This window comes from Cucumis melo, chromosome 2 (genome assembly GCF_025177605.1).
Source record: "Cucumis melo cultivar AY chromosome 2, USDA_Cmelo_AY_1.0, whole genome shotgun sequence".
NCBI lineage: Eukaryota > Viridiplantae > Streptophyta > Magnoliopsida > Cucurbitales > Cucurbitaceae > Cucumis > Cucumis melo.
The window spans coordinates 13,825,085-13,886,032 of NC_066858.1; the positions used below are offsets into that span (position 1 = coordinate 13,825,085).

The 60,948-nt window shown below is 31.1% G+C and overlaps 5 protein-coding genes across 9 annotated transcripts; 3 read left to right on the plus strand and 2 right to left on the minus strand.

The window, feature by feature from the left end:
- Window positions 1-5,519: 5,519 nt before the first annotated feature.
- LOC103487358 (omega-6 fatty acid desaturase, chloroplastic) lies at window positions 5,520-10,045 on the minus strand. Its single transcript, XM_008445639.3, has 10 exons — window positions 9,677-10,045; window positions 9,540-9,594; window positions 8,881-9,125; window positions 8,547-8,690; window positions 8,287-8,438; window positions 7,422-7,544; window positions 7,123-7,300; window positions 6,518-6,636; window positions 6,186-6,300; window positions 5,520-6,019 (listed from the first exon to the last, which is right to left on the minus strand). The coding sequence occupies exons 1-10, from the start codon at window positions 9,713-9,715 to the stop codon at window positions 5,858-5,860; spliced, it is 1,332 nt and encodes a 443-aa protein (XP_008443861.2). The 5' UTR covers window positions 9,716-10,045; the 3' UTR covers window positions 5,520-5,857.
- A 2,172-nt stretch (window positions 10,046-12,217) lies between these two features.
- On the minus strand, window positions 12,218-18,040 carry LOC103487359 (T-complex protein 1 subunit gamma). Of its 2 annotated transcripts, XM_008445640.3 has the most exons (14): window positions 17,876-18,040; window positions 17,347-17,421; window positions 17,094-17,155; window positions 16,943-17,015; window positions 16,657-16,724; window positions 16,422-16,491; window positions 16,093-16,161; window positions 15,936-16,007; window positions 15,637-15,710; window positions 13,908-14,570; window positions 13,698-13,823; window positions 13,292-13,396; window positions 13,116-13,190; window positions 12,218-12,698 (listed from the first exon to the last, which is right to left on the minus strand). In XM_008445640.3, the coding sequence occupies exons 2-14, from the start codon at window positions 17,369-17,371 to the stop codon at window positions 12,513-12,515; spliced, it is 1,668 nt and encodes a 555-aa protein (XP_008443862.2). In that variant the 5' UTR covers window positions 17,372-17,421; window positions 17,876-18,040; the 3' UTR covers window positions 12,218-12,512. The 2 variants fall into 2 exon arrangements, with proteins under 2 accessions (XP_008443862.2, XP_050937509.1); XM_051081552.1 differs by lacking the exon at window positions 17,876-18,040 and having other exon boundaries at window positions 17,347-17,725.
- Window positions 18,041-23,288: 5,248 nt separating this feature from the next.
- LOC103487360 (formin-like protein 13) lies at window positions 23,289-33,969 on the plus strand. 4 transcript variants are annotated; one of them, XM_051081555.1, is made up of 18 exons: window positions 23,837-24,003; window positions 24,263-24,963; window positions 25,698-25,919; window positions 25,997-27,320; window positions 27,384-27,759; window positions 27,842-27,965; window positions 28,616-28,687; window positions 29,171-29,269; window positions 29,450-29,491; window positions 30,273-30,353; window positions 30,711-30,761; window positions 30,833-30,914; window positions 31,115-31,209; window positions 32,160-32,231; window positions 32,321-32,437; window positions 33,044-33,112; window positions 33,187-33,253; window positions 33,395-33,969. In XM_051081555.1, exons 1-18 carry the CDS (start codon window positions 23,853-23,855, stop codon window positions 33,577-33,579), a joined length of 3,930 nt encoding a protein of 1,309 aa, XP_050937512.1. In that variant the 5' UTR covers window positions 23,837-23,852; the 3' UTR covers window positions 33,580-33,969. The 4 variants fall into 4 exon arrangements, with proteins under 4 accessions (XP_008443863.2, XP_050937512.1, XP_050937510.1 ...); XM_008445641.3 differs by lacking the exon at window positions 23,837-24,003 and adding an exon at window positions 23,289-23,653 and having other exon boundaries at window positions 25,997-27,759; XM_051081553.1 differs by having other exon boundaries at window positions 25,997-27,759.
- A 5,063-nt stretch (window positions 33,970-39,032) lies between these two features.
- On the plus strand, window positions 39,033-40,217 carry LOC103487488 (F-box protein At5g07610-like). Its single transcript, XM_008445815.2, has one exon. The coding sequence runs from the start codon at window positions 39,033-39,035 to the stop codon at window positions 40,215-40,217; it is 1,185 nt and encodes a 394-aa protein (XP_008444037.2).
- Window positions 40,218-46,897: 6,680 nt separating this feature from the next.
- LOC103487361 (reticulon-like protein B21) lies at window positions 46,898-51,215 on the plus strand. The gene is made up of 9 exons (XM_008445645.3): window positions 46,898-48,493; window positions 48,578-48,631; window positions 48,736-48,838; window positions 48,980-49,054; window positions 49,129-49,273; window positions 49,365-49,434; window positions 49,627-49,692; window positions 50,561-50,683; window positions 50,796-51,215. Exons 1-9 carry the CDS (start codon window positions 47,659-47,661, stop codon window positions 50,987-50,989), a joined length of 1,665 nt encoding a protein of 554 aa, XP_008443867.2. The 5' UTR covers window positions 46,898-47,658; the 3' UTR covers window positions 50,990-51,215.
- Window positions 51,216-60,948: the final 9,733 nt, after the last annotated feature.

Sequence of the window (60,948 nt, forward strand, 5' to 3'; positions counted from 1 at the left end):
TTTCATACATGAAATGCTATCTATGCACAAAACACAAAGGAATGGTAATAGTCCCACAAGTACACACTAGTACCGATACTCTTACTCACCCACTTTGAAACATTTACCTGGATAAAATATTTAAAACTCAGAACATATAAATGTTCAAAGTAAATTGATGAGTATGCCTAACTTAAAGTTCAACAACTTCAGACGTATATATACAGACACAATATACAACTCGACCCACTACTGGAAGTAAATGTGAAACTAGTAGCAGACTATAGCAGTTACAAGCATCGGGAGCTCGACCTCTACCTGAAAAGTGAGAAAACATTTTAAAGGTGAGCTAATAAGCCCCGTGAGTGACTAGTTATAAAACTGTTATTTGACAAATCTGAGCATGTGATAAATCAGCATTAAATAAATAAATAAGTAAGCAAAGCATTAATCATAAATATTTTAATAGAACAACTTCTTCAAATGTTCAAAATGTATATTTATAAATGCTAACAAGGTATTTACAATTAACATGACATAATTACGTTGTATAGGGCACACCTAGTACAACCAATGTTTATTAACTCTACTATGTAGTGGGGCTCGTCCACTCCCATCGTCTTTGTCGTTATGGGGCTCGTCCAGTACTCACGACAGCTTTGTTGTCACGGAGTATACTCAATGTCAACAACGGAAAATAACCTGTGTGCACACAGTATCCTCTAGCCTTAGGCTCAAGATCTCAGTCATGTAGTTAATGAAAATTTCATAAATCATCTAAAAATATTAAAACAATGTCTGCTTAACTTTCTCTTGCACAAAACTCAAAATTTACTCAGCTCGTTCGTGAAAAACTGTAGTTCTTAAAACAAAACTTGCTAATTCATGCTTTACTTGAAACATTGTGGTTCAAATACTTTTCTGAAATTCAATATTCACGTGCCAGCATAAATTTTCATTAAGAAATCTAATCTCGAAACTTATACTTGAAAATACTTATGGAATTCAAATAATTTTCATAACTTCGTAAATAAATGTGTAAAGCATAATCATAAATAACAGTTATGGAAAATATTTTCAAAATTGGTTTTGTCACTCACACTCTTGAGCTAGGTCCTTGGTTTGTAAGCTCGATTTAATTCTTCTTAGCGTAACAACAACCAAATTGAGTATTAGAACACTAAATATTCTGGTTTTGTAAAGATAGATTTAACATGTTGCACTAAACATGACGCTCACGAATTCAAAGTTTAAGAAATAAAACCCTATTCCACACAACTCTTTGCATTTTTTAGATTTTCAGTATAAACTTCACATGACCATAACTCTCTCAATACTTAACCCAAATGAGTGTTATTTATGTCAAAATCTTCATTTGATATTCTCTATGATTTATCTGAAGACATGTAAACTAAATTCCTAGTCGATAATCTCAAAAACACTCGAAATAAAACCACTCTAAAATCGTACACTCTGAAGCCCTTCAACTCGTCCCTATAATTTAACATATTTTTAGTCATAATTGGCTCTTAATATCTTCCTAATAGTTATAGAACATTGAATAAGCTTTCCAACCATATTAAATAGAGATTCTAACCCAATGTGTACACACTGAAACACTCAAAAAACCAGAGAGTGTCTGATTTCGCGTGGAAAGCACCTGCTCTATCTTCTCTGTCAAATATTACTAAATTAACAACAAAATTGGCTCAAGCTTCCTTCACGAAAAATTGTTCAAAATGAATTAGCTTTTAGAAAATTCAAACCTCACCTCTTAGTTCTTCTTGAGAAGATCAAATCGAATTAAAAACCTGAAGTGTGCAGTGTGTGTCAAAATCTGCCATGGCTAACTATTTCTTTATGTTCTTCTTCATCTCTTTCCCTTACTCCACAGTCTTTCCTCTTCGTCGTCTTCCTCAGATTCTCTCCACTTCCTCTCTCGAAAAACTCTAAAATTTTGGATGATAGTAGGGAAGAATTAGCTTTGGCGATGGATTACAAAAGCTTCAAATAAATGCGCGAATGATTGTATTGTTTTTTTTTTCTATTTCATTTTCTCATCGCTTCTTAATTCACTTCTATAATATTTCCTTTTCCTTTTATCCTTTTTTTTAAACAAAACACTTAAATATATAAAAATAATATATAATTAATTTTTTATTTTCTTTTTGCTTTCTTTCTTTTTTCTTCTTTTATAAAAAAAATAATCTAAGAGAATTTCGGGTTTACAGCTCCCATCTCCTAGGAATGCGAGCAGTAGGTTGAGAGTCGTCAACGAAAATAGAATAATTTTAGAAACAGAACTTCAAACTTATGCAATTAATTGTTTATGTAACGGTGACTAACCTGATGTGTCACCCACCGATGACGTGCCTCCTACGTTATTAAACTCCTCGACGTTAAAATCAAAAATTGAATCACTGTCATCAAAATCGGTAGAGAAATTTAACATAGTACCTGAGGACATGTAAACTAAAATTAATTAAACATATGAGAGTACTTGGAACTAACTATATAAAAAAATTAAATATATGTGTATAACAAAATTCATGTTTTTCTTTTTAAAAAAATCCATTTATGAGAATATCTTTTAAGGGGAGCTTGGGGGTAATACTATCTTACATACCATGAGCTGAATCGAAAACTTTCTTCACATAAGAGACACTCTTCACCAACTTAAAAGAAGATTTATATTTGTATTAATATGAAAATAACAAATATAACAACTTAAAGAGGCAAGTAAGTGGTAGACTATATAGACACTAATGGTGTGTAAGCTTTAGACACATGGACAAGAAATAAGGTGATTATGCGTTGACATATGATAATGAAGATTATGGATGTATGTTTGTAGGACACATGGGATAATTGGGTGAAGGCCACTTGTTTAAGTACACTATGCATTTGCATCTAATATTTATCATTAATATTTATAACAGACTTCTTAGTTTACAAGAAAAGTTTTCATAGCCAAAGTCGAATTAATAGTTGATATAGTCTTACTCTATAGTGGTTGAAGTTTGGATCATTTATTTTTAATAGGCTAAAAAAATGAAAATTTTCCTATCTTACCATTTCTTTTAGAGAAAATTTGCCTGAATAAAAAGAAAATTGAAACTACAAAAAAAATGAACTATAGAGAATTTGATACATTTTGTTAGTTTCAATTAGTTTTTTTATATTTTAAAATACTCCGTTTTTTATAAGTTTTATACATTTAGTCTTTAAAATCTTAATTACATGTATATTTAGTTTTTAAAATTTGAAAATTATTGAAATAAAAATTTGAACTTTGACTATGATGTGCATTCTAAAATTTTAAAATATTTAATATATCTAAGTAATGTCAAACTTTCAATTTTGTGTTCGGATTCTTAAACTCATATATATTTTTTTATTAAAAAATTTTAATTAATGTAATGAATTTGAAATTGAATTTTATGCTTAATAAGATTAGAATAAACTTTCGTTTTTATCTAGTATTGATACATTTTTTAAAATGAACAATCATAAAAAGAATCAAATTATGGATACTACGATTGAAACCAAATTGAAAGCTTAAGGATCCATCAGTTTTTTATTTTTTAATTTAGATATCTATTAAATAACTTTAAAAGTTAAAACTAGATAGACACAAAACGGGTTTAGACCTCGCTTGATAACATTTTATTCTTTACTTTTTGGTTTTTGAATATACTTATAAACAATATTTTCACTCTATCTAGTAATTTCTTTCTGTTTGTTATTTACTTGTGTGGATTATTTTACGAAAAGCCAAATCAAAATTTGAAAACAAAAATATAGCTTTTGTTTTTCAAACCCGGCTAAAATACTAACCTAACCTATGAGAATGAAAGCTATATATGTTATAGAATTTATAAGAAAAGATACCATTCTTAAAAACTAAAAAATAAATAAATATTTTGATCGGTAATAATTTAGTTTTTAGTATTTGGTTTTTGAAAATTAAGTTTATAAGCATGCTTTTATTTATAATTAAGCTTCTTTGTTTTATTATGACTTTTTAGTAAAGTACCGATGTTTGCAAGAAAATCAAGCAAAATGTTAAAAACTAGAGAAAATGTATAGTTCTCGAAAACTTGTTTTTTTTTTATCAAAAAAAATCTAGAATTCTAATATTTTAAAATAAATTTGAAAAACCATATTATAAAACCTATTATAAATATTATGAAAAATAGATGTCCTACTATGCTTAATCTCAATTGTCATGTGTCACTTCCTCTACACTTCAACTATATTGTCATGTTTCTTGATATGAACCTTAGTGATCATGTAATTCATTTTATGCTTGTCAAATTGTAAATAGTGGAAATTTTTATATTTTCTTAATTTATTATTTATTATATTTTTTCGATACTCGTGTTTTCGTTGTGCCTCAATATTTTTCAAAAACCAAAATTTCAGAAATAGAAATTTAAATTACAAGGGTTTGATATGAAAGAGAGGATACAAAAGGGTATTATAATTTTGGTTAAAATACCATTTTAATGGCAAATATAAATTCAATATCATAATACTTATCAAAATTTTATTAAATAATACATCATACATATTTTTAATAACCATTTGAATTCAAATTTTACATCATATCCCTAAAATAATGGCAAAGATAAATTCAACATTTTCAAATTTTTTATATTTCAAACAATTAATCAAAAAAAGCGACAATTTATTTCTTAAGATACTATTTGAATAGGTCAAAAAATGAGGCAGGTCATGAATATAAAATAGATAATAAATTTGGTATAATATAATTAAGGTAATATTTATTATATATTTTCGAGAATCAATTATATTTAATATTAATGTGAAGGTTAAAATAGTCATAAAAGACATGAAATCTTAATTAAGATAATAATTGAAATCTTAAAACATTAGTGAGAAATCATCTCTAAAATAGGTAATTTTTCTAACTCTTTCATAAAAATATTGATGAAACTTTAGTTAGGACGAAATTAGACTATAATTGACATTTTTAATTATCATTTCTATAAAGTAAAATATTATTTAAATTTATATCGTAAAATATATGTATAAATGTCGAGCATAAATTAAAAAATAATGACAAGATAATATCAAATACTGAAAATTAATTATAAAATTAAAAAAAAAAAAAAGAAATATTTACATATAAAATAACCGTTAATTGCTTATTGTAAAAATGAAAACTCAGAGCATTACACTAACATAACATGATAAGAATAGAAAAATAATGACATTAAACATAACCCAATATAATGAAAAAGAAATAAGAAAAAGAAAACTCCACAAGTTGATAGAGTTTGAAAGATATTTGAGAACTCACATTAGTTCAAGTTTAAAGTTAAATGATGGGAACAATCTTTGAAAAATATATGAATTAATATATTTGGTTTCTTGAAAATAAAGATTTTGACCGAAATGTCGAACTATACTATTATATAGAAAAATACAGATTTTTATCTTCTAAAGTTGTCTCTCTATCATGATTCTATTTAATGTTTCTATATTTCAATAAAGGGTTGCTGGCTGCTGCAGAAGAAAAGGCAATGATAATGGTTGTGTTGTATTGATCTTTCGTCAGTAGGTCTCTTTGATAAAGAGAATGTTTCGTTTCCATTCCACCTTTTTATAAAGTGGTAACATAAAACACCAAAGGTCTGTTTTTCCACTTTAGATCACAACTACCTTAAAAGAACAAAAAAATGAGAGAGGCTGGAAAATGAAATAGAGATATATATTCTTTAACTCAATATACGGCAGCCAACCAAAGCAAGCTTTCCTTCCATTTCGTCTTCAAAATCTGTGGAGAAAACATTGCACAGCGAAAGAAAGAAAGAAGCGTCTGTGTTCCTGAAGGTTGAAGTAAGTCAGATAATCAAGCAAGATCAGGCATAACTTTCTTGAGGAATGTAATGGGATAAGAATCTTCTTTATTGAGTCGGTCAAATGCGACGTAGTTTTCCTCTTTACTGTAGACATGGCATACCGTCATGATTGTCTTCATTAATCGCCAATTCCATGAAGCCTCATTCAGATGCTACAGAATGTGTAACAAAGTGGAAGAAAAGAACTAGATTATAAGCATCAATGGGGGAAAATATATATGCAATAAAATAAACAAAGCAACCATTAGATTTTGTAAGAACCGAACTCCAAACTATGTGGAAAAAAAACACGCACATGCATCTGGTTTACCCCATTACCTTTCCCCAGTTTTCTTGAAGAGACTTATGAGCTGTCCGTAAGTTGTAACTAGGTATTCTTGGAGAAACATGGTGGGGAATGTGCACATTGATGTCATGGCACAGAATCTCAATCCTGTAGAAGGGAGAAGATAAACTTAGAAGCTAAGTCAATGTGACTTATGGTAATAAATCTTAATTCACATGAATTATCTAGCAATTTCAAGACTAGATAATCTCAAGAACAGTGCCTGAAACTTTTGCTGATACGCCTTTCTATCGGCTTAGAGTCAAATTAAGCAAGAAAAGAGAAGAAAAGGAGAAAAAGGACACTGATGTGAATGATTCAGTACCATTGAGGATAAGCACAGTGAACTGTTCCATTGAGCTGTGCTTGAGCTGCGTTCCACTCTTCTGATGACTTAAACGGTATATGAGGAGCTGTGTGATGAACCATGGTGAAAGTGCTCATCTAAGAAAGAAACAAAAGGTGATTTAAACAGAAGCTAAGTTTACAAAAGCAAAACCAACAAATTTTATCTGGGACAATTTCAAAGTTATGCAGAACAAGAACAATAAATATCGACCCTCTATGAATGGAAAACGGTGGCATAAACATCGTATCATTGTCTCATGATCTTGAAAGTAAGGTATTAAGCATTCTTTAATTTGCTTCAAGAAAATTTGTGCAAAATATAAGCTTCATTAAGATTAATGTTTCAAAAATATCAAAAGATACTTGGATACCGCAGTCTAAGCTACATGGTTCATTTTAATAGAGTCTACCCTGCCATATATATATATATCCTCTAATTCTGATTGTTAACTAGTTTCTTAATCCATTGTTACATCATGAAGAACCATGAAAAGTCACTATCCAACCCAGATCATCAATTGAATTGATCATAGGACTATAGAAGAAACTGTAATAAAAAAAGAGGCAAGCAAATGACGTTACCCAGAAGTGGTAGCCCAGCCATGGCATTAACCAGAACTTGACCCACCCAAGAATCCCAGTCTTGTAGATGATCAATGGCCATCCAATAAACATAAATGCAAAAACACAAGCTAAGCTTATCTTCACTCTTTTCACTTCGTTTGGTCTGAACTTTTTCAAATCGAAGTGCCACAACAACCTATGCATAAGAGCAGAATGGTGCATATTAATGAAAGAGAGAACTTGGTCAAATCACATACAAGAAATCTTCATATAAAGTCAAACTATTCTTGCAAAGGAACCATCCAAGGTAAACTTACCAATGAGCTATAGACATCCACGGTCGAAATGGACCGTAACCATATATGATTGCTTTACGCAAAATAGGAGCTGAATCAAATTCCTCTTTCCACACAGGATGCCAAGCAGTATCTTCTTCCAGCCTATAATATGTGGATAAGAATGAAAATGGAACGTTAGCTAAAACTAGACGATAAAAGGCATAAATCTTTAAAGTGCAAGTAACAAATCAAACTTATAAAATATGGATTCCTATTTGGTTATACGTGTAGTATTTCAAACTAACACAGCAATATTTAACTCTACAAAAAATGCAAAACATATGGAGAAAATTTATTAACTTGATCCAAGATACAAGGGAGAACTAACAGTGATAAGTAAATAAGACGTCATGTGAACAAACCTAGTACTTCAAGGTACGGATTATAAATTTATAACTATAAGGGACCTAATTAGAGAGAAGTAACAAGGTAACCCCTATTTAGAAAGGGCTAGACTCTCCCAAATTTCTTCACAAGGAAATCCCACAAAATTCTTCACACCTTTCTCTCAACTCAATTCCCTCTATTTATAACTAAAAACTCTAACCAACTTACTAGCTATTTACTAATTGGCCCCTTCTAATAACCATACTAATATTCTACTAATAACCCCCATATATCTCTAATCAGGTCCCTTACAATAACACACTAATATCCATCCGTATTGTTCTGCTCAATATTACTTATCAAGGCTTTTGCATTGCTTAACTAGATGCTATCCAACCTCAATAAGATATTTCTTTATACTAAGGACACAACAATATTGAACAACGCTTCTGCAGGAAGATAGAGCTAACATAAGTATTTCAAAGAGAGATAGAGACAGAGGAGAGATTATTAATACATGTTTGTCTTTGCATGATGTTGATCATGCTTAAACCGCCAAGGCTCATATGGGTATATTAGAGGCATGAAAGCCAAAGTACCCACAATGTCTTCTACTAACTTGTTCCTTGAAAATGATTTATGAGCACAATCATGACCTATAACAAAGAACTTGGGGAGGAAAGAAACTTCAGTGGCCAGAGCTGCAAGTCTGACAAGGATGAGAAGAAGAGAAAGAGAAAGGGAAGCAACCAGAAAGAATATTTGAATAAGACTAACCCCTGTTATTGCAGTTCCAGTCCATGCCCAAGCCAAAGGTAGTAGATACCATGGAGCTTTTGCAATCATGACAAGGCCTAATGAGTAAGAAGCTACAGATACTAAAACAGATTTCCATGCTTTCACATCATTGATCTCAAACACCTTTAAAAAAATGAAAAGAATAAGATACAATGAGTAAAAGAAACATGAACATATGCTAACTAGGCTAAGTAAAAAACTATATGCGTGAACTAGATAGCACCATCAGAATTTTATTTGACAGAAGAAAAGAAAATGCAACCACCTCACGGACAAACGTTAAACACCAGTATGTTGCAACAAAATGAAATACCTCTTTTGGAAGAGACTCAACTATATCTTTTAACCTAACATTATCAGGAAGAGGTTCTCCAATTTGCTCAAATCCATAGCTTTCTGATAATTGTTTTCTATATTCAGCACTATCTGCTGAAGAAGATGGTGGTGCAACTGGAACAGCAACAGCCCGTAAAATTGCAGCCTTCTTCACAGGAAGTAAATAGTTTTGACGCTTGATTTTCTTCTGAAATAGTATTTCCCCCTTCACTTGCAATGTACCTGTTTATCGGAATAAGCATGTTTGAACTGTCTAAATTGACAATGGAAAATCTAAGCTATGTTGGTTGGTTCCTAGTCAATTAATTCATTTTATGGTATATCAAAATTCATGCTTAAGTTGAATGAGGATATGAAGAATTATCAATGTACTTGAAAATCTAAATTGCCAGAACGAGTTAGACTCTAAATTCTATCTAATTTCCAATTTTACTCTACATTTTATTACAAAAATCATGTCTGCAACAGCAAGGTTTTTTCCGGAGTGACAAAGGAAATGAGATTGAATCTTCAATGGATATACTCTAACTGTGTCGCACTGTATCAGACAACCGCTAGACAGATTCATTTTATCAAGTAATTACAAATTCTTAAACAGCTTCAAATAATTCTCAAAAGGAAGATACTAAAACATACCTGGAGAACAATGGGATGCAATTTTCTGGGTTCGAGCTAAATTCTGATGGGGGCCCTGATAATCAAACCAAAATAATAAGAGAAAAGAAGAACACAGGTACAATAACAGGGAGAGATTAAAAAGTAAAAAAACATGCATTGAAAAGAGCCATGGAATCTACGAGTCTGCAAGCCATTATATGAAGAATTGCTGGAATCCCAATTAAGAAGGCCCCCTTAGCTTGCTTGGGCTCTTCAAATAAGAGCCAATAGAGGGGGAAAAGAGGGAAATTTCTTAATGGGTATCCCCTTAAGTATGAAAATTTGCGATTTGAAATGGGAAATTGGGTATAAATCCTTCACCAATCGTTCTTTAAGATGTGGATAGAATTCTCTGAAAGGGGTTACCCCTTTCGAGCTTGCGCCACTAGTGTTCAAGGCGGCGTTGTTATCACTCATTTTTTTCTGCCCCCACAAGGAAATTGTGAGCAAAAACAAAAGTTCGCCTCGTCCTGACTTGATGAAAACATTAAGGATCACTTCATAGCAATCTTTCAAGTGGAGTGTTGTATCAAATTTTGAGCAGTGAAGTGTGAACTAATAATTATATCATTAAAATTGTAGACTTCTATATCAATTTGAATTATTAATTTAAAAAAATGTATCAATTTAATCTCTGATGTTGTTGATGTATTCAAATAAAATATAATAGACGTTGAGAAGTAAATTTTTGGCCTAACCAAATAAGCTTAAAAAATTTATATAATAAGATACTTAGCTATATTTATAATATTTTTAAAATGTTGTTATATATTTAATTATTTTGAATCTAATTATTATATTTGTAACTATTTCTTGATATTATTTAATGATGGTGAAAAAAGGATTCGTTCTCTCCCTCTAAAATAGAATGCATATTAATTATGCTCACCTAAACTCATCCCATAAAAGAATTTACTACTATTCATATTTTAAAATTTTAGGCCTCGGATTTACATTCTACCTTTGGTTTGGTCGGTTTGACTTTTCAGTTTACTATACTCACCTCTATTTTAAGCTAAGTTTTTATATTAAGTAAAATCGAATGTTTCTTTAAATACAAAAAATCAATTTAATACACAAACGAAGTATTACGAGAATTTACTACAAAAAAAAAAAAAAAAAAAAAAGATTTGAAAGATAAAATTTTACTTGGTGAGATAGGAAAAGAAAAAGGCAAGCTTTTAGCATTTCAATGTTTATCTAAATATGAGTTACATTTCAATGAAATTAAAATTTAGGATTAAAATTTATACTTCACAAATTTTTATTTGAACCTAGTTAAATTTTAATTTAACTCCCGGATAAAAATACTTAATCAAATATAGTAAATTATCATTTGATGTCATGTATTTAACGAGACCACTTTTTGATGTAATGTATTTAATTTAAAATAATAAATTATCATTTTTAATTCAATGTATCTAATGTATACTTTTTGATGTACTGTATTTTAAATTTAACGTATGTAATGTATTTAATTACCGGGTCCTTTTTTTTTAAGACTCGCCCATTTCTTCGACCTATTTTGTTTTGTTTTTTTTTAAATATAGGTACAACGTCTTTTTTTTTTTTTTTTAATGCATTATTTTTCTAAATAGTTTACAAAATGCATTATTTCCCTAATGAGTTTTTAAAACATCATTATTTTAATAAAACATCTCCAATATTACATACACTATTGTCTATCTTAAGATTAATAGTCCTGTGTCTTTTAATATCCTCTCTAAAAGTTTGAATATTGAAGCACAAGAGTGAATTTAATTACAAATCAACAATTTAAGCTTTTAGTCAAAATTTTCTTGACCATCGTACCGTCGCTCCTTCTTTTCGTAAGATCAACATTTAAAGAAGTTTATTCATTCAAGATGTCAATATATAATAATAATAATAATAATAATAAACAATTGTAATCAAATGTTTTAATCAAAAGTTTCACACAAATATCTATTAAACAAAGCAAATTAACATTTCAGTTGATTCAATTATTCAATTCAGAAGTTTTAATGGGTACAAACCTAAAATTTTGGGGTGCAATTTGATACTTCTACCATATTTTATTTATAATTTATAATGATACCATATTCATTTTAAAACCAACTTTTGCAAAAATTTACGTTTCTCAAATTACCAAAATAAACTTAACATAACTTGACCAACATAGTTGGCATGACTATCCTCACTAGAGGTTAAACGTCCAATCCTCCGTACAAAGAATTCTAGTTGATAATAGATTTTAACAAGTTTGATTATTACCTAAATACAAGTAATTATAATTGCAAACTCAAAAGTTGAATATATGCAAACCATGTATAAAAGTGCAAGTCTAGATCTTTTAAAACTTGGTCATTAAAAGAGAATTCATTTATTTAATTCTTTTCCTTTTGCTTTTGCTATTGCTATCAGCCCCACCCAAATACACGAGAGAAACAACATAAAATAATAAATGAAGAATTTGAAGGCACATTCCAAATCACACACAACACAAGAGGGGGTGAGAAGATCATATCATGCAAGCAATTCCAGTCCATACGAAAAAATGTCTTGCTTCTAAACGTGACACTAAAACATGCCTGTAGCCATTAATAATTAATTGAATGTGATTTTACACTGCTATTTCCTATCGTATTAGATTGATTTTGGAGTGAAAGTAAGAAGAGTTTGGTCTCTTAGGAACCATCAGCCAATGTATTGAAAAATTAAATCACTATTCTCAAACATCAACCCGAAATCAAACCGCTGGTAACAAAATTGAATTCATCCGCTGACCATATTATATTTCGGAAGTCCCAACCCAAGAGAACACAAAGGGCCCTAGCTATAAAGCTGTAAAGAAACGAACCCACCTAAATAGCTAGCGCTAGCTCTAGCACGATAACACCATTGGAGAGACAAGAAAACTGATACCAAAATACAAGGAAGAAAGAACTCTTAAATTAAAAGTCCAAAATTAATTTACTCTGGAAGAATTTGCTCATTATCTGCATCCGCTTCCGTCTCAATTTGTGGCTTTGTTGGTCCTGCCCCTGGTGCCTGTTTCTTCTTAATACCGCTAACAATGTCGTCGATTCTTAGCAGCATGCAGGAAGCTTCTATAGCTGTCTTAAAAGTTTGGGCCTTTACATTATACACATCCCAAATCTGAAAAAGCCAACATAACACAATAGCAAAAGTTAGGCAAGTCTAAAAGAAAAACATTTAAATCCAATAATCAGAACAGCACGGTTTAGGAGGAAAAATAAAACTTGTTTGACATGGTTATCTATTAAATTCAAGCAGGTGCAGGATATCGGTTACACTACTCAAACTCAAAAACATAAGAGAACAATGGTTACACCACACATCACAAGTTGTGGAGTTCAGGTCAGCTCTCTTTAGAGAGAGCATAGATTCTCAACGAAGATAGATTAAATGACGGCACTCCCTATTTTTACAATTTTAAACCTCGTGAATTGTGTTTCCATTTTCAGCAAAAGGACGATAAAGAGGTCTAATTATAACATTATTAAAGCTACCTAGGTAGAGGTAAAATTGCAGGCCACTGAATAGAAATCATACCTTACGCTCTTTCATGTCAGTGATTTCACCAGTGTTTCCATCTATACCTGTCCAGGCGTTTTCACCATTGGCATGCTATAAAAGAGGGAAAATATGGGGAAAATCAACACATGATCATTCTAAAAAATGAAGTGTCAAGGCTTCAGCATATACTGTCTTACACAAAAGTTCAATACCTTTCCTTGCAATGCTGTCATGGTTCGTATTACATTCACCCCACAATTCTGAGCCAAAGTTCGAGGTATGGCTTCAAAAGCTAATGCAGCAGCTTCATAAGGCCACTGTTTTAATCACATATTCAAAAAATTGAAAGTTAACCACAAAAAATAATAATAATAATAATAATAATAAGGTCACAGCACATATCATAGTTAACCAAGCAAATCATGTGTGTGATTTTGTAAAGTTATGGGCCAGGGCCCACTTGGTACAAGGGTAGGTCCATCTTAATCCACAACAAAAAACCATAACATTTTTCTGTCAGAAGGGTAATAACCATATTATGGGTACTAAAAACTTAGATGATGAGTATTTCACATTTCAAAAAAATAAACAAGATAACCCAAAATGGATTAGAATTACCTTTTCTATGCCTTCAACAGAAGAACTCTTCTGTTTAAGCGTAGCAGATACAGTCAACTCGGTAGCACCTCCCCCAGGAACAAGTTTTGGATTTTTTAATATGTTCCTTGCTACAGACATCGCATCCTGAATCAAGAACACAATACGCATGCTCAGTATGGGGAAAAAACATCAAAAATATCCTTCAAAACATTGTTATCGTTAAATTACCTGCAAATTTCTCTCTACTTCATTCAAAAGATCTTTACTAGCGCCTCTCAGAAGCACAGTACAAGCTTTTGGCTCCTTGCAATCCACTATAAAAGCAAAAAATTCATCCCCTATCTTCTTAACTTCAAATAATCCAGCACCAGTTCCAACATCTGATTCCTGCAACTCATCAGGTCTGTTCACAATTACAGCACCACAAGCCTTGGCTATTCTATTATTGTCAGTTTTCCTCAACCGCCTAATTGCACTGATACCAGCTCTACTCAGATAATGGCAAGCCAAATCGCTGAGGCCCTTCTCTGTGATAACCAGGTCAGGTTTGAATTTGATTATCTGTGCACAGATATTCTCAATGTATTCCTCTTCCATTTTCAGTAGGATTCCCCAATCTTCTTCTTTGACCAACTCAGCATTTGTCTGGTTTTCACCTTTCTTGTATTCTAGGGGGCAGTCAAGAAGAATAATGCGTGGATTGACAATCTTCCTTCTCATTTTTCCAGGGGCGATAACATCTTTGTTAAACATCACTCCTTTAAGAACCTTTGAATCTTCTAACTGACCACCTGGAACCTTCTCAACTTTTATGTACTTCTTGATGTCTACTTCACGAACGCCTTGGCCAAGATCAACACCGACAATTGTAGTAGCATCAATTGCTAAATCCTGGAGGTTGAACAATGACATGGCTGAATGTATAAAACCTCAAATATTCCACTAGCCAAAATATTTTTTAATCTTCAATTCCATTAAAAAGGAAACCCATGAAATAAAAAATAAATAAATAAACTAGAAAATTTATACGATCAATTAAAAAAAATGAAAAATCAACATTTCAGTGAGAGAAAAATGAAATAATACATAGGCATCTAGCAAAAAGAAAAAGTCCACAAAAAGGAGCATCACTAAAGGAAGGGTCTTCAGTTTAGCAAAAAAAAAAGTACTTTACAAATATTTACCGAAAGATTTTGCGGATCCTAAGAAACATAGAACCTAGCAAGGGACCAAACAATGCTTGAATCCCTCAACACTCCACTGAAAAGTCTATCATGTCTCTCTCCCCAAAAACCCCACAATACACACTCTAACTTGCCACAAAAAAACACCTCTCTACATGACAAATGGAGAAGGAAACCCTTGATCATCACAATTAGATCTTTAGAGTACATATAAGATTTTAAATGCACGTAGTCTATACACTGTCCACGAATAACAGCCTAAATTTTCTTCAATATTCAACTCTTGAAAAAGAAAAAAAACACTTGAAATAATTAAATTTAAATTCACTAGAAAACTTGGACTATCTGCAAATAAGATTATAACTTCTTGCAGGCTACACATGATCAATATCTTCTGCAAATGAAAATAAATCAAGCAACAGGTCTACTAGACAAATCTCCTCCTAAAAACTTATAACATCGTGAATAGAAAGACCTGGCATCCTTATAGGCCAAAAAGATCAGAAAAGAACCAAATTATCTATTTTAAGTTGTCTTCTGCAACAACCTCCTAAAAATCTTGACACTGAATCTAAAGATCTTGCATCCTTAAGGGAAGAGTGGATGAACCAATCAATCAATACTTTAACTTGTCTACAGCAACTAATCTACATAGCCATGATAGAGATGGATCATTTTCCAACTTCTAAAGATGATTCACATATTAGATTGAAAATATACAAACAAATGAAATCATACAACAATGTCACAAGGCAATGAACTAAAATTCTTACAGCAATCAGATCTCCAAATTGACTAGTGAACTTGGTGCCTATGCAGCTTTTGACCAGCCCCAACATAGCAGTGCCTGTCACATGATAGTCATTAGTAGAGTAGAGATCTTTCCAATTAATGTTGCATTAGTTTTTAATGGAATAAACCAGTAATTGTTCGAGAAGAAATATATTGAAGCATCTGGTTTTGATATGAGTAACTGCAGCATCTGGTGTCTAAGTTAGTAGACATGAATACATGATTATACTGAAGGCCATTTTACTCAACAACTCAAAGGTAAAACATTCAAGTAACTTACGATCTCTCACATCGATGTCCATTGCTATTTTATCAAGCACAGCGAGTGCATCCTCTAGAGCTTTGTTATAGGCTATAACAAAAGAAATTGACGTTTATAAAGATCCTGTTATGATCAATATCCAAGATGAAACCACTGGCTAAAAAACAAAAATTACCCCGACAAATGACAGTTGGGTGATAATTTTTCTCAATGAAGGCCTCAGCAACATGGAGCATCTCACCAGCTTCAAGGACGAGAATTAAAAATTAAATAGAGAGATTCAACTCAATGAGCCAACTTATCATCACTAATGTACAGTTCAAATCATTAAGGGAGAGGGGAGAGAAAAAAAAAAAAGAGAGCTTCGCACGGACATTCCAAAATAATCCCCCATACAAGGAAAAAAAAAAAGTTAAAAACGCCTCACTCAGAATAGATCAATGGTTAACTGTTGTTCGTCCTCTGTTACAAAAATAAAGCATTACACACTGGTCCAACACATACCAAGCACAATAACTGATGTAGTTCCATCTCCTACTTCCTCGTCTTGTGTCCGGCTAAGTTCGATCATCGACTGTCAGCAGCAAAGGAGTCATGTCATGCCAGATCGGTAAAGCATTAAACAGAAAAGTGAAAAGGGATGGAAATAACAAGCAAAAGCGCTAATGTGTTAAATAGAGAGAAGAATAATAGAAAATTAGTAAGAAACAGAGAAAAAGAACATTGATAGAAAACATGCTTTTGCTGCTGGATGTGCAATATCCAATTCTCGGAGAATGGCATTTCCATCATTGGTAACAACGATCCCTGTTGAATCCACAGAGAGTAGTCAGCAACTGACTCGCAGCAGAGCAATCGAAATTAATAAAACCATGTTCGTTTGAAATTTTCATAAGATGGAGAATCTCTGGATGCTACTTAAAACAATTAAACAGTGACAAAATATTTTCACTTGCGACGGAAATACAAAAACAGCTTCATATAGTCATCGGAACATAAAAAGAAAGGGGGAAAAATACAAACACCTCCTTGAGCATCAAGTAACATCTTCAACATAGATCTTGGGCCCAACGTGGTACGAATAATATCAGCAACAGCCTGCAGGAGAAGTGGAAATGTCATGAAATGGCAAGAACTTCAGATTAAAGTAAAGCGTAAGAAGCAAATAACACAAACCTTGGAAGCCTGGATGTTAGCATGGTGAACCTTGCTCCCAGACTCACGTTTTAGAGAATCTTCTGCTCAATTCACCAACATAAAAAACAGTTAGATAGAAAAAACAGAAAAGAAAAAGGGACGAAGATGGATCGAACAGCCGAAATGTTAGGAAAACAGCAGGTGAAATTAACACAATCCCATTTGATTTGAGATCTAAGAAACAGAAGAGGATATGATGCAAAGGAAAGGATGAAAGGGAAAGGAGATTAACTGAGAACGAGAACCGGAGCGTGCATGATGAGTGGCTTCGATGAAGTACGAACGTCGAAAACCCTGCGCCAAAACCCTAGAAAGAAAAGTTGAGAAAGAAGAATGGTATGAGAATTGCACTGAGGAGTGTACACAAGGCGGGATGGAGGCAAATTACGGTTCGCCAAAAAATGAATGTGTAAGGGTCAGATGAACCCAATCCGACCCATAATTGACGGGTTGGGTCACCGGGTTATGGTTTTTTTTTATAAAAAAAGAAAGATGTTTTGTTTCTACACAAATGTTGGCCACATTCGAAATGAGTTTTATGCCCTTTCTTTTCTTTAAATTCAACCAACTTCTTCTGAACTCTAAGCACTATTGCAACTCCAATTGAATCCTAAACATCATTGCAACTTCAATTGAGAACATGAAATCAGCTGAATAAATCAGCACCAATTGAACCCTAACCACCGTTGCAACTCAAATTGAACATGAAATCAGCTGAATAAACCATAAAGAAAAACAAACCAAGAAGAGCTTATTCCTACCAAACAATCGAGGGAGCCGGCTTGCAGCGTGTGGGTGAGGCTGAGAATGAGAGGGAATCGAAGACTGAGAGTCTGAGAGGGAGGCGATATCGAGAAGAAACGAAGACTGAGAGGAGCCGCCGGCCGACGTGTCGCGTGGGTGATGCTGAGAGTATTAGGGTAATAATAATGTTATTTTCTTCATTTCTTTTTTTTTATTGGGAAAAAAATACATTTTTTGTTTTAGAATAAGATTTCCTAGTCTTTAAATCGTTTTAAAATGTTACAATTATAGCTTTATATTTTTTAATCTTAATCGTTTTCCATTAAATATTCAAAACTAGAGATGGAACAAACATGCGATTGTAAAACATTGAACCGACCAAAATCAAATATTGTAGGTTTTAATTTTAAGCGACTTAGTTCAAATTTATGATTGGATGATGAATATAAGAGTAAGGATTATGTACCAAATAATCAAGTCGACCAACTTAACCGATGTTGGTTGGTGGTCAGGCTAATGTTATGTAAAGTGTATGTACATACACAAACACACACATATATATATATAAACTTTTGGTAATCTTTTTTTATGCTAAAAAAAAGTAGGTTAAACACTAAACATAAAACATCCCTCGTATTGATTGGCAGTTATTGATTATTCTCGATTTTTTCACAACCGTTATCGATGATTGGATGTTGGATTTTCATGTTTTTTTAGGTAAGGTCTCATATTTAAGGATTATATGGTCTTAAATAATTGAGAGCATCTTAGGTTTGAAACAATTTTTGATCAATATATAAAACAATTGAAACGAGAATAAATTTTTTAGGGAGTCATTTGTACTTTTTTAAAAAAGAACAAAACAATAACCGGAGAAACATAAAAGACACTTTGGAAAATACTTCTAATGTCAAGGGTCTTTAATGGTTTTAAATATTGAAGGCTTTAGGCTAAAATCATTCCATGATCATATATATGAAGAAATTAAAATGAGAACAAAAAAGCTAGTAGAAATGGGCAATCTCTCTTAATAATTAAAAAGGCCAAAGCTGCACAAGCATTTAATTAAAAACTTTTGGGTAAAAGGGATTTGATCACCATTACATTAACTAGAAATGCAAGGTGATTAAAATCAACAAACATGCCGAAGAAAAAAACGGATGATACGACTCTTGAATCATTAGAATTTGCAACAATAAAATTATGGAAATTATTTATATGTAGTTTTGGAGCGGCTAACTGGCATAATCCATCTTTAAGTATGTCCCTATCCAATTCCACCCCCAAGATTTTGTTTTTAACCCCACAAAAATTAGGTTGAAATTCAACAATAACATATTGTCTTTAACTAATTGAGAGATGTTGAGGTTTTTTACGATTGATAGAACACATAGAACATGTTTTAATTTAAGCACAGCCACAGATGAATTAATTTCAACATCACCATCAACATGAGATATTTGCAATAAGGAACCAGTGGCAACAATAACATAACAAGTCATATGATTCAGGATTCAGATAATTGGGGTTTGCAGTCGTATGATTTGACTAGCCACTATCAACATACCAATTTGGATCAATTATCGTTTTAGATGTAGCCATCACAAAACTTACCACTTATTGATTTGGGTTCATTGATAAGGTTGACTGTTATTGACCCCAACAAGTGCATTTGACGCCTTAAGTAAATGAGTTTGATTTGGATCGTTACAATTTTTAATGTACTGAGTGAAGCATATATCTTTATGTGTGGCCCAATTTTGGTGCAAACTTTGACATATTGGTGACTTCCACTGTCAAGTCGTGTTCTAGGTCATAGTCACAAAAGAGAGAGATTGATTAGTAGTACCAAAGAATAATGATAGGTTACTACCCAAAATTTTAGAGTATTTTGATACTCATGTCATTTTTCATAAGAAATCAGGTCAAATTGCAAACTTATCTAGCTAAACCCACCTTTTCCTTGGACAAAAGATAACTACAAGGTTATATTCTTTGTCAAGATCGAAAAGAACCTGTGAAATAAAGTCATTATTGGAAACCATAATTTTAGTTAGATCAAGCCATCAGGGTATTTCTTCATTGTTGACAAATATTATTTCGTTTATAGAGATCAATTGTTTGTTGAAACATTCAGGACAAATAGTTTGTTTCAACTTTGGTTTGAACACCAAATAACTGTTGCACTGCTTTCTAGAGCTCTCTCAAAGATCGATGGTCCAGATGGCTCATCTCCTGTGTTGCTATTTTAAGGGTCATTGAGTTGTAAAGCCAACCCAACAACAACAGTACAAGGGCTTATTTACGGCATCATCCTCTTCATCACAAACTTCCCGTCAACCATTAAACTGTCCCTAGCTCAGTTCGGTTGTAGTTTCTCCATTTTGTTCTTTGGCCGAGCCCATCCATTTTGCATGCTCAAATCCAAGCCGCTTTGTCTCCGTCCAAGCTAGATCTAAGTTGCATGCGCTGAGTTCTCCTTTTCCAATCGAGCCATACTGAGTTCTTCTTTGCACCCCATCTTTTGGCTCGATTTATGCATTGTCTCTGCCTCTGTTTGACTGTGAGCCGTTGAGGTTTGTGGTAAGGGTTTAAAGGAGCGAAAGATAGGATTTTGGAGGGAAATTATAATTTTGATAGATGTTAATTCTGTGTTGGGGTTTGATTTAATTATAGGATATTTATGGTTTTTTTAACAATTGTATATAGGATTAAGTTTTTCACTTAGTTTGGGAAATTTAAGACATTGTTCCAGTAATTTTTTTTTCTAGATTTTTCATTTTTGCTATTTTATCAATTTAAAAATAAATTTATCATTTATCCAAAGTAAATTTCCTATTTTGCTATTTTTTTTTGTTAGTCTTAATATTTGTTACTTACTAAATTAAAAATTTAAAGTTAATTTAGATTTAAAAAGATTAATTTTTTTGTCCAATAAAATAATCAATTTGAATTTTTAGTATGTTTGAAACCTACTGTATACAAAATTGAAAATTCGTCATTTTGTTAGACAATTGTAACATATTTAACACAAAACTAAAATTTTAATTTAATATTTATATAAATGTAAATGTTTTGTCTTCATATTTAAATTAAGTAATATTAGTACTAAAAAAATATTAAGTAATACAATTAAAGAATTATAAAAGTTTCAAGTACATATATATAATCAAATAATGAGTTCAAAATCAACTGTTAACTTAGTGGAAATTGATCTGGTCTTCGACCCATAAAATTGTTATATTAAAAAATGTAAATAAAGAGATAAATATTTACTAAAGTTTTATAAAATAAAAAAAAAGTTGATTAATTTATTAAATGTTGTTTTTTAGATGCTTGTGTTTTATTTATTAAATGTAATACAATTAATAAAATAATTTATTAAACGTTGTTTTTTATATACTTGTGTTTTATTTATATGTGAGAAAAATTAAAATCAAAATTCATTTTTTAAAACTGATTTTAAGTTCAATTTAAATATTTTTAAAAACCCAATATGAATATATTGAACTTAGAGAAATAGACGGTCAAAAGAATAGGGAAAAATAAAAAAACAAACACAACCAAACTAGTTGCACTCTCATATAAAGGGAATAAGGTAAAAAACGAAAAAGAAAACAATATAACTTGAGCTAAAAGAGAACTCATGTATAAGACAACGCCAATAAGTTTGAAAGACAATAAACTGCTACGCTAAAGAACTCTTTTCGATACTATTACATATTTTTTCAATCTACTGAAGTTTAAACCATTAGGACCAGTTGTTCTAACCAAGGAACTTGAGCCAGACAAAAAAGCAAGCAATAAAGCAAAAATCTGATAGAACACCTAAACTCTAAAGACAAGTAAGCTTCTTCCTATCAAGAAGTGCATAGGAAGCTCATGCAAATGGTTTAGGGACTCATGCTAAATTCCACCAAGTATACAAATGGAATCTAACCATATATGTCCCCACTATATCTTCAAAAATCACCCATACTAACAATCCATCATTCTTTTCCAAAAGGAGATTTTAGTAAATAACCAAATAACTTGGGCTAAGGGCCAGGTTGATAATTTTTCTTGCATCTTCTCACCCCCGAGCCCAAGTATCATACACGCCCTCAAAAGAAAGAACTTTGAATATTAGAAAAAAACTACCTATACATGACAAAATTAAGTGAATACTCAAAATGCTAGTCATTTTATTTATATCTTTATACACATAACTAAAGAATGGAACATATTCTTCAAGGGTCTCGAGTCCTAAAAGTGCATGATAAATACTGCAAAAACCCAATCTTGCAAAGAATATTACTTAAGCACTCCAAACATAAAGTAAGGAAAAATGTCTATAACCTATCCACTAGGGCCTACCGCTAACCTAAAGTAGTTAAGGGGAAGTAAAATTAATACTTATTCATACATGGGCTTCTCCGGTACAAATTGAGCCACTTCAAATAGGTTAATTGCTCTAACCGAGAATATGATTAATATGACATGAGCTCCATGAGCCCTCGATGGTTTATCAAATAATTTGATAAGTTGGGCATTCTTGACCTACCAAACAAATTGATGGTTTCTTGGTCATGACTTGCTAGAGCTAAAGTTTCGTTAAAGATAAGAAAAAGAGGGAAAAAAGCCAAAGGTGTCTTACACTATTTGAACTCCCAACACAAGGCGACACCAATAAGTTTGAAGGGTCATCAACCGCTGCACCAAAGGACTCTTTTCGACGTTAATATAAAATGCCATAGTAAATATATTTAGATGTAAATGAATATATTTAAGTAATTTAAACCAATCAAGGGGACAAATGCTTCTTGCCCCTACATGTCTTCGCCCTTGACCTTGCTATTAAAAATGATGCAAATGTATTTGCTTGTTCTTAGGCTTATCGAAGTATTATTATATGAAAATAAATTTGAATTAATATTACAAATATGTAAAGAAATTGAAAAAGAAAAAAAAAACACAAAACAAGGAAGAAAAATAAAACCAATTAATTACCGAACAATCCTAAATTAAACAAGGGCAACAACTAACTATTAATTTCCTAAAATTAAACATTTTAGTTTGCAAGTATTTGTAAAGCTTTTAAGTATTTTTTTTCTTTATAACATTTAGAAATACAAATTTATATTTATATTTGTCTATATATTTTTCATATCAATGTAAATGAAAATGAAAATGTTTGGAGTATAATTTATGTGTTTTACAAGAAAAGAAAAATCATATCTTATTACTATTATTATTATTATTATTATTATTATTATCTTTTTTTAAAAAAAGTAATCGACGAATGAGTTATTTACCTTCACTCATAAATGATCGATGCGGCCATTCGAAGAAGAACAAAAACAAAGCATATTAATTACATAAAAAATGGTGGCGGTGCGAAAGGGAAATTTGTTAATATGAAAGTGAAAAGAAAAATAATAATAATAAAAATAATGCGAATTATACACGTGGGCTAACGGTGATATCCACGTCATCCATCTTGAAGGTATCAGCTATGGCAGAAGTACGGAAAACTGAAACTACTAACAAACGCAAGAACGAAGCCATCTGCCGGAAAAAGCCAAACCCTGCAAAGAACACGAACCCGAAGACGAAAATACCAGCTGAAACCTTCGAGTTTCAACAAAGGAACTGACTAGAAACCGAATCCATCGTTGCCAATTTTCGTTTTTATGTTTATGAATTTGGGGCTTCAATTGGAAAGATTAGTTCACCGGTGGGTATGGCGTTGTTGCGCAAATTGTTCTTCCGGAAACCCCCTGATGGCCTTCTCGAGATCTGTGAAAGAGTTTATGGTACTGTCCTTTTCGCTTCCTTTTGTTTTTTTTTTCTTTTGTTTTTTTATGGTTTGATTCGTTTGCCTCCCCTTTTTCTTATGGAATCATGCATAAATTCCAATTCTCGATTGTTTGTCTTGATGTGCACTGATGGTTTTTATGCTACATCAGCTTATCTTTTGTTAATTCTGTGGTGAAAATTCGGATTTTAGTACAAATGGGGGAGAGGAACGGAAATAGAACGTTGTTTCGAGATTCTGTATCTTTCACAGTCTTCATTTCTCGTGCAATCAAGTTAAATAAGCTAGATGGTAGAGAAATCTTTGAACTTGTTCTTACAGGAAACGTGTCACTGCATCACTGCATAAGTAATTGATAATTTAGAAACATTTATTGGTTGATTCTTTGCAACGTTGCCCGTTTTTTTATTCAAAATGTCTTGTTTTATATGGTGTAACCTTCATTCTTGAATATAAGCTCTCTAGGATCAACTGTACTTTTTTCTACAGAACTTGAAATCGAACTTCTAAATGAGTTTTATCTTCCGCAGGGCACTTTCATATTAGATTCTGATTTGAGACTAGTTATTACATGCTGGCTGACATATATCTGTAATATTTATTGCAGTTTTTGATTGCTGTTTTACCACGGATGCTTGGAAGGAAGAGAACTATGAAGTTTACTTAGGTGGAATAGTTGCTCAACTCCGAGAACATTTAGCAGATGCATCATTCTTGGTATTCAATTTTAGGAGATTAGAGATGCAGAGTCAGATGAGTGATATCTTATCTAAGTATGATATGACCATAATGGACTACCCTCAGCACTACGAGGGCTGCCCAGTTCTGACGATGGAAGTGGTTCACCATTTTTTAAGATCATGTGAGAGTTGGCTTTCCCTTGGGCAGAATAATGTTTTGCTAATGCATTGTGAACGTGGTGGTTGGCCAGTTTTAGCTTTCATGCTTTCAGCTCTCTTGATTTATAGAAAACAATATAGTGGCGAACAAAGAACATTGGACATGGTTTATAGGCAGGCACCTCGTGAGCTTTTGCATTTTTTGTCTCCTATGAATCCGGTTCCATCTCAATTAAGGTATCTGCAATACGTTGCGAGGAGGAATGTAGCCTTAGAATGGCCTCCTATGGACAGAGCTCTCACGTTGGATTGTATCATTTTGAGGTTTATTCCAAATTTTGATGGGGAGGGTGGTTGCCGTCCAATATTTCGAATATATGGACAAGATCCTCTGCTGGTCAGTGATCGAACTCCTAAAGTTCTTTATTCAACTCCAAAAAGAAGCAAAAATGTCCGAGCTTTCAAACAGGTGATGTGATTCCTTAATTTGTATTTATCAGAATCAAAAGTTGATTAAAAACATACCTCATACGATTGTTTCCAGAAACATTATTTTTTCAAGTGATCAAAAGTTGAGATTCTTAAGATATTTTTTTCTTTGGCCAATTTGAGCATAGCTAAGCATTCAAGGTATCTCCATTTTTTCCAAGTGGTCGTATGCTTGCATGCCCCACACATTCTGCAGTATTCTAAAGAAAAAAATAAATTATTTTCTTCTCATAGCATCAATAGCTGGTCAAGTAGGAAAGTTTGGGATTGTTGTCTGTAAACTGGAGCTAGGAATGGACAGCATGTGTAGGGGATCAAACCTAATTCTGAAGTGTAATATGATAACAATTACTTTCAACATGATAATAAACAAAACATCGTAGTGCAATGATCATAAGCAACCGGGTTTTTTTCTCTTCCGGGATTTATAATTCTACTTGTATTAAATGGTTTTGGAATCAGACATCATTTACTGATTGGAGATTAACTTCGGGGTGCTCCATGGTTCATTCTTCATTGTAAATGAGCTTTTTAGTGAATCAAGTTAGATGAGGTCTGGAATTTATGATTTAATTTATAAAGAGATTCATTTCCTGTATTTTTTCCTATGCTTCGTACTCTTGGCCTGGTCAGAAGTAAAGCTGACTGATTGTGTAAAAACACTTAAAATCCATGATGTTTACCATATAGTCAACCTTTTGTAACCTGTTGCAGGCAGAGTCTGAACTGGTTAAGATTGATGTTAATTGTCATATTCAAGGTGATGTTGTTCTTGAGTGCATCACCTTGCATGACGACATGGAATTTGAAGAGATGATGTTCAGAGCAATGTTTAATACTGCTTTTATTCGCTCTAATATTTTAATTCTCAACCGTGAAGAGATTGACACATTGTGGAATGCTAAAGATAAATTTCCAAAAGACTTCCGAGCAGAGGTATGCCTGTTTTCCCTGACATGATTATCTAGTACTGATTCTCTTGCTTATTTTCTTTGATCATCAATTTAATGTAGATTCTTTTCTCTGAGATGGATGCTGGAAGTTGTACTGTTGCAAATGATGTACTTTGCATTGAGGAAGAAGGTCTCCCCATGGAAGCATTTGCTAAAGTGCAAGAGATCTTTAGTCATGTGGATTGGTTAGATCCCAAAGCAGATGTTGCCCTTAATGTGCTCCATCAGATGAATGCCTTAAACATAGCCCAAGAGAAGCCAGACAGTAATTCTCTTTGGAGTACGCAAGTTAGTTCTTTACTTCAGTGTGCAAGTCCCAGAAAATTTCCACAGAAGTTCACATTGGAGAACAAAAGTAAAATCCTAGAGAAGGAAGGATCTAGTCCAACATCTAAATTTTCTCCGGATGCTGCTAAAACAGAACAAAACAATGAATCTAATTCAGTATTCCAACGGATGTCTCAATCTCCAGACTCTTTTCCTCTCAACTACGACATGTTGCAAGATTCCCCAAACTCAGAGAGAAGTGATAGGACCTCATACAGTGCTTCGGTTGGAAGCCACTCATTTATTGATTCTGAAGGAGAAATAGATGTTTCTCATCAGAAAACTGCATCTTCATCTTTTCGAGATGCAGCATTGGATGTTTCTCTTGCACCTGAATCTCCTCAGACTAAAAATTTATATACAAAAACAACCATACCACCACCTCCTCCTCTCCCACAACTTTCCACTGATATTTATGCTGCAAATTCCCTGCCTCCTCCTCACTCTACTTCAACTGAATCGCTACTTCAGTCTAGTAACTTTTCAACTCTACGACCAAATAGAGCTTCAATCACTAAGGAAACAGAAATCTATTCAAAGGATCAAAATCAGTTATCAGCCATCATCCCTCCCCTGTCTATAACCTCTACAATTAGTTCCTCAATGCAGTCTTCTCCACCACCTCCTCCACCACCTCCTTCAACACCTCCTTTGAAGGATACCGTAGCTGTTAGAGTTAAAGCTTCTTCGACAACACCCTCTCCTTTTCCTTCTACATTAGCTTCCCATCCTACAATTGGATCCTCCGTTCCTCAACCACCACCACCTCCTCCTCCTCCCACATCCACTGTAACTCATAAAATTTCACCTCCAATCCCTTCACCTCCAACACCACCGCCTCCTCCTTCTCTTCCTCCTCCTACAATAACCATTACCAATCCTAAAATCTCCTCTTCAGTGCCTCCACCACCACCTCCTCTTCCTATGACTTCCAAACAGGTTGAAACTACTACAACATCCCCATTTATTCCTCCTCCACCACCACCACCTATTCCTATGACATCCAGGCAGGTTGGAAGTACTTCAACATCTTCGCCTGTTCCTCCACCACCGCCACCTCTTCCATCTAGACAAGTTGGAAGTACTTCAACATCTTCGCCTGTTCCTCCACCACCGCCACCTCTTCCATCTAGACAGGTTGGAAGTACTTCAACATCTTCTCATGTTCCCCCTCCTCCACCACCGCCTGCTTCCACCAAAGGCTCCCCTTCATCTGTTCCTTCTGCTCCCCCTCCTCCTACCGTTTCTGGGAGAGGGCCTTCAAAATCAGGTGAACTGGGTTCTGGTTCTCTTCTTGGAAATGGTTCGTCTAGGTCTTCCTCTCCTGTGCCACCAAGTGGTTCTCCATCAGGTATAAAGGGACGGAGTTTGTCACGCACCATAAGTTCAAGAACACATATAACCAAGAAATTGAAGCCACTGCATTGGTTAAAGTTATCTAAAGCAGTGCAAGGAAGCTTATGGGCTGAAGCCCAAAAAACTGGTGAAGCTGCCAGGTATTCCAACCCTCAATTCTAGCAAAGTCTTGAAACAAGTTAAACAATGCTTTTGGGCCAATCAAGTTAATATTTTTTGCAGGGCACCGGAGATTGACATGTCAGAGCTTGAAAGTCTTTTCTCAGCGGCAGTTCCTGCTCCTGATCAGCACCAAAAGTCGAGTGGACGCGGTTCAGTTGGCAATAAGCCCGAGAAAGTACAACTGGTAATTAAATTCATCTAATAGTTAATTCTGGGCATCCTCTACTTAGAACCATCACCATTCTTATGATACTTTTGATATGCCAGTTTTGTTAGTTGTTATCATGTCATTTCCTGTAGGTTATGAATTAAATTCATCTAATAGTTGATTCTGGGCATCCTCTACTTTAGAACCCTCCATTCTTGTGATACTTTTGATACAATAACTTTTTAGTTGTTATAATGTCATCTTTTGTAGGTTATGAATTATTGCTACAAAAAAATACTAGAATAGAGGGATGAATCTGGTGAGTAAATGACAATGCATCATTTGAAGGACATTCTGAAATTATATAACAAACGATTTGAAGGATGCTATAAAAACACTATGAAATTATTTGACAACACATCATTTGAGGGATGAATTTGGTGAATGAAATTCATCTATTATTTTCTGATGAATTATTTTCATTTTTTTTTCTAAATATATGTATATTATTTGAAATGGTCATTTCAGTCGCTTTTCCTAATCAGTAGTTTGTTGCTGACAGACACTGTTGTAAAATGCAAATGTCAGCGTGATTATCATTGCTTTCTGCCTCTTCTCCTAGTTATAGTTAATATCAACCTTTTTGGGGATTCCTTAACATGTTTGATTACCTGCTACTTGCACAGATTGATCACAGACGAGCTTACAATTGTGAAATTATGCTTTCAAAGGTCAAGGTGCCTTTGCATGATTTAATGGTAAGATATCTCTGTATATCTTTCAATGAAGCTGAGAAAAGAAATGCTTCAATTATCCAGTCATCATTGCTACTTGTCATGGTACTAAAGGAATGATTCATGGCAAAACCATGGAAGCCTTGTCTCTCCATTGTTGTTTGCATTGTTCTTGCAACCTCAATTTGATTAGATTTTAAGATCTGTCATATATTGTTAGCTTAGTTTCAGGTTAAAGTTGACGAAACAAAATGAAAACTTTCTTTAGTGCATAAAGAACAGTAGGTATAGGGTCAATGTTTGCTTATAACCATGATAGAGATGTTAATTCTATGCATCATTTTGTTTCTTTTATTAGTTTGAATTGTAGTGCAGCTCTTTTTCTAATCTTTGACGTTTTTAGTGAAAGATGATTTATTTCTTTGCATTCTTCAATAAAAAATAATTCGCATTTTAAACAAATGCAGCTAATTAATATTGTTGATATTTTGTGTGTAATGGTGGCAGAGTTCTGTGCTTGACCTTGAAGATTCAGCTCTGGATATCGATCAGGTCGAGAATCTTATTAAGTTTTGTCCGACAAAGGAGGAAATGGATTTACTTAAGGTCGGTAAATTATCAAATTGATAATCCTTGTAAACTTGAAAGGCCTTGCCTCCTCTCTTGGTGAAGGCACTATAGGCCTTGTAATGCTAATAATTTAAGTACTTCCAAGTTTCTGATAAATGCAAGTGGTAAAGAAAATGATGGATAACTAATGGCTAATGCTGGTTTGTTCATGGCCAGGGGTACACTGGAGAAAAGGACAAGCTTGGAAAATGTGAACAGGTTCTTAACGAAACTTTTTCCATTTCTTTAGCGAGGTTTTAGTTGCTGCTAATTATGGATGACATGTAAATCATATGTTTATAAAACTGATACATGAAGATTTAACATTGCTTTTTGATCACATCTGATGTGATTTTTTTACTGCTCAGAAGGTAAGCACGTACAAATTGCCTTAAGACAATTTCTTAACTCTCCAATGACAGTAGTACAAAAGCAATGGCAAGAATGAGGTTTCTCTCAAAGATGAATCTAATTATGTACTTCAAGATATCCTGAAAAGAACAAAGAAAATCTTTAATTATGTATAAGCCCTAGTTTATTATTAACATGGTGATCTGCAAACTTTTGAGCAATATAGACACAAAACATTAAAGTTGGCTTAAAAATGTTTTCCCTGCAAATTAGTTGGAAAATTAACTGTTCAATTTGATTAAATTAATTCAAGACGTATTCAGTTAGTTAGAAATTAGTTGATTTTTGAGTTCAATTGGACCTTTTTGCTTCAGTTTCTTTGTTGTTATCCTTGTGTCACTCTCATATCATTGTAGTAGATATATTTGGTTAAAATTTTTATATATTGATACTTGAAAACTTGTATTGCATTTCCATCTTTCTATTCTCATCTACGGTCTCTCATTTTAGTTAAAACTGCATTGGTTATCAAATTTTGAAAGTTACATTCTTCTCCCGTTTTTCTTTTCTTTTTCTTATTTTTAATTCAAAAAACAGTTAGGATTTTTGAATTAGAACTGACAAAGGGCATAATATTTTTTTCTTGCAGTTTTTCTTAGAGTTGATGCAAGTACCTCGCGCTGAATCTAAGCTTCGAGTCTTCTCATTCAAGATACAGTTCAGCTCTCAGGTCCATGGCCTTACCTGCCACAGGCACACACATATACAAATATACATGGAGATATTTTGTTAAATAACCAGTTGATTCAAAAGCATAAGCTGAAGAGTTACAGCAAATTTAATTATATCAACACTTCAACACTCCTCTCACTTGTGGGCTTGAAAGTTGTAGAAGGTCTTGGTTGAAATCAATATTAATTGAGGAAATGATATTAATCGGATCTGAATACAGGACCCTCTACTCCAATTGCATGTTAAATCACCACCCAAGGCCAGGCCGAAAGAGTAAACCGATGGGTTTCGGTGAACTTAGTTATATCATTACTTTGGCATAATCATTAACCAACCCTCTTTAATTGTTATGCAGGTTGCGGACCTCAAAAAAAGCTTGAATTTTGTTAACTCTGCTGCAGAAGAGGTAATTTCTCCCCTAGGTTCTATGACATGGATTTGGAATCTCTTATATCTTTTTTAATACTCTTATTTCAGATAAAAAGTTCAGTGAAGTTGAAGAGAATCATGCAGACAATACTATCTCTTGGAAATGCCTTAAACCAGGGCACAGCAAGGGGTTAGTTGATGTTGCATCTATAATTTCTCTGAATTCAGTCGATTGCAGCCATTCATTTACCATCATGAAGACAGTACATGAATTTATCAGAATATTTTGAATTTCTTGTTTTACAATGATAAAATATTTGACTTCAAGAAGAAACTTGTTTGTAGTAGTCTCATTGACTTCATCTACCCATGGTTGTTGTCTCTTCTCAGGCTCTGCTATAGGATTTAGGCTGGATAGTCTCCTTAAACTGACAGAAACTCGTGCACGAAACAACAAGATGACACTAATGCATTATCTTTGCAAGGTGCAACTTGTTCTATCTACTTCCTTATGAGCATAATCTATATTTTGTTGGTTTACAACTTTACATTGACTATCACCTGTCGAGGCGTAAAATACTATACAGGATTTGAAGTATTGTCTACTAACAATATGTATCTTACTTTTTACCTCATTTCTTGTGTGACACTCCTACTGTCTTACTACACAAATCAGAAACTTTCTGCTATTGTTATGTATCTCACTTTTTAACCTCATTTTCTCGTATTTGTAAAAGTTGCCATGACACTCTTACTGTCTTACAATGTACACATTAGAAACTGTCTGCTATTGTTATGTATCTCACTTTTGAACCTCATTTTCTTGTCTTTGTAAAAGTTGCTGTGACACTTTACTGTCTTACTAAATACACACATTATAAACTGCCTGCTATTGTTATCTATCTCACTTTTTAAGTAGGAAGATAACTTGTGGCCAGAAATGAGAGAGAGATGGGAAAAGAAAAAACTGAAAAAAGGAAAGACAAAGATGTGTTCAAAGGACATAGACACCTTCTGTAAATCAATAAAAATGGACAATAACAACCCCTAAAATGAGGAACAGGGGGGCGTGAGATCAATTGAGAGATGGTTATCGGAATTCAAAACTATGGTGATGCCTGAAAATTTCAAAATTTACTACTGGTAGTCGAAATTCATAGCTGGTTATAAACTGAGGAAGATAATAAAATAATTCAAATGGTTGCATATCGTCGACCTCAAGCTGAATTTCTTGGTTCTTACTTTAGAACCAGTAGATGGATATTGGAGAGAAATAGGCCTCGTGTGCTAAAATTTCCTTACATTAAATATAGTAGTGTATTTCTGGCCTATTTTCTTTATCTTCATCTCAAGTTTAGGTACTCTGTTTTCTTTGACCGGTGTAGTGTGGTGTTCTAAAACTATCTCTGAGTTTATTATTTATTGATAAGTGTAGATACTTGCTGACAAACTGCCAGAAGTTTTGGATTTTTCTAAAGATCTTGCAAACTTGGAGCCTGCATCGAAGGTATTATCTCTTTTAGTTGGGTTTGGAGTGGTGTATGTATGTGTGTGGAGGTTGCTTCCTGAACTGAGACAGGCTCGGTTTCTCTCCAGGTACAATTGAAGGTTTTGGCAGAGGAGATGCAAGCAATTAGCAAAGGGTTGGAGAAAGTTGTTCAAGAATTGTCTACATCTGAAAATGATGGCCCTATATCCAATAATTTCAGAATGGTATTAAAGCTTACTGATTTAGCGTACACATTTCCCCCACTGTGAAGCTAATATTCATAGTTGTGAACTATCAGCGTCTCTTATTTTCTTGGGATCTAGGGAAATGGTCTTTAATGAGTTTATATGAAGAATTTATCCAAATGAGAGTAACTTTCTCAAGTCTCATTTCTATTGGTCTTCTTTATAATGCATCATGGCCTCGTATTCTCTTTTATAGGTGGTTTTGGCTAAGTTTTGTTCATCTTTTTAATTTTCTTTAATATTCTCTTTCTTTGTTGTGCATATAACTTAATTGATCAAACTGTATCCTCAAAGCCCCAAGCCCTAGTAGTAGTTTCCAATGTGACAAACTGAGTCTTTTTCATCTATTTTCTTCGTTTGAAAATAATTCTGCCTATATGACATAGATTTGCGCGTACTCTTAGTTGTCTGGTTTAATAAAGAAACAATCACATAATACAAAAATATAAATTTGCCCAAACCCTAAGATTTATATTCCTTGAGCTGGAAGCTTCCACTGTCATTTGGCAATAATTTGTTTTTTAGAAATAATATTTACTGGTGCTCTATTGACTTCATTTCCCTCCTCCCCCTCGGGTGGTTCAGGTTCTAAAGGAGTTCCTTCGTTTTGCTGAAGCTGAAGTGCGAACTTTAGCTTCTCTGTACTCTACTGTGGTAGGTGTTGCTTCTTTATTTTGATCCTTTAGTTGGATTAGGCTATTACTTATGTGGAATTTGATAATTTGCAGGGTAGAAATGTAGATTCTTTGATTCTTTATTTTGGTGAAGATCCAGCTCGCTGCCCCTTTGAACAAGGTATTTGTTCATTATGAGTAAACTAATAGGTATAGGGGGTGTTAACCGGGCGATGGTGAACAGCATTAGCAAGCAGCAACAGTCTGAACTCCTTTCAGTATCATTGTTGAACTAACTTTTTACCCCTAAATCATACTGCAGTTATGTCAACCTTATGCAACTTTGTGAGAATGTTTAACCGAGCCCATGAGGAAAACTGCAAGCAGATTGAGCTTGAAATGAAGAAAGCAACTGAAGGTGAAAAATCAAAGACAGGACACTTGCACAAGAGGACGAAGACCAAACAGTTATCGCACTCCCAGATCGAGATTGGCAATGTCAAGTAAGATAGCTTGTCGTGTTCCTTCAAGTAAGCCCTCGAGATCTACAGACACATCCAACACAAGCAATTAGCTTTAGTGCAAGATTATCTACTTGTTGATGTTGAGAGAGGAGTGTACCACATACCACATAATGACAAGTTAATTTGCCTTCATGAAGTAACATTCTTAACCCGGTTCCATGGAGCTTTCGTCTATCAACATCCCACTTCGTTCTCTCGATGTAGTTACCACATATTAATTCTTATCCTTATGTTGCTGGCAGATCAAGCTTTATCCTGTTGTTCAATGTGCTCAACAGGTTGCTTGAATCGAAATTGAACAGATTCTTTTGTGTACATAATTGTAGCAAAATAAAGGGATAGAAGAAAGTCATCTTTCAAGTTTGCTCTATAATTTGAAGATCCTCTGGTATTCTTTTGTATGGGAAAATTTTCATCCAAATGTATTTAGCTTTACCATTTAAAGAAAATTTTGAGTTGTGTTAATCTTTATGTACTCCTTAGCTTCTACCAAAAATTTTCTCATGGCTGATCATTTATTTCATTTTGTTTACACATATTTGGTCCACTCCTCACCAAATTTACTTTGTATATTGACCCCCACTCCCCCACCCATTTTAAGCATAACCTATATTTCTTTATTCCACACGTTAGTAAGTTGGAGGATGTAAAAAAAGGTTGAGAACTAAAATAGTTGGAGGAGGTAAAAACTTCTCATTCTCTTTGAAATGTTTTCATGTTCTAAGTAGTTAGGGTTTGATTTATGAGATTCATATGTTCACTCATCTCTTTGAGGTATTTTTTTCTTTAGCTGTGTGAGCAATCAAGAGTGGTGTAGGATAGAGTGGGTTATAGTAGTTCATTCCATGTTTGGAGCGGTTTAGCTATAGTCGAGATTAGGATTGAAAGTTCATTTAATTTACGTGTCTTTATTATTTTTTATGCCCTGAGGGATATTTATTTCAAAGGTCGAAAAGTTTTCAACCAACTTTTCGAACACCGACTTCGGTGATCATCGTCGGCCAATCTATCACCACTTCTTATGACTTCACTGACGAACTTTCGATAACTAATTTCAGGAGCTGCTACCGACCAACCTTCGATCACCACTAATTAACCTTGAAAACTTTTAGGCTTGAAAACTTTTAGGGGTTGTTTGGGGGAAGGAAAGGAATAAGGGGGAAAGGAATAAGGAGAATGAGGGATTTTGAAAAGGAAAAGGTTATAATAATCCTTGTTTTGGGGAAGGAATAAGTGGAAGGATTACGAAAGATTATTTATAATTCTTTAATTCTTATTTGGGAGAAGAAATAAGTGGGAAGGAATATGATAATTTTTTTATTATTATTTTCTTTTTTTAAAATTAGTACAAATGTATTTTTTTTAAAATTCATATTGTAAATCCAATATACAAACATTTGTATTTTATTTATCAAAATTTGAATTTTTTTATCGAAAAAAATATTCCATTAGCTTCCGTAAATACGATATCAATTTTGAATATTCTATACAAGTTTTCTGTGCCAAAAATTAATTGATGCATTACATGTGGAAGAAATTACATGTGTTTTCTTTAAATTGATATTGTAAGTGAGAAATACGTATTGTTAACGATCAATTTAAAAAATTTTATTATTTTTTTTAATTCGTACAAATGTATATTTTTTAAATTCGTATTGTAAATCAAATACACAAATATTCATATTTTATTTACCAATATTTGAAAATTTTATTAGAAAACATGTTTCATTAATTTTTGTAAATACGGTGTTAATTTTGAATGTTTTGTATGTAAGGTTTCCGTGCCAAAAAATTAATTGATGCCCTACGTGCAAAAGAAATTACATATATTTTCTTTAAATTGATGTTGTAAGTGCAGTATCGAAAAATTGTGTATCGTTAACAATCGATTTAAAAATTTTAATAATTATTTTTTTAATTCATACAAAAGTATTTTTTTTAATTCGTATTATAAATCCAATATACAAGTATTCATATTTTATTTACCAAAATTTAGAATTTTTATTGGAAAACATATTTCATTATCCTTTGTAAATACAATGTTAATTCTGAAAGTTTTGTACGCAAGTTTTTCGTACCAAAAATTAATTGGTGCGTTACTTGCGAAAGAAATTGCATGTGTTTTCTTTAAATCGATGTTGTAAGTACAATATCGATAAAATTACATATTGTTAACAATTGATTTAAAAAAACGACGACCAACGGAATAACATTGAAACGAAAAGAAATATGGGAAACAAATTTAAAAAAACGACAAATATCAATTACATCGTACAACTCAATTTTGAAATATAGTATTAAAATAATAAAAATATTTATAATGACAATAATAAATTTTTTAATTTAAAATAATAATAATTTTTTAAATTTAAAATAATTATTATTATTATTATTATAAAATGATATTGCACCTTTCGAGGGAAAAAAAGAAAAAATAAGAGGGAATTGAGGGGAAGAAAGAGAAGGATTAAGAAGGAATAAGAAGAGATTAAACATATTTCTTTCCCTCGTCTTATTTTTTGTCCCAAATATGAAAAAGGATTATAGTCCTTTCCTTTTCTTCTCCCAAATGAGACCTTGGTAAAAAACACATTTACTTTGTATTACAAACTAAAGAAAATTGTATATACTTACTTTTAAGAATTTGTAAAAAACTTATATATACAAATATTTTTAAAAAAGTGTATATATAAAAACGAAAATTTGAAATATCTTTTTTTTTTTTAAGTCATTCTCGATATGTTTTTAGTTTAATTATAATAAACCTTTTTAAGATATACTTTCACATTCTTCTAAATTATTTTTCTTCATTTTAAGGGATGGAGCTGGTATATGTATAGTACCGTGTATATATATATATATATATATATATATATATATATATATATATATATCAAATAAACTTCACGTAAGTGCTTCTTTATATATATATATAATATACACATATAGGGGAGTTGAAAAAGTAAAATATGCCACAAATTTGTATAAAATAATAGCTCATGTGTAGAAATCTCTAGTTTATTTTAATAATATTTTTTATTTTTTGCGTGGGTCAATTTAGTTGGTAAAAAAACTCAGCAGTCAAATAGAAATTAAAAATCAAAACCTTACGATTATTTTATTCCTCGTACATAATTCAATCAAAAAAAATTATAATTTTTCGATAGTTGGATTCAAGATTAAAGTATTGGTTTATTTCAATTTGAAGTTAGCATATTATGATAAAAAAAAAAGAATTCCAACATTTTTAAAGGAGTGAAAGGGACAAAAATCTATGAAATTTTATTTTAAAGTTTATTAAAATCGAAATATCAAAATTATTGAAGGAGAATTTTTATATATCACACCAAATTAAAACTATTTGCAAAATAAAAGAAAATCTATCCAATTTTCTATACATCAAACTATTTACGCTACAATGGGCTCACAACAAATATTTTATTCTACAAGTGTTTAGCATACATATCTGTCATTTACCTAATTTAGTAAAAGAAATTTATAATTCTTTTATTTTCTTGAAAATCTTAGTTTCTGGATGGATTTTTAAATTAGTATAGATTTATAACGAATTTAGTTGTCTAAAAAAACAAAATTAAATATCTAGACTTTTATGTTCGTACCTTCTTAACCATTAGAATCTAACCTTCGGATTGGTTTGTAATTCATTTTTGTTTGTATGTTTTCAAAAACAAAATGCAAAAAAAATAATAAAAACTTGTTTGGTATACTTATTTTTAGAAACAAATAACATCAAAATAACTTGTTTTCAAAACACAATAGATTGTAGTTTAAAAAGAAATATATATTTTTCCATAAATTATGGATACGTAATTCAAATTCATAACCGGACAAAAAATTTGAATATAGTGAAAAAATAAAAATTTGTTTTTGTTTTTTTTTTTCTAAACCTTTTGTTTTAAAAACAATTTTTTTATTAGTAAATATGCATATTGTTTTTTAGCAAATATTCATATTCATATATTCTAAAATTTTACTATATTTATAAATAAGCGTATGAAATAATTTTCTACTTTTAAATTAGATTGTTTTTACTTAAACTATGCTCATCATTAATCAATATCGGTAGAAAAATAGAATAAATTAAAAATGATATGCGTGTATATTTTGAGAGCCAATTAAAGAATATATGTTAAACATTCTAGTGAGTTTGATGTAATAATAAACTTTTGTTGTGATGAAAAGAACATTGAATTCCATCCCTCACCAATATCAAAAAAGAAGGAGAAAAAAAAAACCCCTCAAGCACACCTTATTTCAAATTTCCCTTAGAATTGTTTTGATCTAACTTAAATCTTTTTCTAATATTATCACAAACAATTGGTTGGTTGGACATAAATAATTCTTATATATCGATAAATTTATACAAATATCAAATCAACTACGTGAACCTTATAACTCAAAATGTATTTAGTTTAAATTTAAAAATAAGTTGTTTTAAAAAAGAATAGATATATTTAACAAATTTTCGAAATAACTTTCTAAAATATTTTCAAAATAAATTTTAAAAAACCTTTGGTAAAATAGCTTAAATAAAAGATTACTTTTTTTTAAAACACTTATTTTTTAAGTCAATCTTTTTATCATCATTTCTTTTAAGAAAATTCAGAATAAAAATTGATACATAAAATTATTTAAAGAAAATTATAATTGTGAGTCTAAATTAATTTATTTTTAAATATTTAACAATTTAATTGATAGGTTATAAGTGTTACCTATAATAGCAATGTTAATTTAAATAAAACTTGAATATAAATTGGTAAAGTGATTTCAAATTATTTTTTACCACTAATTGTCTTAATTTTAGAAAAACGAAGAAATAGAAAAAAGAAACGAAGAAGGAAAATGCTAAAATAATCTGGCGGTTACACACAGCCTATAAAACCCGGGTCGCTTCTTCTTCTACCTTCGAAGCCACGTCACCGAATGCAACTCCTGCTCTCAAAAATCATTTCGTTCCAATGGCAGAGTTCCAGAGCTGAGCCCTCGCCGTTCATTTTCGTTTCATATTCATCCTAATATCCTCACCGATTCTCCCCATTTTGCTGTTAAACTGTTTCTCGAAATGCCTCATTTCGGTAATCTCTGCTTTCTACTCGTTTCTTCTTCTTCCTCGAGGTTTAATGCATTTTAACTACGATAAATGAACTTCTTCTTTGGTTTAGGTTGTTTTTCAGCTTATGGTTGATGTCGTAGACTGTTTCGCTTTATTTTGGATTTTTATGATTTCAAAGCATACATAGGCACATCGTGGAGAGCATCTTTCCGAAGTTATTATTCTGGGTTATTACTTCTGCTGCTGTATCATGCTGATATTTGAGTGTCAATGTGATTTCTTCAAATGCTTTTTATTTGTTTTTAATAATTTATTTCTAACATCAAGTTTTTTAATGCCGGTACGTAGAGAATTTCAAGGTCATGAATGCTGGTGATATTCTCTTTGATGTTTTATCACGGTTGCCAACGAAGACTCTTCTTGAAATGAGACTTGTATCTAAGGCGTGGGATCGACTTATTTTAGACCCATTGTTTGTGCAAGCTCAATTTCAGAAGAGTGGATTGGCATTATCGGGTTTCATGTTTCAGGAGAAATACCAAAAGTGTCTTGATGATATAAAAACTTTCACCTATATGCCCATAGATGCAGATTCTAAGGTGCAGAAAATGGTGTTTGGTTTCTTGCCTGAGGATGTTGTTATTTTACAATCCTGTAATGGCCTGGTTTGTTGTAGGAGTGGCTTCCGTACACGACAGTCGACAACAATCTACGTCTGCAATCCCTTGTTTAAGAAGTGGGTGAGTTTTGAAGTGGCTCAGCTGGACAGGTTCAGCAACATTGCTCTAGCATTTGATCCCATACTGAACACCGTAAATACGGCAACAAAATTCAAAGTAGTTAGAATACAGCAGTTGGAGAATGAGCAAGAGGAAATGTACTACACATTTGAAATATACTCTTCAGAAACAGGAACCTGGAAGGAATCAAATGAAGTTTGCTATTCAGATGGCAATTTGTTGAAGAACAAAGGCATTTATGCTAAAGGGGTCTTACATTGGCTTACTGATACCGATCAAATCCTTGCATTTGATACGGAGAAAGAACTCTCTCTGTTGATGCCATCTCCAATTCCTGCTTTGGAAATGTTCATCAACCCTCCTGGAACATGCATTGGGGAATCCAGGGGCTTACTGCATTTCATCATAATCTGTGAAGATGGAATCATTGTATGGTGTCTGGATGACTATTTTGAGACAAAATGGACGCACAAACATTCAAAAAAGCTCCAAGTGATTGAGGACGAGAACCCAAATATGTTTTTCCAGTTATACAAGAACATGCAAGAGAAACGGGTTGCAGGCATGGATCCATGTATGGATCCGTTGGCATTTAAAGATGAGGTTTTATTGATGAGGGTGTATTCAACCATCTATTTTTACCACACAGAAACATCGAAGGTGATGGAAGTCTGTAGCGTTGCCAGTTTGGGCCCAAACCCCTATGTCGATCCTTCTGCAATTCCTTATTCGTTGAGCTTGATTCCATTGAACGTTTCTCTCTCACAATCTGATTCAAACAACAACACAAACCCCAGCAAGAACTAGTAATCCTCTAATGTTTTTCCTTTTGGAGGACAATCTATTTTAGTATCTGGTTTTGTAAATGGTTTTGATAGGGGATAGAGTAAATAGAGTACATAGCAAATGAGCTTTTCCCTCTTTTTATTGGAATACAATGGGGGTAGAATTTTGGATATAATAGACAAAGTTTAGGATACAAACCACGTTTTATTGTTAGAGCAGCCATGCAGCTTGAAGTAGCTATCATGTCATTTCCCTTCTTTGGAAGTTATATGTATATGGACTATTATGACCTTACTTGAATATACTTGCATATGATCTATCTATAGGTTGTGTATAATTGCATCCTTGAGTTCTTAGAGAAGTTATATGAACTCTTAGTAGGACGAATATACTGTTTACATGGCCTTTATTTCCATTTGATTCATAATATCTAAAACCATCATTTTCTTGAATTTGTCATTCACTTAAAATTTTTTTGCTATTTATTAAATAATCATTGTTTCCTGTTTAGTTCTGTAAGTACAGTAAGCTTTCGAATGACAACATCTTGATTCCTTTCTTCCCACGAGTTCAAAATTATTTTGAAAAGTCAAAGTTTTGGTATGGAATGAAATTTGAGGTAGGCCCAGATTCCGTAACATTTACTGTTTTTTGTTCCAATTGGTACCGGATTAAAAGTTGATTACTACATTAGAGTAAACATATAGGTTTTTGAGAATTTCTTGCCTCCTTGTGATATTTATATAAGGAATGTGGTCGATCATGGATTGTTACATCAGAAGATTTCTCGATTGCCCTTCTAACGATGCCTTTAACTCATTTCATGAAGTTAATCAGTTCACTTGCTTATAAACTCGTGAACGATTTGTTTGTTTTTTTCTTTTTTCTATTTTTGTTTTTCCCACAATGAAATTGAGGATATGCTTAAGAACGAAAAGTTAATTTGTCTTCCTGAGGTAACATTCCTAACTCTGTTTCGCAGTTCGTTTATTTATATATCCACCTCTCGAATTTATAGCTTCCTCTCTCTCTTAAATTTCAATTTAGAATATTCTTATTTTCCCCCAAGAAATTGAAATGCTATCCCCCCAACCGATCGAAGAAGGTATCGTTTCTTGTTTTCAAAACATTTCTTGAAGATTTCCCTCGTTGAGATTGAAATGCTCTGCAAATTTAGCCAGCTTTAAGTTAGAATTATTGGCAAGGATAATTCTTCATAGCTTAATGTTCTTTTAGTTGATTCCTTTCATCTCCCAGAAAAAGTTCTATTTAATCTTTTAAAGTCAATTATTTAGTAAATATCCAAATATTTACTTAAATAGTCAGATTAGCATCGAAACTCGGTTTAATTTGGTTTTCTTGGTCTTAGGTCAACCAAGAACCAAGTTGAACATATCAATTTTAAAAAGAAGAGGGGATTAAAGAACAAAACCAATAGATCCATTTTTACTTGGGTTGATTTATGTTAGGTTTGGTTCTCTATTTTGGGCTTTTTTTTCCATTTTTCTTTTGAATTAGGCCTCTTTTTTCTTTTCCAAATTAAATTTGGGTTCATTTGTCTCTTTTATTTTTATTCTAAATAAAATAGGTTGAAGTTATAATTTTTGTTTCTTTTATTTTTATGATCATGTATTTAACCTTGGTTTAACTTAGTTTTTATTGGTTTCTTCAATAAAAATACCAACTAATACCTTTTTGTTTTCTCTAAATATAAACAAAGATCTTCAGTTTTATACTAAAAAGATCATAGAGGTTTGATTCATTTTTCGAATAATATAATACAATGTTCTCAAAAAAGCACACTTGTTCAAATTTCTCTTTTTAATACATACTATATTTCTCATACAAAATATACTTACTATCTATTATTATTTTTGAAAATTTTTTCTGCCACATGATAAATTATTATTAATAATTGGTTGATATAGCCAGACTAATATGACTACGTAACTGCTGACACCAAGTGTAAGGAAAAATATCTTTATTTTTATTTTATTTTTTAATCCGTTACCGAATGTTTTGACTATAAACAATGTAGCCGTTAAGGCCCATTTTTCATTAGAGTCTATACTTTCGAATGTTGAGAATCTGAGATTACAATCATCTCAAATTATATCCAAATTCCAAAACATAGAAATTTTAGTTACACCTAATCCCCCACCTATCTTCTCATCTTTCATACGTATGAAAATTTTAATTCATAGTTGACTGCTTGCCCAATTACATCCATCTCTGAACTCTGCTCCAATCTCAAAAATATTGGGGAGAATCTTTCGGCACTTGAACCTTTTTTTCCTTTCATTATTTTATTTCATATGATCTCACACTTTGACCTTCCATTATTGCTTCTTCATTATTATTATTCTCTCTTAACTTAAACCCCTCCAGGACTTTACTAATTCACTAATTCATTGTTTCTTTATCAAATACAGGGAATAAAGTATATGAATTGAAATGTTAAACTCAAATTAGAGTTACAATTAATGCCTTATCAGAATTGAAAATTACCAATTGTGTACGTACAAACCAATAAGTCACACAAAATTCTACCAATAAAACACCCAAAACTATGTTAAGGAAGTTGCTTAAAGCTGAAGGATGAAAAGTAGTTGTAACTATAATAAAGTAAGCAGCCACAAAATCAAAGAGATAAAAAAAAAAAAAAAAAAAAAAAAAAAGCACTTAACAACAAAATGCACTAATAAATAAAAGTCATTTTGTTCCTTTTTGTTTTGGTTTTAAACGTAATGGATGACTTAGCTAAATTTTAAAAACGAAAAGAAAGAAATAAAAATATTTACTAAACATAACTTAAATTAATCTCTGCATCTTCCAATTTTTGTTTACTGAACAGCCAAATAAGAATTACGATAAACTATACCTTAAATTTTATCATTTGAAACTAGTGTAAGCATATCTCAATTACACTATCAATCTCAAGGATTGAGATTTAATAAAAAAAGAAAAAAAGAAAAAAGGCATTATATGAAAGAGTAGAGTTGGGAAGAGCCGCTGGTAACTTTTGTTGATGTTTGTTTGTAGCCCCAATGCTATAAAAAAGAAGAAAAAGGGTAATAGAGATTAGGGGCTATGAGTGTCGGTGGGGGATGGAAATGGACAAAAAATGTGTGGGCTAATTTTGTGTGGTAGATAGAAATATAGAAATATAGAAATATAGGAGTACGAAGTGTAGGGTATTATTATTATTGAACTCATTTTATTTTCCTTTTGGGAGCACATGTTTAGCCCTAAAAAGTGCTTTCTCCCTTTCTAAAGCCCTCTGTCCCCTCCCTGCCTCTGCTCTGATTCCTTCCTCACTCATTCTCTCCATTACATTTCCCCCCACACTTTCTCCTTTCATTTCTCTCTCTTTTTTCATCAATCAATTACTGAATTTAGGTTATATTTCCGACTTTAATAGAGTTATTAGACGTAGAAGTGAAATTAATTTTTATGATATGATAGGTGTATTTTTTAGGTTTAAATCAATTACCCTAAATTCGTTTCCATGTTGTATTTTTGGAAATGGTTGGTTAATGTTATTTTGAAATATGGTTTAATTGATTTTGATAATATAAAAATTGCATTTAAAAGTATAATATTTAATACCTTTACCATCAAGTTAAAAGTTTGTTGTTGAGCAATTTCAGAAAAATTTGTAAACATAAGTCTTTGATGGTGTTAATTACAATTACACCCCAAATTCTAGTTATTGGGACCTCAAACTTAAAAGGTTCAAACTGCACCCCCTAATTTACACAATTTTTAAGATTTTTGCTATTATATGAGTCAAGGGTCCAACTTTAATGTTTGCCTAACTTGGAGAGTCCAATTTTCATAATTGAAAATTTGAAAATATCTTCACAATTGTATCTTAGAGGCATTTTTTTTTTTTTTTTGCAATTTACCTTTTAAAATTGAAATAAATGATTTTGATGATTTAATCACTTCTGATTGAATTCTATCTCATAAATTCTCCATCCAAGGTAGTGCTAATTAGAGTCTTCCTTTTTTTTAATGTGTTTACTTGTGATTCTCTAACTAACTAGTGTCATTGTCTTAGTTTAGTTCCTATTTAAAGAGTTTAACTAAGACTTTTATCTCTCAAAATTTAAGAATGGAAAATAGTCAGGTGGCAATAGTTATAATTATACCATTAAACTTTTAACTACAGATCCTTGAAACTTAGATTTTTAAATTTTAAAAAGTAAAACAATTGTAACCTATGGTAGAGTACGTACGTCTGGATTAATATTTCAAAGTATTTAAAAGGGGTCTTTTTTAAAATATAAAAAACGATAAAATATTTACACTTTATAGAACAATTCCAAAATAATTCCAAAATATTTAATATATTTGCGATCATTTAGATATGACTACAATTTATAAGCGATAATTTAGATATTGCTACAATTTATACGCGATATTTGTATATGGCTACAATCATCGTTTAATTTTGTTACTGGATCTTTTAATTTGATTACCTTTAAATTTGGTTACACCATCGATTTGATAGCTAAATAATTTTTTTTTTCAAAATTTGGTACACCATTCTTTTTAATTCTTTTGGTACAAAATCGTTTACTTATTTTTACACTATCTGTTATTTTGTTTAAACTATTTGGCTACTCCAATCTAAATGATTTTTTTTAATTCTTTATTATTTTACACGATCGTTTAGTTTTTTTACACGATTGTTTACATTTGGTTATTCCAATGATTGTTTTTCAACATTCTTTATATACGATATTTTATTTTTTTACATGATAGTTTATATTTGGCTACTCCAATCTAAATGACTTTTTTTCAAGATTCTTTACACACGATCTTTTAGATTTTGCTATTTTTTGTATACGAAAAGAAAAGAATAAGAAGAAAGACGATGAAAAGAAGGAAAAATAAAATGACGATGTAAAAGCGAAAAAAAAAAAAGAAGACGAAAAAAACACTAGAAAGATTAAACAACGTAAATAAAGAATTGAAAAATAAGAAAGATTATAGAAAAATTTATAAAAAAAATAGGAAGGAAGACGAATGGCAAAAAAAAGATGGAATGACAATATTTAAAAAATAATTAATTATTGCACGTAAAAAATTTGGTGTTTTGTTACATTTATATAAGTTTTCGTATTTAAAAACATAAATTTACAAATATATACGTCATCTTAAATACTTAAAAAGTGGTCAAATTTAATGGTTTGGAGGTATGGGAACATTTGGAAAATGGCACAATGAAGAAGCTTACAGCGTTGATAAGTGTTTGACTGAGGGGTTGGTTATGGAACTCTAGGGATCATTTTAATATGAAAATGAAATAAATTTAAAACTTTATCATATCATATTATTAAAAAAGAAAAGGGTTCACCTTGGCTTGGTGGGTATTATTAATTTTGAGATTCGATTGGATTGACAAACTTAATCTGTTCAGACATAAATTAAATGGCATCAATTTTATAGAGTAGCTCTATATTTTTATTCATGGAATGGTTCCTTTTCTTGGGAAAAGGGTACCAATTATGATATGAATTATCTTTTTTTGAATTTTTCTATTACAATATGCCTACGTCTTGTTTAAGACTCTTCGGTATAAAAATGTGTCCCAAAGACTTTGCTACAAAAATTGTCTTTTCTTTCTACTATAGAAAAGTGTATCAATCTTTTTATCTCAATTAAACATGTATTCCTTTATCTAATACTATAATGAACAACTTATATTATCGTAAATATTATTTAAAAGTCGTAAATTTGATTTCAAAATTTTCTATTTATTTTCCTTTTAATATTTTACTTTCATCATTTTCTTTACAACAACGTTTACTATTTATTAAAATCATAGGAACTCATTCGTGTCTATAAAATTTTAATTTCGTCTAATTTTTATATATTGGTTGAAATTTAAATTTGATTAAATTTTTTAGGCACTTTTTTTTTTCCTTGTGAGTTTCACTAATTCCGTGCTAAACATGCACATACATCTTGTATTGCTCAATTATAATCCTTATTATTAGTTTACTACTAAATGCTTAATTATAGTCCTCACTTTTAGTTTATTTATTATTGATTTCTTCAAACAGTGTAAACTGTCTTTCTCATTTTTTAAAATTGAGTTTACAGACACTAATTTACGTAATAGTATTGTTGATTATCTTTTGAAGGATGAAAACAATTATTATATATTTTTTCTAACTTATTGAAATTCAATAATATCCCATCATTTTAGTGTGAAAATTTATAAAAGTAAAAACTGGGTTTTGAAACCACATTCTAATTCCACTACATGTGTATGTGTAGTGACATAAAATCTCTCAAACCTTTGGGAAACAATTTTATTCTTTCAATTTTTTTTCTGCCTAAAATAGTTCATGCTCCTATATTTCTGTTCCCTCTATAATATATATGTGTGTGTGTGTGTGCGTGTTAAAAGAAAAAAAAAAAAAGATCAATTAGGACTGCAAACTGTCAAAACTTGGATTTTAGTGCAACTCGTTCATTTCACCATTTGCCATTTTCTTCTCTACTACGTTTGCTGGTTTCTTGGAAATTTTGATTTCTTCCTTCCAAACTCCACAGTTTCTTAATCCTTAGAAACGTTGTCAAACTGTTGTAGGTCACACTACCATACTTTTTAGAGATTAAATAGCATTTTCTTTCGTCAAAGCCTCAGCATTGAAGTTACAAATTAGGAGTAAAATGTGTAACAATAGACACAATTCAAACACCTGATACTCCTTTAATGTGACGGTGCAACAATTGTCAAACAATCCTCTGCCAGAAAGGCTCTCTCTTTTTCCAACTCCCTCTTCAGTTTCAACATCATCACCACCATAACAAACACCAAATAACAAGTATCCATACATGGAATTTTCTGATCTCCATCCTTTCTCAATAGGTTTCTAAAGAAGGCAAAAGAAGAAAAAAAAGTACCAAACTTCCACCTGCCATTTGCTACAGAAAGACAAAATGGATAGATAAACAGAATAGCCCAAAGCCATGCTTCCATTTCTCTTTCTCTCTCTCTCTTTCAAAACCATGTTCATTTCTACACTTTGCCGAGCAGTAGCTGTAATGTGCTTTGAAAAACAGTGCTTTTGAAGATCCTCCTTGTACACTTTTTTACTAGAATAAAAATACCCAACACCCTAATCATTTCAACCCCACAAACCCTCCTCCTTGGCCTTTCTTTTTATAAATCAAAGGGAACCCATAAAAGAAAAAGCAGGAAAAAAAAAAAGGATAAAGAGAAGAAACCCATCTCTCTTTGGATTGGAACACAATCTTCTTCCTTCCTTTTTTTTTTCTTCTTTTTTTCTCACTCACTCTGTTTTCACTCTGCTTTTCAAAGGTATCCCAATCTTCACCCCACCAACCGCCATTTCTTCATCTTAAAGCTTCATAATCCATCAATGTCATTCTGTAATTACTAAAAAGAGTAGAAAAAAGGGGTTGGAGAATAAAAGGAAAGATGGATGTTGGTAGAAGAAAAGTAGGGGTTGGTAGCAATAGTGTGGTTTCAGGGTCTGTTTGGGAGAGTAGAATGAAGATGGATGAAGTGAAAGGTGGGATTAAGGTCTTCAATGGAGAAGATGGGAGTAGTAATAAAGAAGGTAAAGTTGTAACAAGATCAATGTCTAAGAGAATTAGTTTAGAAGGATCTGAAAAGTCCCCAATTCAGATTGGTAAAGGGAAGAGAAATAGCGATGACACAAAGAGTCCAATTCAGCTTCGGAAGATGAGATCTGAAGAAATTGAGAGAAGCCCCAATCAGCTTAGGAAGTCGAAATCCGAATTGGTTGAGAGAAATGAAAAAACCCAAATTCAACTCAGGAAGGTGAAATCGGAGTCTGTGAAGACGATCGTTGATGATAATGTGAAGGCCATTGTTGTTGTCGGTGGGAAAAATGGAGGAAATTCAGAGCATCTTCAATGTCCAGAATCGGAATCGAACGAGGAATTGAGTGAAATCGAGAAGGGAATCCATGGATCTATTAAGGAAATTGAGAAACCTCAAGTTGAGATTGAGACATCTTGTAAGGAATTTGGAGTTTGCCATATTTCAACCATGGCGGGTCCAATCAAATCCACTCAAAAAGTATCGATCAATGACAATGAAAATGAAGCCAACGAAGAGGAAGAAACAGAGGAAGAAGAAGAAGACGACGACGACAATGAAATCGAGAAGGAAAGCTTCGATATCAAGGAGATCAATTTACCAGAACCCAAAAAAGTTGTGAATGAAGTGAAGAAATTCCACCAAATCTACGAAAAACCAGTTCCAAATTCCACAAAACCCACTTACAGTAAGTAAAATCCTTCACCATTTCATTGATTATTCATCCATTAAATCAATTCTTCTTCTTCAACATTCTGTTCTGAATTATCAGCATCAAAAGAGTATCACAACTTCCAAGAAAAAGGCAACAAATTGCAAAGCTTAGGTACACACGAAATTCACAGTCTTCTTCTTCTTCTTCTTCATATTTTTTATTAATGGGTGTTCAGAAATTTTTCAACCCAAATTGTTTTTTACTTTTTTGGTCAGTGGATTTAATAATGTGGAAGGAAGTATCGAGATCTGCCTTCGTTTTTGGGATTGGATCTTTTGTTATAATATCATCTTCATACACTAACGACATCAACATCAGGTGAGAAACACACACACACAAAAAAAAAAAAAAAGAAAAAGAAAAAGAAAAAAGAAATTCCATCTGATCTGGGTAGCTCCGAGCAATTCCATAACGAAACTTAAAATGTAAAGTAAAGTAAAGTAGTATGTTTTTGTGCAGCTTTATTTCTGTGGTGTCATATGTGGGACTGTTCTACCTCGCTGCCACGTTTTTGTATAGATCCATTATTTGCAGGTAATTTAATTAATGTTTGTCAAATGAGTTTTTGTGTTTAATTGTTTTTTGTTAATAGAAATCGCTGAATTCAGGGGAGCCATTGATATGGAGAATGTAAGGAATGTGGTTGGTGAAGAAGAAGCAATTTGGGTACTCAAATTGTTACTTCCTTACTTGAATGAGTTCTTGTTAAAGCTTAGAGCTCTGTTTTGTGGAGATCCTGCCACTACAATGAAGGTACGGGTTTCTTTTGATTCAAAATCCCCATTCAATTTAGTGTTTAAAGTACGAAAATAATGTATGGATTTATTTGCAATGATGCATGCAGCTGGCTGTACTGCTATTTGCCTCGGCTCGATGTGGCTCCTCCATAACCGTCTGGAAAGTGGCCAAATGGGGTGAGAAATACAATAATTTCCATCAGTTTAGAGTTACCCTAAACAAATTTATTCAAATTAAAGTTTTTCTTTTTTCATTGCATTAAAGTAAGAATGTTATGTTAACATTAATAAAGGAAGGGAGTGTTTTAATTAATGAATGAATGAATGAATGAATGAATGAATAATAAGAATTAAATTTGGGTGTGTCAGGATTCTTTGGAGTGTTTACTTTACCCAAAATCTGCTCTTCGTATTCCTCACACCTGGCTGCTTACGGTAAAATCTCTGACTTAAAATGTCACTTTTGTCCCTTTCCTTCCATTCCCCAATATCACTCTTCACCCACCTTTTTCGTACTTTCCTTTCTCCCTACTTTTCTCAACATTTTTAATTTTCTTCTCCCTTTCTTCTTTATATTTATTTCCTTTAAAATTACATCATAATTCTTCCTTAACTGTTGTTTTATTTATCTGAAAATTAACATACTTCTATTCTCCGATTACGGAATTAAAAAATAGAATCGGTCAATGACGGTTTGGTGGCAGTTTGATCTTAAAATATTAATGAGTTTATTTGAACTTTAAGTTCTACTTGGTTCCCAAATTTCTTTTTTTTTTTTTTTTTTTTTTTTTTTAAAAAAAAAAAAGCTTCATTATTTGTACCGTTGAATTATAAATTTTGTTTGGTCCACAGATGGATCGAATTTTGCTCATGACTGTCAATGTCGATCCAAACATTTATTGGTAGTCAGTTTAGGGGTGGTTTGATCGAAAAACCGGCTCCAACCGTACAATGATCACGTATACAAAATTTTATTTAATTCATAGATTTTAATTAATGCTTTTATTTGAACTTAAGGTTCTACTTTGTTCCCAAACTTCTTACCGTTGAATTATATAAGTTTTGTTTGTGGTCCAGAAGTTTATAAATTTACATAAACTTTGAAATTTTTATAAATTTACCCAAAACTTTGATTTTTCATTTCGTAGTGTTTCCGAGTTCGTTGGTAATAATGTCTTTCGGGCCCAAAAGAGAAAACCGAACCATATTGAGGATTGATGGGCCTTAGTGGATTGGCCCAATGAATAAAAGTTAGGGCCGAATTAGGATCCATCTAACACAAATGAACATTTTTGATTGGCAGCTAAATTTTGGGTTCGACGGTTTCGTGATGCATGGGAATCATGTTCTCATAAAAAAGGTGTTGCTCTTGCAATCTTCGTTCTTGTTTGGAACTTGTCCTCTGTCGTCGCTCGCGTCTGGGCTGGTAATTATTATTTCTCACTCTTTTCAATCCAATAAACTTAAAGAACACATTGGTCGACTCTGCTTTCTCTCTGATTATATCAATTTCATAATGCTCAATTTGTTTGCTGCAGCATTTATGCTTTTTGTAGCGTTTAGATATTACCAGCAAAGTATACAAACAGAGGAATACTGGGGGGATGAGGATGATCAGGTTGAAGAAGAAGGCGATGAAACGTGTCAAGCTTCCATCGGAAAGGAAAAATATGGGAGTGCTTCCCTTTTTGGAGGCATTGGCAGCAGTGCCAAGCAAAAGAAGAAATTTTGAAATTAAAAATCTCATAGTATTTTTAAAAATAAATTTTGGGTATTTTTACTCTTTAGCTTTCAACTTCAATTCAATCAGCATAAGTCGTAGTAGATGCTTCCTTGCTGTTTGATATAATTCTATGGTCCATTTTTAAAAAAGATCGTCAATTGTTTTGTTTTTGTTTGGGCTACATATATGTAAATATTTGTGGGTTAGTGTTTAATAAAATCAAGCAATTCCATTATAGGTTTCTTAAAATGTTTTAGTGTTAAGTTTGAGATAGCGATATAACAAAATATATTTGCATGACTCTAAAAAGTTAAATACAATTGATTATGAACTCACTTCTGATTCTTTTTTGTCAATATACAAATTGAATTGAATCCCCACTCTTGATCTTTGTGCACAACATAAAAGTTAAATCTTCCATCTCCCATGTTAAGGTCATATATAGTTCATCCAATACAAACTCTAGTGTGTCCACAACTATGTATACCATCTTTTTAACATTTATAGGTGCAAAACAGAAAAAGTGATGTGATAAACAAAAATTGAAATTATATTTGAAAACCACCCAACCCAAAAAAAAAAAAAAAAAAAAAAAGATTTTAAAGTAAAATACATCATTTAACAAAGGAATGTTTCACAAATAGAGAAAATTAATTATTTGCATCATGCCAAATTTCACTCTTATAAATCAATCCTTTTTTAATTGTTTACAAATTTTAGTTTATGTTGTTGCAAATTTGTCAGGTATTCCCAATAATTGAAAGAGAAATAAAGCTAGAATTTACTCTCATATATTTAATTACTACCCTTTCTAATGTGTATTAACTCATGCATGCAACATGTTATCAAAATAATAAAGTAACATATTAACTCATTTCCTCTCGTGTTCAACCCAAACTTATCAATTGTGTAAGCTTTTACACAACTATAAAATATTTTATTAATCAAAGAATCTTTTTAAATTGGTTTTCGTATTTTTGCAAAAATATGTTTGATATAAACACAATAATCAATAGTTGAAAAAACGTTCCTAACACAACTTTGGAATAATCGTGTACCAAATCTTGAAAAAAGAAGAAGATTTGATTACCAAATCTAAACAATTGTAAAACCAAATTTATTAACCACGTTATTCTTAGTATTTTCTATCGTTGGCGTATGAACTTTTTCCATTTTTGTAAAGATTACTTACATTTTTATCTTCATGAATTTTAATTACATTTTAAAATTTATGCATGCGAACCATTTAATAATTAAAGCTAAAAGTTAGAAGGGAAGAAATAGAACAGACATCAAATAAATTTCTTCCACAATTGAACTTACAAAATCATAATTATTTCATCTCTAACAAAACTTTATTTGGTTTTGAAGTTCATAAAACAATCCTTCTCATGCCACCTTTCACTATATAGAAATTAATAAAACACTTGTAAATAAAATTAAACTAAATGAGCTATCTAATCTAATGTATTAAAATCATTGTATAATCAATATCATACGTAAATAAACATACATATACACATATAATACAATACATCAAATGTATGTGTATGTATATGTGTTTTCTTGTTTTTCAAATTTCTTAGCATTTTCAAGCCAATTAGCACAAAATCATATATACGTTAAATTGTTTTGTCCATTTATTTTAAATTTATTCATTATTTTTAAATTTCAACTTAAATTCACAATCTTAGTTTGGATCATTTCAAAATTGAATTGGATTCCTTAATTTTATTCTTTTTCAAATTCACATAAAATTTCTAACCCTAACCCTAAAGGTTAAAATTTTCTTTTACTTTCTTCCATCTTAATTTTTTGGGGTCATTAATTTGAATATTAGTTGTCCAATAGATTTATATATTTTTCAAAAGGTCATTTTTCATATTTTCTTATGTGTTTGGTTACTATTCTTAAAATTGTTTTTAACCAAAAAAAATAGTTTAATAAATACTTATTTTTATCAATTATTATAAAATAAAACTATATATGGACTAATAATTTTTTATATTTTTGTGTAAAAAAACTCTAATTATTTTTTTTTTTCTTTTCAATAGATATTCAATAGAGGGAGTTATGGACTCTCCAAGTCTATTTGAAAGCTAATCTTAGAAGTCAACATTAATTATTTAATGCTCCATCTCTATTGATTATCAATTATAGGTTTGAGCTATTGAAAACATGGAAGGGAGAGAACAACTTATCATTGAATTGTTAATTTTTACCAACTTAACTCAAGTTGGGGGCTATGCTCCTCCATTTTTTCTAATTTGTTTTGAGCAGCTTTAACTTTTAGTTTTAGTTTTCTTTCTAACTTTTATACTTTAATTATTTTCATTTGGGATGGGGAATGGTGGAGCTTTCACTTTTTCTCTTTATATCTATTTGTTGGAAATGACTTGTGTGGGCTTGGTCTAAGTCCATGAACAAAGCGGGTATAAATACATCTTTCTTGTCCCACGTTTGGATATTTTAGAATAAGCAAGATGATATAAATATCAAGGAAGATTAAGTGGGAAACATAAGTATGTTAGTGGTAATAGCGTAACCCTATTATCATATCTGCATGTCGAGATGGATGAATTTGGGTAACTGCACTTGCGAGAAAAGGAGGTAATTTTTTTACCTACCCATTGCCTGTTTGGTTTCTCTTCTCCCTCTTTACCTTTGTGTTCTTCCTCATCAATTGGGCATCTGCGAAATTCTATCCCTCAAACTTTTGCACTGGCACTTCGATCGTAATTTCTTTGGCTCGTCACGACAATAACAACCAATTTCTTTTCGACAATCTCAATATTTCAACACTATTGACTCTCACTTGATTTCTCATCTCATTCGTTACGCTCACAACCAAAAGTTTTTTGAAAATATTTTGGTGCCTAAAATGGTTTACCCAATTAAAAATTGACACATTTCGACATTTCATTTTTTAAAATATGATTACAAAATATATATATATATATATATATATATATATATATATATATATATATATATATATATATATATATATATATATATATATATATATAAATAAATGTATAGAAAAGGAGAGTTAGAACTTAAGTGCAGCTTAAGTATTGCTCATATTTTCATCAAATGAACTCTGCTTTTTCTTCACTGTCGATTGAGTATTGATATTTTATTTTATCCTAACATTTTTCTATATGTTTTCTCTTCACGTCTTTCTTTTGATATTTTTCTGGTTCTTCACTCTTCCTGTGAACACAAAATAATTAGCATCGAAGATCCTAGCAAGCAATTAAAAACGAAGGTATAGTAATACATTTCCAATTATTAGTAAATTATGTTTCACTTTGACAAAATATAATTTCATATTTATGTTACGTGTCTTTCACACATATGAGCTAGTAATGTTAATATTCTACCACTAAGTCATTTTATCTAAGGTTAAAAATACAGAATGGCCTTTTAATCTTTTATTTAATTAACTCTCACTTCCAGTCCACTTATCTTTTAAAAATGTTCACTTTTAACTATTTAATGATTGATGCACATGATATATTAATTAGCTAATGTGGTAAATGATCATGTCACATAAAATTCTTCAACGTGTGGAAGCATAATTTAGAATATGTATATGTAAATAGAAAAGTGAAAAACCAACGGACAAGAATGTGTGCGACAACAAATTCACACATGAACCATAATTATTGATTTATGAGTAAAGACAAGATTCAATTCCATCTGTCGTTCCTTTCAAGTCGGACCCCATCGAATTTTTGTTTGTTCTTTGTTGTGTCCGAAGTGAAGCATGTGGCCGTGTGGCCCATGGGCCCATGGGCCCATTCTAAATCATTGTAGCCCAATGTGATTTCTGACGGTTCAGCAGCCCGCCAGTTGGATGTAGAGGTTGTAGAGAAAAGATTATCCAATTATCATTTTAATATTCTAAATTTACTTGTAATCATTATTCTCACACCCATATAGATAGATATAGAGGTTGTAGAGATCGTTTGTAAATATATCGTAAGTTATTCTTTTCTTTCTTTCTTGTTTTGCTTCATTGTTATTATTATTTATATTGTTCTTTGTTTTATAATATGTCTGATATTTTTCTACTTTAAGATGCATGTTTTCTATTTGCTAATATTTATAGGGATAATAAATAGTCAATTCTATTTTTTTAATATAAGAGCTTCGTTCTGAGTAAGTGAGAATTGAAGTTAATTAAGTTCAGTATAATTATATAATTAATGCTGCAAAATTAAAGTGAGATTTTGATTACTTAGAAAACAAATAAAAATGAAAAATAAATTGAACCCAAAATGGTTGAAGTTAAAAAGTAAGGATCAATATATAAAATTTTTGCCAACATGAGCTTAGCTCAACTGGCACTTATATGTATCTGTAGACGAAATGTCTCGGGTTTAAATCCCCTCCCTTGTATTTATTAAAATACTTTTCCAATATATATATATATATATATATATATATATATATATATATATATATATATATATATATATATATATATATATATATATATATATATATATATATATATAAATTTTAAAAACACATTAACCAAAATAAATCTAAATTAAGTTTAAAGTTTATGGATCAAAATGAATATATCTTAAATATACAAGGATTAAAATAAACATAAACTTAGTGATCATCGTAGAATTAATTAAAATTATTCTATAAGACTAAAATTTTTAATTTTCAAGATAAAACTTATATTTATGTGACGGAAAGATTATATTAAACATGGTTAAGAAATAAAGGTTCCTAGTTACAAAATGCCTATTTATTAATTAAATTAGGTAAGATGACGTTTAGGCACATCAAAATAATTAAGTGACCCACCAAAGTATCTTATTGCTCACTTTTCTTTAGATCAGTTTGGTATGAAATGAAATCAAAGCCAAAAGAAAACCCATTTTCAATGAAATTCATTTATTCAAGATCAAAAGTGAACATGTTTTTTCAATATCTTAATCAATGCAAAACAAAGAATCATATGATTAAACACATGAAGGGTTGGTAAAATTTCTACCCAATTCTATTGCAAAGACAAGCCCCATGTTTTATTTTGAACACTAAAGGTATAACTTTCTTCATTTTCATTACCTAAACCAACCCAAAAGCAAGAGCATATGCACATTGGTGTTTAGGCTAAGTTTATGTATCATTGTCTCATTTAGTTAAGAATGACCCTTCAAATAGAATTTGGTAACTTTGAATCACATGTAGCACTTGTTTTTCCTCTCAAGAACTCTTTTTTTTTTTTTTTGGGAGAAAAGGTATCTGTGTTCTAGTGGTTGGGCAAATACAATCAAAAAATTTTTGTTCACCCACTCAAAGAGCATCATGGGTCCTGAATAGTTCCCTTTTAACAATGACTTTTGGTGGATATTTGCTAGTTATTTGGATGGAAATAAACAATCACACACCTTCAATAACAAAGAAAATGGTATTCTTAAACTTTGAAAAGATTTCATTATTATCTTTGTTGGTTGTCGCGGGTTCATCGTTCCAAACTCTTTTCAAGTTAATTATTTTTCATTTACGATCTTCTTCAACTTATAACATCTTTAAACTTGGTTTCTTTTTTGTAATTTTTTCTTCTAGTCCATCTTTTCTATGTAGCTCATCAATGTTCTGAAATGTTATATGATTGAAACTATTGTGACTAGATTATAATAATATGGTGCTTAAGGATATACCAACCTAGTTGGAATATTCCGATTTACCTATATTGACCCCCACTTCCTTTCATATTTTTCTCTAAATAAAAACTATAACATTTATGTTGTTTTGTTTCAACTCAAATTTGTTTACTTAAAAAGAGAAATAAAACACCTCATAACCTGAAACCTAACTCATTATGAACCAACTCATAAAGTTAGAGTTAGAATATTAGAATTTTTAAATCTCCACCAAGAATAGGAGAGTTGATTTATTGATTGAGGGGTTTGATTGAATCCAAATAATTTACTACAAAATTAATTTCTAATTATAGAGCAAATGGTCATACCAATACATATTCTACTAAAATAGTCACTAATTAGAGAGTACTTCAATAAAAATAATGAAAAGACCTCAATTATTATTATTATGAAGAAAAAAAAAAGGGTCCAACTGGGGTTGCTTATATAGTTTGCTTGTGCCCTTGTGATTTCCAAGCTAAAGGTTGAAATGAGTGGCCACCAATTTTGTTTAACTATATTGATAACTTATCTTAAGACAAGACAATGTGTATCAGTAAAATATAAAAAGAGAATAAGTTGTTTTAATAATATATGTGTCCATGTCAAAGTATATTTGTGTTTTGGGTTAGGAAAATGTTGTCCATCCACTTGTCATTTTGAAAATCTGAACATCCTTAATCTTTTTAACCTCATGTATGAGTTGTCTTTGTTGGTAGAGATGTGTAGCTTTCATCCTTTAACTTTCACTGTGGCCACATCCATCATACCAAATAGGCTTTCCTTTGGCTTCCTCTTTTTATGTCCAATCAAACCCTAATTCATACTTGGGGTCTTCATTCAATGCCTAATTAATTCATTTGGCTTCTTCTTAGTTCTTAGTTTTTTAACATATATTTCTCTTTCCCTCTTGATTTTCAAGTTATGAAATAGAGTTTTAATAAACTGTTAAAACATTCAGTTTTATCTCTTAAGCTACTGTTGTTAAACTATATATAGTTTAACACTAATGTGGTGTAAATATTGATTAATTTTATGGTTTGATAATTACTTCTAAAATTACCTTACACCATTGTTGGAATGCTTTGAATATGTTATCTTGCACTTTGATTATGCTGGAATGTTGATAGTTAGGAGACCTATGATTGATTAATTGTTTAATCTTGGTGGTTCTATTGTTAGTTGGAAGAGACGATGATCCTCATAGCCTATAATATGAATTACTTTGTCTACTAATGAAGCAAAGTATATAAGGAGGGAATATGGTTGAGAGGGCTAGAGGTGTCACGTGAGTTAATTACTATTTGGTAGTACCATTTATGATTTTTATATTAGGGTTTAGAGAAGCGGATTTGCATAAACTCTCTAACTTTAAATACACCACCATCTTATAATATATGAATTCTTTTCTAGTAATAAACTATTTTCCTCTAGTTACGGAGGTAGATAACACACACTGTCAACGAACTACAATTTTTTATAACCTTACATCTTTTAAATTTTCTTTATTTATCAATTCTATAAAAAGCCTAATATTTAAATAATATACACTTACATTGAAAGTACGAGGATCTAAAAAATTTAATTGACATAATATGAAAGTTCGATAAATTATCTTTTTAATATATATATATATATATATATATATATATAGATAGATAGATATATTAAATAGGTGTAAAAAAGTTAAAATAAATTAAGCTTCCCAATAATATTTGATAAAATCTTAATAAGTGAAAGAGATAAACTTATTTAAAAAAAAATAAAAATTAAATAGTTATCAAAAGTATGATTTTTGGAGCATTTAATGTGATTTGGACAAATGTTCCAATGAGATTAGAGACTTGAGTTGATAGCATTCGTGTGGCCCAATACATTGAAGATTTGAGAATTCAAATATTTATTTTATGGATAATTAGGATGAGTAACCATTCTTAGAATAGTTATTAAGTATGTAACAATATTTTTGAAAAATTACAAATATAGTAAAGTCTATCGGTGATAGACTTCTATCATTAATAGACTTTTATGGTTTATCAATGATAGACCAACATTTGTTACATGGTCTATCAGTGATATACTCCTATCATTGATAAATTTTGACAGATTTTGCTATATTTGCAATTTTTTTTAAAATGTTGCTATATACTTCATTATTTTGAATATAATTGCTATATTTGCAATTATCCCTTATTTTATTTATTACAAAAAAGACCCTTCATCATCTTAGTCTCAAAATCATTTTCTATAAAAACATCTTATTTATAACATTTTCGAAAATAATAATAATAATAATGGTAAATTTGATCGAATCACTTCTGAAATATGGCGATATTTGTAATTATATTTTAAAATTTTTAAAATTAAAAATTAAGTTATCAAACTAATTCAAATTTTATAATTAGTATAAATATATAAGTTTAAAAGGTAACTGTAGTTTTGTCTAAATAATAATTTAATTTTTGCTATTTATAATCTATCATAACTTTATCAAAACACATTTACAATTTGTTACAATTCAGGATACGAAGATCTTTCAACTTGATGTCATTTTCTTAATCTATAGCAATATGATAATTAATTAAATTAAGCTCTATTTATAAAGTCACTTTAGATAAACACAAAAACTTCCTACTTTTTTTTTTTTTTTTTTGGTTTTTAATTGTAATTTTGAAGGGCCTTTTTTGTGGAAGTCCAAAGATGGTTGTTTAGGGATAAAAAAAAAACTTACAATATATTATTAGGAGTAACTCAGATTTATGATGTTTAAATACATCTAAGTGTTAGTTAAGTTAAACTCTTATTGCTTGAGATCGAATTCTTCTAAGCATAGTTTAATAGATAAAAGTATTAACCACTTAAATATCGATCTTCATTCCATCATTGTTGAATTAAAAGAAATAATAGAGAAAATTGTTAAAATGAAGAGGAAAAAAAAAAGTCTATAAGATGTAATTATTGTAATTTCTTTGAACGGTAGTTCTCTATTTCGGTCAATTACTCTTTCAAGGAAGTCTATATTAAAATTTTGGCCTAAGAATAGTGAATACAAAAGCGATACAGGACGTTTTAAATAATACAATGTTGATCGTCGTGATCCTATATCCTATACATTAAAAAATGAAAAGAGACTATAATATTTATAAATTTTATGGGTTATAACTACTTTTCTATTTGATTCGAGAAGAATAAACTTAAAGAAAAACGACGTCCAGAACAATATAATATTGATGGGTAAAGAAGAAGAATAAGTTTTCTTTCTTTCAATACCTTCGGTCTAATTACACACTTTGTCTCTTGTTCACATCCTTTTACACTCGCAAGAACTCGATCATTAATATCTCATACCCCACTTTCTGTACCTATATATGTTTAAACTATTTTTGTTCGTCTTTGATGTGTACTTTCATTAATTTACTTCTATATTCATAATTAATTCCATTACAGTAATATAAATATATATTAAAACAACACTTATATTTCAGCCAATAAAAAGAGAGAAGAGACCCAATAAACATTTTAGATTAAAAAAATATTCTTAACGGTAATTCTTCTACTTTGTAAATCTTAAATTGGGTGTAAAATATTAAGTTTAGTGTTAATTCTTTAATAAAAAAAAAAACATTTTTTTAATCTATTAGTATTTTTATTATAGATGTTGAGAAAAAAAATATTTTATTTCTTTTTGTTTGAAAAATATTTTTGTTTAAATTAATTTAATTACCTTATCAAGCATTTAATTACCAACTATTATTTAATAGTTTTATTAAATATCAACTTCACAAATTAAATACGATATATCTTAATGTTTAGTTTTTATAGAGTTGAAAGTTTTATACGAAAATTAAACATAAATATTTTATACATAATTTCTTTTGAAATACAGTTAATTAATTAATATTAGCTTGAAAAATTAAAATAAAATATTTATTTTAATAAACTAGTAATAGTCTATTAAAATATTTACCATAATTATTTTACATTAAAAATGTTTTTAAATGAATACAATCACTTTTTACACGAACTATTAATTGATTAGCAAAACATATGTCAAATATATTTAATTGATAAATTAAGATTAATTGAATTTAGTTTTTCTTTAATTATTTTTAATTTATATTACTTCATTCATTAAAAACATATATTATAAAACCTTTTTTTAGTATTCATTAATGATATGCTCCTATTTCCTTCTTTTTTTTTTTTATTTTTTATATAATATATTGTATTAAAGTATATTCTCTTATAGTATTTGATTAAAATTGAAAATTACTAACGATAAACTTAATTAATTAT

Bases quoted from the DNA above. Each gene is read 5' to 3' on its own strand.
- LOC103487360 (XM_051081553.1), top strand. From the start codon at position 23,853: ATGGGGGAGAGGAACGGAAATAGAACGTTGTTTCGAGATTCTGTATCT. The intron at 24,964-25,697 runs GTGATGTGATTC...AACCTGTTGCAG, and splicing joins ATGTCCGAGCTTTCAAACAG to GCAGAGTCTGAACTGGTTAA. The intron at 30,762-30,832 runs GTAATTTCTCCC...CTCTTATTTCAG, and splicing joins TTAACTCTGCTGCAGAAGAG to ATAAAAAGTTCAGTGAAGTT.
- LOC103487359 (XM_008445640.3), bottom strand. From the start codon at position 17,371: ATGCACGCTCCGGTTCTCGTTCTCA. The intron at 16,008-16,092 runs GTAATTTTTGTT...CTTTTGTTATAG, and splicing joins CCCAACTGTCATTTGTCGGG to CCTATAACAAAGCTCTAGAG. The intron at 13,397-13,697 runs GTAATTCTAATC...TGATTAAAACAG, and splicing joins CTGTTGAAGGCATAGAAAAG to TGGCCTTATGAAGCTGCTGC.
- LOC103487358 (XM_008445639.3), bottom strand. From the start codon at position 9,715: ATGGCTTGCAGACTCGTAGATTCCATGGCTCTTTTCAAT. The intron at 7,545-8,286 runs GTATTAATAATC...CACATATTATAG, and splicing joins CATCATGCAAAGACAAACAT to GCTGGAAGAAGATACTGCTT. The intron at 6,637-7,122 runs GTAACGTCATTT...TTTCTTTCTTAG, and splicing joins GGCTGGGCTACCACTTCTGG to ATGAGCACTTTCACCATGGT.
- LOC103487488 (XM_008445815.2), top strand. From the start codon at position 39,033: ATGAATGCTGGTGATATTCTCTTTGATGTTTTATCACGGTTGCCAACG.
- LOC103487361 (XM_008445645.3), top strand. From the start codon at position 47,659: ATGGATGTTGGTAGAAGAAAAGTAGGGGTTGGTAGCAATAGTGTGGTT. The intron at 48,839-48,979 runs GTGAGAAACACA...GTTTTTGTGCAG, and splicing joins ACTAACGACATCAACATCAG to CTTTATTTCTGTGGTGTCAT. The intron at 49,693-50,560 runs GTAAAATCTCTG...TTTGATTGGCAG, and splicing joins CTCACACCTGGCTGCTTACG to CTAAATTTTGGGTTCGACGG.